This window comes from Tasmannia lanceolata, unplaced genomic scaffold, assembly GCF_043159265.1.
Source record: "Tasmannia lanceolata isolate RefF3 unplaced genomic scaffold, GAP_Taslan_0.1 ptg000037l, whole genome shotgun sequence".
NCBI classification, from domain to species: Eukaryota; Viridiplantae; Streptophyta; class Magnoliopsida; order Canellales; family Winteraceae; genus Tasmannia; species Tasmannia lanceolata.
The window spans coordinates 14,734,056-14,805,254 of NW_027518714.1; the positions used below are offsets into that span (position 1 = coordinate 14,734,056).

General features: G+C 39.2%; 6 protein-coding genes and 1 pseudogene across 8 annotated transcripts in view; 2 read left to right on the forward strand and 5 right to left on the reverse strand.

Annotated features, from left to right (window-relative positions):
- Positions 1-258, reverse strand: part of LOC143860888 (disease resistance protein At4g27190-like) — a 3,536-nt pseudogene extending 3,278 nt beyond the window's left edge. Inside the window, exon 1 of the transcript XR_013239829.1 lies at positions 1-258. This exon is cut by the window's left edge and continues 2,877 nt beyond it. The product of XR_013239829.1 is annotated as a disease resistance protein At4g27190-like (transcript).
- Positions 259-11,715: 11,457 nt separating this feature from the next.
- On the reverse strand, positions 11,716-20,104 carry LOC143860687 (uncharacterized). Its single transcript, XM_077371466.1, has 2 exons — positions 17,611-20,104; positions 11,716-12,385 (listed from the first exon to the last, which is right to left on the reverse strand). The coding sequence occupies exons 1-2, from the start codon at positions 19,210-19,212 to the stop codon at positions 12,008-12,010; spliced, it is 1,980 nt and encodes a 659-aa protein (XP_077227581.1). The 5' UTR covers positions 19,213-20,104; the 3' UTR covers positions 11,716-12,007.
- A 4,023-nt stretch (positions 20,105-24,127) lies between these two features.
- SD3 (import inner membrane translocase subunit) lies at positions 24,128-40,140 on the reverse strand. Of its 2 annotated transcripts, XM_077371541.1 has the most exons (8): positions 39,705-40,140; positions 37,215-37,274; positions 37,110-37,128; positions 34,552-34,661; positions 32,439-32,620; positions 26,048-26,096; positions 25,850-25,969; positions 24,128-24,562 (listed from the first exon to the last, which is right to left on the reverse strand). In XM_077371541.1, the coding sequence occupies exons 1-8, from the start codon at positions 39,882-39,884 to the stop codon at positions 24,404-24,406; spliced, it is 879 nt and encodes a 292-aa protein (XP_077227656.1). In that variant the 5' UTR covers positions 39,885-40,140; the 3' UTR covers positions 24,128-24,403. The 2 variants fall into 2 exon arrangements, with proteins under 2 accessions (XP_077227656.1, XP_077227657.1); XM_077371542.1 differs by lacking the exon at positions 37,215-37,274.
- A 3,174-nt stretch (positions 40,141-43,314) lies between these two features.
- On the forward strand, positions 43,315-51,884 carry LOC143861115 (P-loop containing nucleoside triphosphate hydrolases superfamily protein). The gene is made up of 6 exons (XM_077372022.1): positions 43,315-44,165; positions 47,694-47,849; positions 47,933-48,040; positions 48,188-48,298; positions 48,398-50,056; positions 51,249-51,884. The coding sequence occupies exons 1-6, from the start codon at positions 43,518-43,520 to the stop codon at positions 51,525-51,527; spliced, it is 2,961 nt and encodes a 986-aa protein (XP_077228137.1). The 5' UTR covers positions 43,315-43,517; the 3' UTR covers positions 51,528-51,884.
- Positions 51,885-53,354: 1,470 nt separating this feature from the next.
- LOC143862664 (uncharacterized) lies at positions 53,355-57,665 on the forward strand. The gene is made up of 4 exons (XM_077373732.1): positions 53,355-53,798; positions 55,396-55,527; positions 56,242-56,345; positions 56,984-57,665. The coding sequence occupies exons 1-4, from the start codon at positions 53,627-53,629 to the stop codon at positions 57,473-57,475; spliced, it is 900 nt and encodes a 299-aa protein (XP_077229847.1). The 5' UTR covers positions 53,355-53,626; the 3' UTR covers positions 57,476-57,665.
- A 334-nt stretch (positions 57,666-57,999) lies between these two features.
- Positions 58,000-59,571, reverse strand: RIC7 (ROP-interactive CRIB motif-containing protein 7). The gene has a single exon (XM_077373731.1). The coding sequence runs from the start codon at positions 59,440-59,442 to the stop codon at positions 58,084-58,086; it is 1,359 nt and encodes a 452-aa protein (XP_077229846.1). The 5' UTR covers positions 59,443-59,571; the 3' UTR covers positions 58,000-58,083.
- Positions 59,572-71,038: 11,467 nt separating this feature from the next.
- LOC143860954 (glycolipid transfer protein 1-like) overlaps positions 71,039-71,199 on the reverse strand; it is a 9,475-nt gene continuing 9,314 nt past the window's right edge. The window contains exon 7 of the mRNA XM_077371821.1: positions 71,039-71,199. This exon is cut by the window's right edge and continues 71 nt beyond it. The gene's annotated coding sequence lies outside the window, so the exon portion shown is untranslated.

Consider the following 71,199-nt stretch of genomic DNA (forward strand, 5'->3'; position numbering starts at 1 on the left):
GCAAGTGCATTCATCTTTTCTTGAAGAGAGTTGGTATTTGCCTGGAATTTGAATAAGATAGTGATCATTGAGTAGGTTTTGCTACCTATAGTCTTACCAACCTTGACCACGGCCGACTCCAGAACTTGAGAGGCCATTCTTTCCAACGACAGAGACAAGGAATTGGAGAAGAAGGATATTTGAAGAACAACGTTTTTGGCTATGTGTTTCAGAGAGGGAGGTTAAAAGCAACACTGATAAAGAAGGGAAACAGTTGGTCTAAGCAAATCCCTATGCAAGAACGACAATAATTCGACAATTACTTTTTCTACGTAGTACGAAAAAGAAAGGGAAATGTTCCAGCACTACTGTATTTTGAATTTTTGATGAGGACACTCCTCACTTTATTAAAAGTTTGGTATACCCTGCACCATAGGATGATCCAAACCGTCCATTAGATAAGCCACAGCCTAAATAGGCTGTGCCCCAAAAATCATTTCCGTAGGTTGATCCTCACCCTCCGAGGGTTAGGATCAACCTATGGAAATAAATTTTGGGGCACAACCTATTAAGGTTGTGGCCCATATAATGGACGGTTTGAATCATCCTATGGTGCGGGCCATACCTTACTTTTAATAAAGTGAGGAGTGCCCTCATCAAAATACAGTAGTGCTGAAAACATTTCCCAGAAGATAAAGGTGATTGAAACACCACTTTTATTAGGGAAATGATATTTACGCCCCTTTTATCACCGGGCACACCCATTTGCCAGTGTACTTTGCAATCCAAACCACTGGATTTTTCTGACATAAAGTACATTAGGTCCTTTTTGCCATTGATACACTGACGCTGGGTGTCCCCGGTGAAGAAAAGGGGCTTAAATATCGCTTCCCCTTTTATTATTCAAAAGCTAATGTTCATGTACAAAGGAGAGGCAATAATGCAACAATAGCTGGCATCACGTGAATTTTGAATTCGCCCTTTTAAACTGTTTGGAAAAACCCCAAAAGTAGCCTTTTATTACAGACTAAGAGCCCTCCTCTTTAGAAAGGAGAAAGAAAAAAAAAAACCCAATACATAAACTCAGTTATTGTGGTCGCAACTCCTAATAAGTGACCCTAATTCAACCCGCTCAATTAAACTCTCTTTCCGAGTCTACCCGAGTTTCCTGGCTTTAAATTATGCTTGTGATGACCAAAAGTATATTGGGCAGTGATAAATCGACCCCCCAAAATGATAAATCGACTCCCCATGTGTCTTTCTCTCTCCTCTGGGTTAGAGAGAGATAGACACATGGGGAGTCGATTTATCACTCCCCCAAAAAGTAATTGCCACGTAGTTCCTTCTACAGAATAGCAGCAAAATTACGAATCCCAGCGCAACAACGCCAATAATTCAGCAAATTGCTTTTGGTGCCATTGAGAGAGAGAGAGAGAGAGAGCGCTTATGTCTCTGTGTGTAATTAAAAGCACACACCCATAAAAAAAAACACAGAGAAAAGAATTAAAGCACACCACACTGGGCATCTCTTTAAAGCACACACCCATCAAAAAAAAAAGAAAAAGAATTAAAGCACTTATGTCTCTGTGTGGAATTAAAGCACACACCCATAAAAAAGAGAGTAAAGAATAAGCACACCACACAGGGCATCTCTTTAAAGCACACACCCATTAAAAAATAAAAAAAAAGAATTAAAGCACCTATGTCTCTGTGTGGAATTAAAGCACACACTAAGAGAAAGTATAAGATATTTAAAAGGTCCAAAAAAATCCCCTTCATCTTCTCAATCGTCCAGTACATCCCTTACAATATAAAAGAAACATTTCCTACTAAAACTCCTAAACAACCACTAAACTTTAGGATCCATTCTTTATTTAACTTTCAGAAAAGTAAAACACCTAAAGATATCCTAAAATATCTCACCAGTAGTTAAAGATAAAGATAAAAATTAGAAAGGATAAGGATATCTCACCATAATTTCTAAGATAAGGATATTTCTTAACATTCATATTATGCTGAATTCTCAGAATAACATGCTCCATGTGAGCCTGTATCATACTCCCCCGGTCGAGGACTCGCCCTCAAGGCCAAATGATCGTCACTTTCATCTCATTCGTCATGTTGAAAGTTGCAAAAACTCCCATGCCGCCAGGTTGACCAGTCGTATTCATAAACATTCTCACCAATGCGCTTAAGAAGCTCTACAATACCCGGTTAATTGGTACAATATGACTCCCCTTGCAAGTGGGTCCAATGATTCACCATACCCTTTTCCATTTTTTAGACGTACCCGCATCCTATAGCATACTCCTAGGCCGTCTTTGGATACATGAAACACAATCTATCCCTTTCTAGTTTACATCAATGTGTAAAATTCATTCTTAATGATTATATATTATTAACATTCCTGCCGAACCGCTATCTTTGTTCCTTCAGGACCACCTCGGTTCTGTTTTTACATATATATATATATATATATATATATATATATATATATATATTCTGTTGCCCTTTTCAAAAAAAAACATTCCTGCCGAACCCTATCAATGACGAACATTTCACTCATCCAAACTCGACCCCAACAAAATCGTCCCACACACAAACACACGATCCCTGCCTCAATACACACTCCTCCCTCAATCACGAAGGAACCCCCACTTGTCCTCTCTAACACTAATAGCTTCCTATGTTGAGACATAACTAATCACACAATCCAAACAACTATCAGCCGCATTCCTTAAGGAGGCCCACCCCCTCTCGCAAACTTCTATGAAGGAAGCACCTACTTCGTCAACCCATAAGGATCAACTTCCCTACCTCCAAACACTCTTCGCTAACACACAAACAAACTATAACACCATCCACACAACTTCCCTTCCATATCTCCTGCTAGACCTTCAACTCTACCTAGGACTCCCCCAATTAGATGGACTATTAGCCCCTCAACATGCTCCTCATATCAAACCACATACCTTCAATCTCCCTCCCTCCACACTACTGAATTAAACACCGTGAACAACAACCACCCCACAATTTATGAAAAATAAAAGCCAATTTTTCTCCATTAGAGTCTACTCCTTCCACCTCCTGTTCCGTCGCACACAAAACACAGCCTAATCCATGAAGATGTTGACTTTTCTACCGTCCTCATGGCACCATCACAACTTCAAGATACCTCCCATCATCGAAGACACTTGACATAAATCTCAAAATTGAAAATGATCCACATATTATTAAATATGTGGTATAAGTAGTCAAAAGGGCGACAAACATTTGTAGCGTTTGACCTACCAAGGATTTACCTGGTAGAATAGTGATAAGTAGCAGGGGTGGTTATTCGGTTATAACCGAATAAACCGAATAGTGGGAAAAAAAGAGGAAAAAAAGCAAAATCGTGGTTTCGATCGGAGGGCTAGGATCATCCAATCGAAATGATTTTTGGAGCACAACCTAATTAAGTTGTGATCAATCAAATGGACGGTTTTGATCATCCTTTGGAGTGCCCGTATCACACTTTTTTTTTGAAAAAATAATGATTTTTATCATTATTTCGGTTAACCGAATTTTTTTTTTGAGATAACCGAAACCAAAACGGAAAAAAACAGAACCGAACCGAACTGATCGAACCAATTCGGTTCGGTTCGGTTCGGTTATTCGGTTTTAACCGAATAATGAACACCCCTAATAAGTAGTGTATGGTTGCCAACCAAGTAATGGGAGGGGGTGTCATAACCAATATAGAAAGAGAAGAGAGAATGGGAAGAGAATGAGAGAGAGAGAGAGAGAGAGAGAGAGAGAGAGATTCTACTTGCCAAATTCCCCCTTTTTGGTGAAATTTGGCAAGGAAGATATAAGTAGCGAACAAGGGGGCCACATCACCAGACAAACAATAATTACCTTTGAATCTTGTCTGGTAGTAGTCTCTAGGGATTGTGATGCTAAATTGGCAAATCGAACACCATAAAATTACCAAAAATACTTTTTTATTTATTACTTGGGACGTCCTTGAAGATGCCAGGGATGTGAGAACCAAACAGTCCCTACATATTCCATCAGGAACCCAACTGGTCACTCAAGAATTATGTAGGAAGCACCCTAGCATTGCCACTAAGGTCAAACTTGAGATACAAAAACTAATTGATGTAGGCTTGATTACCCCCACACCATACATTGGGTGGGTCGCAAACTGTAGACACCCAATTTGTCAAGGTGGTACCAATGATAGGTTGTCGCGAGGAAGAGTCTCACACCGAACCCAGAGCCCATGTTCTCTTTCTCTCGGTCTCTCTCTTTGGTTCATTAAACGGGAAAGATTTCTCAAAACAAATTTGTCCCAAAGTTACAACAAAAGGCCAGTCTTTACACTGCACCCGCCTTTTACAGCACAGTCAAAAAGCCCGTTTTCACGGGCATTTCAACCAGAAGTTAACTTTGAGTAAAAAAACGTACGTTTTTACCCAAAAACACTTCGCACCCAAACCAACTCGTGACACCGGACTTGTTAGATTCTCTTTGCAATAAGGAATCCAATGAATCTGACCGCGTGCGATTTGTAGTCGAAACAAACAAAGATATGGTCTTTCGAAGTTCCAAAAAACTCCGAAAAACTAAGTTTTGAACCAAAATACCCCCCATCAAGCATGCAAAATTCCCTAATTGTGAAATTCCCATTTGCGAAATCCTTGCCGACTTGACATGGCTGTCAGATGAAATTTAGCAAAATTGGATCGCAATTTGCTAATTCAATTTCGCAAATTGTGAAATTGCCTCCGAACGCGGCCGGGGGGGAGGGGGGGGGTTGTAAAGTAAAATCAAAAGTTAAAAACTGGTTTTAGATTTTAATTGATTAAGAAGTTAGTTTTTAGATAAAAAAAACCTCTAACTTCTTATTTTTCAACCCTTTTCAAAGCAAACTCTGTCCAAAAACTAGGGGTGCAACTTGGGTCGGGTTGAACCCGAATTTGGGTTGGCTTGGCTTGGCTTTTTTTCAAAATTGGGTTGGGTTGGGTTGGGAAAAATCAACCCGAATTGGAAATCGGGTTGGGGTGTCGGGCAACCCGACCCGACCCGAAACCCGATTTTCAATTCCGATATGTGCTTAAAACCCCATTTCAACTGAACACATTTCCCATTGAAGCTAGAAATGTGCTTAAATTTCAACATAAATTTATCCTTCAGTTCAGTTACAGAGTTTTTATATGGTGGATGCCTGTGTGGGAATGTGAGCCAAAAAAAAAAACAACAGTGGGGCCCACAAAAAACATGTGCATAAATTGGAAATCGGGTTGGGTCGGGCTGACCCAATTGCAAATCAGGTTGGGTCCAGCCGGGTTAGAAATCGGGTTGGGTCGGGTCAGGTTGGCAAAATGGGTTCCTCGGGTGGGGTCGGGTTGGCCTCAACCCGACCCGAGTTGCACCCCTACCAAAAACCCTAATTTCCGAAGACTCGGAGCGACACCCTCCAACTAGCGCCATTATTCTGCCGAATTTCGGAGAACTCGGGGATATCTTATCCAAATAGCGCCGTTGTTCTGCCGAATTTTTGGAGAACACGAAGCTCCATCGTCCGAATAGCGCCGTTATTCTTACGGAGCTCATACTGGGCGTCAGCATTCTGCCGAATTTCCGAAGACTCGGAGCGACACCCCCCAACTAGCGCCGTTATTCTACCGAATTTTGGAGAACTCGGGGCTATCTTATCCAATTAGCGCCGTTGTTCTGCCGAATTTTTGGAGAACACGAAGCTCCATCATCCGAATAGTGCCGTTGTTCTACCAAATTTTCGGAGAACGCAAAGCTCCATCGTTCAGATAACGCCGTTGTTCTGCAGAATTTTTCAGACAATGAAAGCTACACCATCTAACTGGCGTCGTTACCCCGCAGAATTTTCGGAAGGCGTCCTCGCTCATTTGGTAAAATTACATTCATTTCCCTGCTTTCTGCATTTCTCTTATAAAACCCGATACAGGGTAGTTATGTGATCTAGGGCTCTTCTTGCCCTGGGTCCTGTAATGTAAATCTATTACCTCTCGTTGTAAATGGGGCTACGTTCCCTCTCCTTACCCCGCCACTCTGTCTCCGGTCCTACTATAGACAAAAGAGAGAGAGACGAGAGCTCTAGTGCTCCAGCGGTGTTGGACAAACGGAGGGAATCAGAAACCCATCGTTTTTTTTCCTATATGTCTCGTCATTTCCGTTTGTTTTAGTTATCCTGATTGAGATTACACTGCGAGATCCTCCTGGGACCCGAAACAGGCAATGTTTATATAATTGTAATAAGGATAACACCAAAACCAATTTTCCCTCTTTTCTTTGTAAATCCACTTCATTTACGAACATGAATTAAACCTAATCGTAATAAAGGATAAAAAGTGAAGATTTCTGATAAAGTTCTTCAAAATTGCCAAATCAATTCAAGAGACCGAGTTTACCCGAGCATGAGGGGTGCCTAATACCTTCCCCTAATGTAACCATAACCCTTAAATTTCTGTAAAGACCATACCTTAACAAACATAGTAAAATTATGGGTTCTAGGCCCCAAACCTAGAGTACAACTTCGGTTACTGCTCCTCCAATGAAACTCGGATCTCTATTCCCATTTCATTGGAAAAGCAGGCACGGGTCCTAGGCCCTAACCTATGCGACGTCTCTGAAACTCACTTTCTTATGAAATCCGGACCCCGATCCCGAGTTAATAAGAAACGCAAACATACAAACACCCCCACTCTAAAAAACCCGACGTGGTGATCCCTCACTAACCAGAGAGCGAGAGGCGGGTAAAACCGACTCCCACACATAGTTCCTATCGCAAAAAAAGATGTATCTATACGTATTTGTGTAGACTAACGTGACTTAAACAAAGCATGTCCTAAGTATCACTTTCCCCTACCAAACATAAACCTACTAGTAGATAGTACTGCCAGTCATGAGTTGTTGTCCTTCATGCACTGCTTCTCCAGCTATAACTAAATCCGGACAAAGATCACACCGCCTTCATAACCCCATGGGGCACTTATCGTTATGAAGTTATGCCCTTCAGCCTCAAAAATATCGGGGCCACCTATCAGAGAGCCATGACTACCATTTTCTATGACCTTATACACAATATACTTGAAGATTATATCGATGATGTAGTGGCCAAATTCAAAACCAATGATAGTCACTTTTCATCCTCCACCGAATCTTTAGCTGCCTTCGGGAATACAATCTCCGTCTTAATCCACAAAAATGCACATTCGGTGTTGCCTCCGGCAAACTATTGTGTTTCGTCATTAGTCAACGAGGCATCGAGGTCGATCCTCTTGTTAGAAACTTACCGACTTCTCCAAAAGCTTAAGCTGTTGGAGAAGGGCAATATTTAATCCTTTATACTTTAACACTCCCCCATCACGTGTAGCCCACTTGGAAAACACGTGGCACATGTGGTACCACCTTGGGCCGACCATTGCATGTGGATTTTTCTTTTCTTTTGACATCGGGGACGTTTGAACCCAAGACCTTTGGCTCTTTTTTTGAAATATATTGATAATTCATACGAGAATTACATGAAGAAGGGACCAAGAGTCCCTCATGAACTACATCGTATGAGGACCTAGGAGATAACTCCAAGGCTCTAAAAGAAAAATCAAAAACTATTCCCCCTTTACCCTCCTCTTTAGATTCACCGGTCCAAAACAGAAACCTAAAATTTCAAATTCGGCTACCTTCCTAGAAGCTATCCCCGATATCCATGATAATAACTCTCATTCAGTAATTACAACCCCCTGAATACAATTCAGTGATCCTCCGTGTCAGGTATGATAAAGATACTCGTGACCTCCAGGAAAAACACCTCCTTTGGCCAAGCAGTCTACCATCACATTTACCAACCTCCTCCTGGTACTATCATCGATCTGTTTACATGAACGAGGTCATTGATATCCAAAATCATTTGCTCATCTAATCTGAATAAATCCTCCTTTCAAACTGCGATAATACCCCCAACGGTTCCGACTGCATCTTATGAGCACCATTGACAATTGTTTCGACCCCAAATCTCATTGATAGAATTCTCCGCTACTCTCGAAATTTAGATTCAATGAAATGAAAAAATGTCAAGAAAAAAAAATGTCAGGATTTCTCCTGTGGCAGATGTCCCTTGCCGCCATCTTCTTCCTCTTCGTCCCCAAATCCCTAATCTTCCAGATTATGATCTTCTGACCTTTGGCTCTAATACCATGTTAGAAACTTACCGACTTCTCCAAAAGCTTAAGCTATTAGAGAAGGGCAGTATTTAATCCTTTACACTTTAGTACCTCTCAAAATCAAAGCAATCTAAGAAATGACACCTCCTAAAAACATTAGTGGCATACGTAGTTTCCTTGACCATCTTGCAGTTATTCTTACGTTCATCCCTCAGCAGACCCTGCGATGCAAAACTTTTACCAAACTACTTTACAAAGATACACCATCAAAATGGACATCATTGGATCAACAAGCTTTTGATCATATCAGGACATTTCCCATGAACCCACATGTCCTCATTCCACCGCAACCGAACAAAACTTTGCTCTTATACATTTTGGTTCATGCCAATGCTTTTGGCTGCCTCCTCGCCCAATTAGACGACTCAAATCAAGAACGTATAGTTTATTATCTTAGCCGAACATTAGTTTCCTACCAACAAGGCTATACCCTATTTAGAAGGCATGTCTTGTCGTTGTCTTTACTTCTCAAAAGTTGCTTAACTACATGCTAAACTATGAAACCAGGCTCATAAGCCGTTATGATCCCCTCAAGTACCTTCTAGTGCACCCTTAGACATTAGCTCTCCCGATGAAGCTATCTTACATGCTAATCTCGATGAGCTTCCATCTGCTTGTTGGACTCTCTTCTTTGATGTCTCTTACACAAGTCATGAGGCTAGCATCAGAGTTGTCCTTCGCACCCATGAAGGTATCTTAATTCCCAAATCTTACCGATTAGCTTTTCCTGCAAACTAACAACATTGCTGAATATGAGGCCCTCATAGTTGGCTTCAAACACAAGATGATAAACTATTACCATATAAGTCACTTGTTGATAAACCACTTTTTTCACTTCACATATGTAGACCTTAACTAAATCTCACTCTCTAATAACCATTATGCTGATGCTATGGCTTCCATTTGCTCAATGCTACAACTACCTCTTGAAACCACACACTACTCTTTTGTAGTTGAACAACTCTCTACCCCTGCTCCACGTCTCTAGAAATTAACTTCGCTAGTGACACACAAACCCCATTTTCACCAAAAACCTCTACGATTCCATGGTTTCGTAACATCTATCAATTTCTCCAATATGGCACTTTGCTTGAGCCACCAAATGATAAATTACTCGTCTGTCGTCGAGCACAAAGATATGTCATCCTAGGCGACACTCTATATCGTTCCTCTTTTGATGGTCCCCCACTCCGGTGCCTCACCGTAGAAGAATCCCGCACTGTTATCCAAGAAGCTCACACCAGGGCATGTAGCCATGCTTTAACACATAATCTCCTTTGAGATGCATTTGCAAATTCCTTTTGGAAACATCCAATGTTTTTGAAAACCTTCAATAAACTCAAACCGACTGGCAATCATTATTTAAAGGGCCTAGCTGAGATCGAAACTGCAAATGAATTTCATCTACGAGGGAGGTGGATGATTCCATGTTAAGCATCACTATTGATCACATGGGTTTACCCGATGACCCATTACTTGCCGTCTGCTAATCCTATATCTAGAAAGGCATTTCGGAAGACGGAGGCGAACAACCCACAAGCTGAGACCCATAAGCTGATCTGCACTCGTAGGCTTAAAAAGATATCAACGTATAACTACAACTACTAAGCTAGGGTAAGGACAGAGATAGAGCACACCGAGGATAATACCCTCACCCGGATTAGCAGTGATATGAAATGCAGCTTTGTTGTCGCAGAATAGACAAGCCGGTTGGGGGTATAAGAAGAGTTTCTCTTTTCTAATTTGGAAAGGAAAAAAAAAAACCTAACTCACTTACGTTATCTTATTTTATCTTTACTTATCCAAGACTCGATCATCATTTTTTTTATTTTTTTTTAACAAGTGAGACTCAATTATCATAAAATAGAGAAAATAACATTCTAATTCCACACAGAAAACAAGCACAGAGTGACAGGGGACAGCAATTCATGAGAAAATGAACAGGAGATTCGGCGTGAACAACATCAAATATAAATCACCACCCCTTCTGCCGTTGGGCATTTTGACCTCATCGATCTCTTTCCCGCCTCTTCCAATGGCTACAAATTTATCATCACTGCAACTGATTACTACACTAAGTAGGTTGAAGCGGCCCCTCTAAGAAAATCAATGGTCCCACAATCGTCAGTTTCATCTACCATAACATTACATAACATTCTCTGTCGCTATGACATCCCTGAATCTATTATCACTGATAGTGACACCTCCTTTGAAAATCAACATACTGATTACTTATGCAACGCCTATAACATTCACCATCAATATTCTACTACATACCACCCTTGAGACATTGAGATCAAGCCAAAATATCTAATAATTAGTAGTATCCTCACTAAGACCGTCAATGAATCTGGTCACAATTGACATTAAACTCTACTCAACTCTCTTAGCCTACAAGACATCTTTCTGCACCCCCACTGGTGCAACCCAATTCTCTCTTGTCTATGTCATAGAAGCTGTGCTACCCATGGAGCTCGAGCTCCAATCACTAAGAATTTTGCTACACGGGCTAACCCCTTCATCAGGGTCACCTCAACCAATTGTACCTCTAATTTTGTACCAATATAATCTCTCATTACATTTAATTTCATAAACAGAAACAAGTTCCTAATTTTCAAGCTAACTGAGATATACATATTTTTTTCTCTTTTTAGTCTCAAATCAGCCCTCAAGTTTTCCATATCAATCGTCTAGTTCATCAGTTTCTTACATACAATCTCTGTTTTGCATTGTACAAATGGGACATAGTTCGTTCTTTTGAAATTTTCATCTGAATGGTATTCAGAGATGCATCTCAGTAAGGTGGACCATAAATATTAAAAAAAAAATGAATATCTTCTAATTAAAATCGGGATCATTATTCCTCAATTTCTGATTTATCAGCTTTTCTGATCCGATGGGCTCTTAGTTTTGGAATTTTCATTGTTTTGAAGAACTTCCAAGTTCTGAATCAGTAAATAATTGGGTTTAAAGGAATGCCCCACTGGATAAAAGTCAGTCTGTCGATGCATTGAAAATAATTTCCTAATTCTCAGCTACGATCTTAGCATAAGATTAGATAACTCCAGGACTTTAGTATCTAGATAGACAATAAGCAACGAGGTGAAGTTTGCATGGAAATTCAGGTCAGTAAAAACAGTAAAGAGGTCCCTAATATTAAATTTGCTATTGTTGAAGTTTGAAATAGCAGAATGTTGATTAACCTGGAAGTACTACAATCGGAACTAAAGCCTGAAACCACACTTTGATTGAATTGCCATAGTTCATCATCACACCCTAATCATAATCTTTGCTTCAGAAGCGTTGTATTTGAGCCTTAGTGGTTTTTTATGAACTTTGCATCTATTGATATAAGTAATTCCAATAAAAACAGGGTGACATTTAATTGAATTTAAGAGATATTGCAGTAAATGAAGGTGCGACAAGGATGAAATGCTGAGTAGGTTATTGTGATGAGGGCTTACTAAAATTCAATTCAACAAAAGAATCCGTGTAAAAGCACAACAACAATTAGCTAATCATTGGCATCAATACACATGAAATAAGTTACGAAAAATAGAACAAATTAAAAGAAAATGAGATTCCTCTCTAATCTCACATCACATCAATACAAGAGTGGCTGAATATCTTTCTAATCTAATCAACAAGTAAATCACCTGGTAATTCTCAAATCTTCCATCACACCCCCAACAAAGAAAAAACATATTCGATGTCCAGTCAAATTCCCTTACCTCCTATTCCTCTTGTAGAATTGAAGGCAAATAAACAATATTCCCCTTGAGCTTCTACTCTTCAAAACCATCACTCAGCTGTTGGACTTCTGTGCTTCTGGCTACCTGTTTTTTACCCTTCTTGCTCTTCGCCTTCTTGGCCTTCATGCGCCGCTTCTTTTCATTGGCATCTACCCATGAATAGTCCGATGGTATGTGGAACGGGTCGACCTCGTCCTTCCCACACCGGCTGTCACTGTCACTTGACTGCCCACGACTCCCCCTCATCCATGAAATCCATGATGCTGATGATAACTCTGATTCCTTAGATTTAGTGTCCTGAAAATGAACAGGGCTGGAAAGAGGGGTGGAGAACTCATCCATAGGCTGAAGCTCTTCGAATTTTGTAAAAGTTACAAGAACTCTAATCGTTGGAACGATAGGGATGGCGACCTGAAATGATTCATGAATAGGTAAGCCCCAGTTTACTGACAGATTAAATTTGGAGGGAATTTGTATGAAATTAATGAGCCTACCGGATATTTTGTGGGATTTCACTGATGAATAGACTACTGAAACATGATACCAAAAAACTAGGGATCAGAAATTATTAGAACATGGAGGAAATTTGCTATATCCAATCTCTTACTGTACACATCAAGCAATGTAGAGACTGCCCCTAGATGATAAGGAAAAGTGTGTCGAATAAAAAGCAAAAAGAATATTCTTAAAGGAAATGATATCCACACTCCCTTGTCTTCATAATGGTACTTTACTCTTTATTTTATAGCTTTCTAATTAGCTGCTAAAGGCTATTACAATTTCCAGAAAGCTATCAACAGCCAACGAGAACAGTGGTTAACATAAACAGTGATTAACTCAATTCCATATCCATAAAACTACAGGTACTGTTACCATTGTTGTTCTTTTATAAGGGGCTAATAGTGTTTATCCCCTAGAGAAACAGTGATTAACTCACTTCAGCAGAAAGTTCTCTTTTTTGGAATGACACGTAATGACCACAATTTACAAGAAGAAAAACTTTGAACATAAACAGACATTTGATACAGGGTTGTGGCATTAATTTCAAGCTCTATATTGGGTGTACTTTTGCACTGAAGCTTTAATTTTTAACTGGAGGTTTGATTTTCAGGTGACTAATGTATTCTACTCTTCTGCTCGTTCTCAAGCAACTTTGGAGCTGCATCAACATTTTTTTTTGTTACCTACTTCTATGATGACTAAGAACAGTTCTTGACTTGCTAAGGTTCCAAGTTTTTCACTTCTGCAAGTTGCTAGAGTAATTAAGTTGTGGTTAGGTGCATCAGGCTTATTCCTTCTTTTTTTTTGAATGATAGTTAATTTCATTAAAGCAAAAGAGAGAAAGAATGCGAGATGGTCACTATGAGAGAGAAGCAAAACACACTAAATAACAAAATAAGCAGAGGCAAAGGAAACTCTAGGGGGAAGGAAGTCAAAGATCTCTAAACGAGCCTTCTCCACCGCTGCTCACACTAATTGATCCGCGTTAGATTGGCCGACCTTCTAACGTGCTGAAACCGAACCGGATACCCCCTACCTGATCAAGAATTTCCTTAATTGTGTTTGCGAATCACCATGGGTGGGGTTGCCTCCCATCCATCCACCTAATGACGTCAAGAGTCTCTCTCCAAATTTATTTATTTTTTGAATCGTCTCTCTCCATAATTAGTCTGCCCAAGTCATTAGGTTGTCTTCCTTACACCCTAAAGCACAACCCCTAGTTCCACTTCATTGGAAATGGAGACCCCTATAGGGCCTGAGTAAGCACACTGCAAACCAAGTGGAGCCAGTCTCGTCCCTGAGCAGGCCCCCAATTCCGAGAGGGTCCAATTACCCATGCTCGATCCATCAAAATTCAGCTTCACTAATCCCGGGTCAAGGGGAGCCAACCTATGGGGCCTCGGCCCTCTCCTGGCTATAACATACTTCCCTCCAATTCCGTCTAAGGTCGTTCTCGATATGAACTTAAACTCAGGGAAGACCTTCACCAAAAGATCAAAAGCGATATGACCTTCGAGAAGATGAAAGTAGGACCTTTGGCAGAGCTTTTAAAAATGTGAGCATTCCTTTCTTTAAAAAGGACCCAGATGGTAGTTACTGATACCACTCTCCATAAGATCCTCCCTCTCCTCAGCCAAGGAGTAAAGGACCAACAACCCAAAAGGTCATGGAGGCGGGAAGGAAGTACCCATGAAACCCTCAACCTCCTCAAAATATGACACTGGACATCTATGGCTATCCAGCATCAGGCTTATTCCTCAATTAAAGAGTGATCTTCATCGCAACCTTGAGGTAGCTAAATCGTGTTAGAATGTTTCCGATCTCTTGTGGCCCTTATATGTAGCCCACAAATCACAAGAATTAGCAATGTGTGCAAGATCCATTAGACCCTTGGCAACTTGCAATTTAGATATGGGAAAGTTGCTGAGTTCATACTTAGCAACTAGCTAAATTAAGAACCTAAGAGTTATGAACAGTTCTTGGGAGGGAACAAGCTTGATGGAAGCTTATTCCATCTATGAAACCACCCCAAGTTCCCTCTTCCCACACCATAAGCTTACACACGCCAGAAAGTGAGTTCTCCGTATCCAAGTGTGTTGTTCTCCATCATCCTAGGATGGTGCAAGGGAGAAGGCCAATGGGAATCTTGAGCAGGATTAGAGCTCAAGAACTCAAGCAAGGAAAAAGAATAGAAGTCCTAAAATCTCACCAGAAAACTTAGAAATCCATGGCTATTCGTAAGTTGGATCTCTTTTGAATTACTTGTGATTTTATAATTTTGAATGGCCAAGGATCATTAAGATTGGACCTATAAGACATTAGAGGTTCACAATTGGTATCATAGCAAGGTTGGAAGCAATGAAAAAATAAAAAATAATAATTCAGGTTTATGAGTTTATAGAGCATATGCTGCATCCATCAGAAATTTGATTGTTGTCCGATCAGACTGGCATCGGCGATCAGAGAGCATGTAATGATCGTCGGTCGCCAATGGACCTCCCCATAGATTTTGGGGGATATCCGACGGTCATATCTTTGACAGCGGCAATTTGAAGATTGGCCAAAAAAGGAAACAAAAAAAATGAGGGGGGGGGAGGGGGGGGACCAGTAGGCCGGGCCTGATCTGATTGCCCGACCCCACTAGGATCCGGATCCATGACCGAGAGAGAGAAAAATTGGGGGTTGCATGTATCATGGTGATGCCACCGGGCATCACGAGTGTAAAGAACGCGGCAGGCGCCGTTTGGTGCTACACCATCCCACCGCCTGATCAAGGACCAGTTTTTCCGCCCAGACCAACTGATTGGATAAGTTTTCACACTTGTGGGGCTGATTTGAGGCCCGAATGGAGGGTTTTTCGACGGGTCAATGTACCCATTTTTTTTTTTTTTTTGAATGGCCTGGCCAATGGACCCACTCTTTTTCCATACTATTTTTAAAGTGCATATATTTTGGGGATTATTTGCATATTTTGGCCAATACTTGATGGTTTTCTTTACGAATTGATTTTGTTTATAGTTGCTTGTGATGTGATATGATAGCAAATAAGGATATCATATCACAACTGTCAGCTTTTTAAAGTTGTTTTGAATCCCAGCAACTACGAAAGGCCATAATTCAGAAATCTATAATGTTATCATCATTGATTTTGTAAGACACTCATCTAATGGTTGTTCTAAGCATAATTGTGAGAGATACTTGGAACTTATAATCTATAATGTTATCATCAGAAATCTATAATGTTATAATGAAACATTTGGATCTCATAACCACATTTTCCAACCTTATTGATGTTCTAGAACTAAATTAGAGGCTTGACTCCATTTTGTTGTCTTCGATGAATGAAATTTACTATGTGTGGCTCTATAAAGACAACGGGGCTTTGGTGATCATTATGGATAAAGCAATGAATCGTTCATGTTTTTTCGGCCAGTTGGATAAAACAACCTCATCTTTTTATTGAATTCTTCTACTGGGAGATCATTTCATCGGGTTACATGTCAAATTGGATCTCCTGTATTTTCGGTGCCAACTTACTCCTAATTTGCACGGCTTCCTTGAATGACCATTTGGCAATGCCATGATCCCCCAATTCCTTTCATCAGTGTTTCCCCTCTCTTAGAAAGCACAACAATCGATTTCTAGCGATACGATTGGAGGCTGGCCACCTTCTCTCTGATTCCAACATTTCTTGAGCTCTCTAAAAGCGAGTAACACAAAAAGAAAAGTTTATAATCGAGCATCTACAGCATCCAGTCTTCCATCCTTCCTTTTTTCCACCAGTTCGTTCCCTGTTTTTGCCATTTGTTGTGCCCTAGGTTTTTTCATCTCCAAGTTCTCCCATATGTTCCCATATGTAGGCTCTTCCCTCTAGCCCCTGCTGCCACAATCGTCTCTCTGGCAAGATAGACTTCAGCGTCGTTCCCAGGATACTTTTATGTTACCTTTCCCACATTAGATCTAGTAGAATGCCTTCGTTCCCATACTGCTTTATTGCTCCCTTTCCCGCATTAGATCTAGTAGAATGCCTTTGTTGCATCTAAAATAATACAATCCAACACCTTTTTGAATAAAGAGCAACCAAATAAACAAACAATAAAATCGTTTGTTGTTACAAAGAACATGTTTTTATCTTGACCAAATTAAGAGGTTGAATAATTGAAAAGTGAGAGTATTCAACCCAAAAAAGAGGGGCTATATGTGCCACTCTATGAGATCTGATCTCCTATTGTACCTCCATAGCTTTCTTTGGTTGGCCTACATGTGGCACTCTATGAGATCTGATCTCGTATTGTTCCTCCCTAGCTCCATGGTAGAGCAGTGGGCCATATGCTTACTGGTTGTAGGTCCAAATCTTAGTTGGGGTCCTTGGGGAGATTGATACCTCTTGTTTATTATTTTAGACTTCAATCAACATGCAGCTTCTTGTGCACTGGAGAGTCTAAACTTGTACAGTGTGTCCCAGTTCTTTGTCAATTTAATATTTGTCATCATTTTCACATATTATCCTTTAGCAAATTTAAGCACATGTAAGAGAACAAAAGTTAGTCTAAGTACTGAAACTGATAAGAGGATTCCTACAGTCAATAAGTGGTGTGTATACAGGAAAACATAGAAGGGTCATTTGTCTCTGTTGACCCACATACCTATACAAAATTACATAAAGGTTATTTTTACCAAACTAAAGAATTTGTGGATTTAATATGTGAAAATAAATTATGCTACATTATATAACCACATGTTCTTTTTTTACCACAGGAAAGTCATTTTGAAGCATAACTTGTAAGTGCATCACTGAGTTAGTTGTTCTATAAGAAGTTGACCTATACAGAGATTTAAAAAATACAGTTGAATGAATAGGAAACAAATGCTCAGTTACATGCATATAAAAGGACATCCTAAGCAACAGCAACACGAACTGGCCAACAGCACAGCCCGCCAAAATTTGTAACTGCATGATAAACCCAAAATGGTGAAAATGCAGATTTCTTCAGAATTTCTCCTTGAGAACAACTAACGAGTATAGAAACCAAACCCTTAACAGTAATGAAGAAAAACTCAACTGTAACAAGAGGAAGAAAAGCAGAGTGATAAGATATTATAAATGTAAGACAAGAAGGCATATCCAGGATTACCTTGACAGGAAATGTTCCATGAGGAAGCTTAGTAGTTAACAGCTCCCGAAGTCTTCTAACAGCCTTAACCTTGTTCGCTAAGATGTCAAGTAATGGCAATAGCTCTTCAGTTGTCAGAGGGAAGTCTGGTGTCAACCATAGAACAGGTCTCAAACCTTTCTTGTACTCACTCTCATGCTTAGACTCACTTGTGGCTCCACTCTTCTTCTTCTTCTTGCTGCCTTTCTCTTTCCCCTTCTTACTGTCTGCCACATCCCCCCTCGCAAATTCAGATGATGATCTCTGATGATCAACCAATTTATGATTGCTACCTTCTGGTGCCAACTTTGAGAACTTCTTCAGAATCCTCGGGTCCTCAGTATCATCAACAGCACTTTTTGTTCCCTTTTTATTATTCCAACCAAGCCAGCTCTTCTTCTCCTTGGAAACACCATTGGATCCACCATTCTCATGAACTCCAGCACTGTTTTCATGGGATTCAAAACCAGCATTGGCCTCATCCTCATATAAACCATCTGAATTCCCCATTCGAAGCGCCGAATCCAATTGCAACCTCTCATCAGCTGTCAATACATTGTCATACTCCTCATCGCGGTCCCCTCCATTTACCATCCTTTCATCGTCCTCAGCGGCAAAGAGCTCCTCATCAGTCATTGCACCAGGAACCCGCCTAGACTTCACGCTGACCATCACATTGAGCATATCATAGACCTTGGCCTTCCAACTTCCAATCATTTCAGTTCTCTCCTGCCGCCGCCAATTCAAATGAGGAATGAGCTCGGCCTGGGTGACATCAATCCCAGGCCTATACATATTCGTCTGAGACATCAAAGCGACCTCATGGGCAACCTCAGCCTCGGTCGGCCGGGCACCAGCTCCCTCAAGAGCATTCGTGATCTCTTTCTCCTTATGAGCAAGAACAATCAAAGAACCAGGAGCTAAAGCTACATTACCAACCTCTGAAGAGAAGCCCTCGCCGAGGAAGAGGAATGTTTGGTCAGATCGTTGGATGCGAAACCCATCAAAGCCAGCAAGGGTCATATCTGCTCGCAGATTCGAACCCCTCTTCCAGATGCGATAAGTGTCTGACGGGGCAATTCGACCAATGAATGGGATGACAGAGCTCTCAAAGTGGAAGGTGATCTCCATGTAAAAATCACGAATGCGGGCAGCAGAAGCGATAATCCTAGGGAGACGCCGGCACCATTTGGCCCAGGCTAGCGGCTGATAATGCCGAGCGATGATCATGGCAATGGCGTCCTCGCGTGTGCATACAGCCTCCTGAAGGGCACTCCATCCCTGCTCATTCTGGAGGCTCCAGTCAGCCCCGGCTGCCATTAAAATCTCCGCAGAGATGGGGTCGCGGAGACGGACCGCCAGGTGGAGCGGGGTCTCGCGGTTGGGGATATTATCACGGACATCGATAGAAGCCGATACAATGTCGGCCTGGATCTCGGCGGCAACCGATTCAGATTCAGTGTTGACTTCGCCGGCTTTGGCGAGACAGGGGAGGGAAGAGACAATGCGTCTCAGGGAGGCATAATCCCGCCTGGCAACTGCCAAATGGACTGGACTATGGGCGTATTTGGAGAAATCCTCCATGGAAATTTCACTATTCCCTTTCTCCCCTCTCTCTAAGCTCTAATTGTACCCATTTTTTCCTGGTTTTGAAGCTAAAGAGCTGCAAACCAGTAGAAAACGCAACCCAAACCCTAAAACATCCAAAAAAGTTGATACTACTTTACTCAAAAGCCAATTTTCATTTTATGTGCAGAAATCCTGCATCCAAATTTTACTTTTCCCCTTTCTCCAATCTCTCTAAGCTCTACGCGTGCCCATTTTTCCCTGGTTTTAAAGCTCGAGAGGTGTAAATCAGTAGAAAACGCAACCAAAACCCTAAAACATCCAAAAAAATTGACACTACTTTACTCAAAAACCGATTTTCGTTTTCTCCGCTCTCTTTCCACTATCAAATCACTACTTCTTAACTTTCCATTTCTTTTTCTCCTACTTTTAACCCTAGATTCTATCTAATATCAGATTTTCAGTGCTTTTAAGAAGCTAGACAATTAAATTCACCTGAAAATCCTAAAAAAAGAAGAAGAGAGAAATCACCTAAAAAAATACCTCTCATCTGTTTCCTCTCTATTATCCTTCCTTCCTTCCTTACCCTAGGTTTCCAGCAACAAGCTCAAATTTTAGGCGATTTCAAAGTCTCGAGACACCTGAAACTGTAAAAACCTAGAAATTCACCTGAAATCAGTAGCTGATCTCATTACCTTGTTATGTGAAACAACGATTGTTCGAGAGTTTTGAGCTAAAAGGAACGATTTTCAACGATTTATATCGGGCTTAGGGTTTTCCGAGTTGGGATCGGCCCTTGATCTTCGTTCGATTCCGCCATGAATGATCTTTGACAGAAGGAGAAAAGACCGGACTAGAGACCCACTTCTTCTCTCTTTCTCTCTCTTGGTTTCAGTGAAGTCTCACTTTTTCTTTTCCTAGAGCGAGATTTGCTAAATACGTTTGAATCAACCTCAAATTACTCATATGCCACTATTCGAATTTTTGGCACCTCTAGTTTTCATTCGCTTTCATGAAATTACGTACGTGCCATTATTCTCTCTCTCTCTCTCTCTTTTTTCCAGCACGTGACCCGACTCTCTTTTATGTTATTTTACGAGATTTTATATGGTGTACGGACCACAGCATAGGATGATCCAAACCGTCCATGTGATGGAATAGGTTGTGCCCCAACAATCATTTCCATAGGATGTTCCCAGCCATCCGATCTATAGAGGTTTCCATAATATGCAGTTCCTCAATAGATCGGAGGGTTGAGATCATCCTATATAAATGATTTTTTTGGGCACAACCTATTTATGTTGGGGCCCATCACATGGACGGTTTGGATCATCCTATTGCGCCGTCTGTACTGTACTTTTTGAAAAATAAGGACTAGGGCTTACACCATTTAATGAGAAATGTTATTGGCACTACTGTATTTTGATGAGGGCACTCCAAAAGTACGGAGCCCGCACCATAGGATGATCCAAACCATCCATTGGATGGGCCACAGACTAAATAGGTTGTACTCCAAAAGTTATTTCCATAGGTTGATCCTAACCCTCCAATCTATAGAGGGTTAGGATTAAACACTGAACAGCATTTTTTTTCTTAAGAGAGTTGAGGGTATACATGTGTAATTTAATGTTAAAATGGAGGCATTTAAAACTGTCATCTGCCTAGTACATTTTGGCTCTTCCTCTAGGCCCTTCCTCCATCTACTATTATAACAACCACCAACCAACTTTCTCTTTGCTGATTTCATTCTTTCTCTTTTCCATCCTTTTTATATCCACAACTCTCTGTTTGCTTTCTTTTGTTTATACTCTGATGGCTTTTCCCTCAAAAGCTTTTCTTTGGTTCTTTTTTTTTTCTCTCTAAATAATGTATTTATTTGGTTCCTGGGCTAGGAGAGTGATGCACATTGGGTCCACTTCTACTTAGCCAGTGTTCATACACCCAACGCTTTGCCACTCAACCACTAGACCTTCCACTGCTCTTTTGCCAACCCATAACTACTATGGTCCCATTCCCATGTGGCTCTTTGCCTCACACTCTTCTTTACTTGCTCAGGTGTAGAAAAAGGCCACCACCCTTTAACAGGGAAAAAGCCTCACTCTCACTGAAACAAAAGAGAGAGTTTGATCCGGAGAAAACAAAGAGAGTTTGATTCATCTTCAAGATTTGAGATCTAGAGCTCTGCAAATCTCCTTCATCAAGATTGCCACCCCTTAAATTAGAGTTTTAAAATAAGAAGCGTTGTAGAAGGAACAAACAAAATGCTCAATAAAGGTTGAATAGCTAGCAACAGGCTTTGGAGTTTTAACTAACCAACATAAGGATTATTGGTAGTTGCAAGGATGGTATAAAATTTCGACCGAAATCCGAAATTTCGGATACCGGTGGGGACAGAAACCGAAAATTTCTGAAATTCAATTTTTCGCCATTTACCAAATTTCGGATTTCGGTCCGAAATTTCGGTTTAATGACATTATTTATTAAAAAAAAAAAGTGTAACAAAATTCCGGTCTGAAATTTCAGTCATGAATTTGGAACCAAATTGCCAAATTTCAGTTTTTGGTGGGGTCCAAAACGGTTACCGAAACCGAAATTTTAAACCATGGCTGCGAGATGTGACCAAAAATATAACTTCTAGTGAAGGACATGACCCTACATTCTATATTTCATGATTTTCATCTGAGATGATGGGACACGTATAATTGAAGACACGTCAATTCTATCTCCATCCACGTGTTTTCCAAACATTACAATCAGCGGTCAGGCCCACAATTATCCGATAAATAACAAGGTATTCTTGTCTTTTCATGATCCACCATTTGTTTAGTTTGGCCCTTATCCTGACCGTCCATTTTTTTAGGCCTATCTTTGAAATTCTAATAGTTCAAAACTCACAAGAATTGTAAAATACTAATGACCATTAATTTTTATTTTTTTTGTCATTGAAACTGAACTGTCATGTGTATGTAGTTTTTGGCCGTCAATGTTCAACCACAAAAATTGCAAAGGCCGAGTTTGGCAACCATGATTTTTTTTTTCATGGAATATTAGTTAGCTAAAAGGGGAGAGAGGGGGAGAGAATTGAGAGGGCACGGGTGAAGAGATGGTGATGAAAAATAGGGAAAAAAAAAACTCTATTTGGAATAGAGCTTTTTCTCATTTTTCAGCCACTTTTCACCCTCTGCTTAGGGCTGGCAATTTCACCCGGAAAAGCGGGGATCCGCCCCGCCCCGCCCTGCTTGGGGAGGGGATTCCCCGATTTGAGTGGGGGAAGGGGATTTAAAAAATTCCCCGGTGCGGGAGGAGAAGGGGATGGAGTTCGCCCCGCCCTGCATTAATGCCATTTTTTTCTTGTATTTTTTTAAGTGTTTTTTTTTTTTTTTTGGGAAAACTACTAGAAACCCCTTGGATCAAAACATATCTACAAGATTCCCCCAAAATTGTCATAATTTTCATTAGTACAGTTTTGTCCCTGAATTAGCTTTTTATGTTTTCTTTTACCCATAATCCATTGGGCATTGTCCCTCATTATATTTAGTATATTACCCTTAGAAATCCCTAAAATCTCTCCATCGAACCATCACTGTAAGGCAACATTAAATTTTTTGAAAATCCCCCTCCGCCAAATAAAGGCAACATCTCTCTGATGAGTGAAGAGATTTTATATGGTGTGCGCTCGTATAGTCCATTATTTTTCCAAAAGTAATGTATGGGCTACACCATAGGATGATCCAAACCGTCCATTTGATAGGCTACAATTTAAAAGTACTTTACAGGCCACACCATAGATCATCCAAACCGTCCATTTGATGGGCCACAACGTAAATAGATTGCGGCCCAAAAATCATTTCCATAGGATGATTGCAACCCTCCGATCTATAGAAGGTACCATAATATGCAATTCCTCTATAGATCAGAGGGTTGGGATTATCCTATGGAAATGATTTTTGGGCCACAACCTATTTACATTATGGCCCATCAAATGGACAGTTTGGATTATCCTACAATGTGCCCATCAAGTGGAAGGTTTGGGTCATCCTATGCCTATGGTAGTATGGTGTGCCCATCAAATGGATGGTTTGGATCTTCCTATGGTGTGGCACGTACAGTACTTTTTAGCAAGTGGGATTGGGAATTAGGGATCTACTAGGGACTATTGATCAATTAAATGAATCTGTGAGCAACCACCTTTGTCCCCATGTTAATAAAATGAATAAGACAAAATCTTAGCATATGTGGGTTGTGTGGCTACTCTCACATGCAACAGCCAAGCCGCAACATGCCTAAAGTGATTGTTCCTAGCAAATCTTTAGTTTTAAACCTAACATTTAACAAAGTAAAGTGATTGTCCCCGAAGGATGCGGGGCGGGGAAGGGGAGGGGAGGGGGATTCCCCACCATCCCCACAGTGGAGAGGGGAAGGGGAGCGGGAACATTCCCTACAGAGGGGAAGGAGTAGGGGACCCCAACATCCGGCCCCGACCCGCCCCGTTGCCGGCTCTGCTTACTCGTGCCCTCTCTGCCTCTCCCACCCTCCTTTCCTCTCTCCTACCATTGGATAAATCTATGAAAAAAAAATTCATGGTGGCCAAACCATGGCCTATATGCCAAGATTGATTGATTGGTTTGATTTTTGAGCTACAAGTAATCCAAAGTAAAGCCATCATATGGACAGTTCAATAATCAGTTTTGGAGTCACCAATTGGTAATCCAAAACAAAAAGGGCTGGGACTCTGAGAATTCATTTTTAGTCCAAAAGCTATTATTGGACTCAAATCGATTCTCAAAATCCAAAACGAGTAGTGCCCAAGTGATCTGAACCCACTGGAGAGATGCTATGTACTAAAGTTCTCATGTCACGGTTACAAGGAGCTGAAAATGGATTAGTGTGTGAGCACATGCCAAATGTAGACCCCCATCACCAAAGTTCAATGTAGATGGAAGTGGGCCCTTCTTTAATCCCATGTCACCTTGTAATCTTTCGATTATTAAACGATTACATTATCTCAATTCATTTTTCGCGACATCCTCAACAAATAAACATGGAGAAAATTTTAACAAATTAACTAACGCCAGACCCATTTCACTAAACAAAATATAAGGAACCCTTCTTAAGCATTGAAACACGCGGAACAACAGTGTCGATCTAGGTTCCTTACCTGTGGATGGTTGGTAGTGAGCCCCATCAGATGATGGCATTCAAAACACCCTTAAGCCGGGACATATGATTCAAGCATTAGTTGAGCGGGCGAGGGCGATTTAATTTCAACAATCAGGTAAGTGTACTTCCATTGCTTGTCAACTTTGTCCTTGAACATTTCGGTGTAAACCTTTCCTGCTCCGTGCGGTCCGCGGATATAAAAGTTAATCTGCATCAATAGTTGGACATCATGGCAAGTTTCAACAAAAAAGAAATAAATTTAATGTTAAAGCTCATTTGGGTTGGGTTGGGTCGGGTTCAACTTTTGCTAAAAAATAAATTAGAATCAACCTGAAACCGACCCGATTTTAAGGTAAAAGCTCAACCCAATTTCCGAAGCAGTCCCCACGAGCATGGTTTCACTGATTTAGTACAGTGATGATACGTGCTATGGGCTTTCGCCAATATCAATATGACCCCACACTGTATTTACTCATGGAGCCATAACTCGCATGACGATCCTCTTGGTTTCTGTTGATGATATTATTCTCACTAGGGCAGAAACAGCCTTTATCAAACCATCAAGCATCAATAAACATATAGGTGCTTATACAATGGGGTTTATCCAGCTAGTAATTAAACAGTCAACCAACATAGTAGGGAAGAACATAGTGGGGAAGAGATGGATGGGATTTTGGAATTATAACGCACAGGCTAAATTAGGTTTAATTCATCATTATCCAACTGCTCAGGAGCTTGTGACCTATACAACAATAGCCTCTTATCTTCGGTTTACTAACATTAAGTTTTAGGGAGTTCAATTTGGACAGTAAAAGAAAAGGGGCCCGGTTCTTGTCAGGAATACCGAGGTATCTTTAATTTATTAAATAAGTTTACTACGTTTTGGTTAGATCTGTTAAAGTATAAAAAGATTAAATACTGCCCTTCTCCAACAGCTTGATTTTTGAAGAAGTTGGTAAGTTTCTAACATGGTATCAGAGCCAAAGGTCTCGAGTTCAAACCTCCCCGATATCCAAAAAAAAATCCACGTGCAATGGTCGGCCCAAGGAGGGACCACATGTACCACGTGTTTGCCAAGTGGGCCACATTTGAAGGGGAGTGTTAAAGTATAAAAAGATTAAATACTGCCCTTCTCCAACAGCTTAAGCTTTTGGAGAAGTTGGTAAGTTTCTAACAAGATCTAATTTGCTAAAATGAAAAGAAACAGATATTTCAAGAAAATAAACAACATTGGGCCCTGATAGCTGCGAAAGTTCATACAAATTTGGCATGTGAGCCTGTATAATTGGTGCCTAATTTGATATTGCATCATGTTCATTGCCAGTCCAAATGTTTCTTGAACATATGTTCATAAAGCCAGTGCTAATATAGAAAGGCAAAAAATAAAATGACTTCGAAAGATTTAAATGATGAACAATGGCCTAAACATCATGTTGTATGAAAATAAAAACAAATTCATGAAAAAAAAATTCAGCAATTTCTAGTAAGATGCTACCTCAACATGCTCAACGCCATCCTCATCTGTCCATGCTCTATTGGGAATACGTTGGCGAGCAGCACGATTTCTGCTTTCCGAACCGTAGCCAGTAATAGGAGAACCAATTCTCGCTCTAACCTGACAATGCTCAAGAGATCAGATGTGGGAAATGAATGTTAAGGAATGGGCACAATAGAACATATGCTTTCTACAAACCTGACTATCATTTTGAACCCTTTCCAGTCCCTTCCCGAAAATCTTGTACCTGTAATAAGAGAATATTATTTTTATCCAGTATTAAACAAATAAAGTTAAGCTTTACCAATGAAAACAGAAGGTTATAAAGTTGCAAAGACAACAAAAAGTCTGAAATCTCATTAAAATAGGAAAGGAAAAAAGGATGATATCAAGTGCCAAAGTGTCAGCTAAGGTCCTGAACAAGGTTGCCAGAGTGGGAATCGAAAGCGGGGATCGAAGTCTCCCGGCTATGAAGCACGGGTAAGGGTACGGGGTGCGGGTACGACACGACACGGGTACGTGGGTACGTGATTTGCAAAAAAAACCGAGTGCGGGAACCTTCGCGTACGCCGAATATAATAATATATTTTAAAATTTTATTACATATTTATAAAAATTAAAAAAAATAATTGTAGAGCAATCAAATAACAATAACATCACCAAAATGGAAAATTCTAATATTACTCTTCATTTCATAAGTGATTAAGTTCCATATTTCATAACATGAGGCATCAATACATCATTCATTAGAAAAAAAAGTATGTCGCCAGTATGTTGACCAGTGCCTGACAAGATGAATAATTTTTAGAGACCAAATTATGAGATTTTTTTACACGGACTTTTGGGATTTCATAATGTTTGGACACGATAAATTTTATGAATTTTTAAAATTTGAAAAATACCACACAGTTTTGAAGTTAAGAAAGTTAAAATTTTGACCCGACCCTTTTTCTTTGAATTTTGTACTAAAACAGGAGAGTTGACTTTTTTTCCTTTTAGATTTGGGTCTTGAAACTATTTTTAATAAATCCAAATGGGGGGTATTATGTTATTTGCATGTAAATCTTAAGTAAATGGACATTTACTTAAATGGTTTACATGTAAATACCGAGTACAGGAAATGAGAGAGAAGTACAGGAGAGGAAAGAGAAGCAGCAGGAAGAACCAGGACGTGTCGGGTACGCGTGGGTGCGCACCCGACACGCACCCGACAACCAAAATTGGTTTTTTTTTCTTTTTAAAATGGGGTACGTACCTAGGACGTACCCGCAACCCATACGTGTTGGGTACGAGTGCGGGAGCCTCGGGAGAGTACCCGTGCTTCCTAGGCTCTCGGAATGGTCAGAAGCGGGAAGTCGCCGGAGAGTCACCGAAGATTCGCCGAGGAATCGTTGGGGAGTAGGGAATCGCCAAGGAATCGTTGGGGAGTAGGGAATCGCCAAGGAATCTTCGGGGAATTGCCGGAAAATTACGTTTCACATAACATTAAACCGCGGTTGCCAAAAGTGGGAATCGCGTTTCCGAGGAATCATAAACCGCGATTCCCAAAAGTGGGAATCGGGTTTACGGCGAATCCGAACCGGGATTCCCAGTTTTTGGGGATTCGAGAAGATTTCTGTTTCGGATTCGCGAACTGGGGAATCGCGGTTCCCCACTCCCAGTGAAGAATATTGCTTCCTTGGTCCTGGATCTCATTCATTCTCAAGAATCAGCTGTCACTTTGAAAACTCAGTACTCTAAGATGCAACAGGTCATCAAGGGCAGATTGTGGTGTCACGGACTCTGCTGGTACCAAGGACCGTAACAAAAACAAGGCAAGTTCCCTCGTTACAGGTAGTGTAAGGATTTTGGAAGGGAGGTTATGGATTTAAGGTGACTTTGCAAATCAATTGCTTGGGTTGTATGCCGTAGTCAGGGACTGTGGAGGTTAGTTCACATAATCCACAATATTGTTGATGTGTGTAGAGGAAAGGACTTTCGTTTTTCTTCATGTTGCATATAGAGGCTAATGATGTTGCAGAGCCCTCACTGAAAGGGATTTGAGGAGATTTTTATGTTTGAGGGAATGTGATCCAGGTGGATCGCGGCTAAGAGTGAGCCCAATTAGAGGCATCACAAGTAGCCGCAAACCCGCATGCCATTTTTTTTTTTTTTGGCCATGCTGGCATGGCGTGTTTTTTTTGGCTGCTGATTTGGATGGATAAACCAAGCAAAAATTGTGAGGTTTGTTTGTTGGGTGAAGATAAGTCTCGACACCTTGCACCAAGGAGTACAATTCTAATATCAGCCCATTTTGTTTGGAAACTGCATACCATTAGGGAGTTTTTATTGGATGGAGAATCAACTGGGTTAGTGAAAAATCTCCTAAGAAGACATGCCGTGATATATTGGTTTTGTGGGAAACCGTAGATAGAGTTGTTTTTGGATAATGATAGTAATCAGATCCTTTTTTCTCTATTTTGAATTACATGTAATCTGGGCATTAGAGCCCAAGACCATGGGGTCTTTTTCTGCTTAGCTCTAAGTAGCTAATAAAAAGAACAGGAAAAAGGGACGGATGGACTTTTTCCTATTGGCAAAAATCAGTGTATTTGTGTTCTCTTCTTGTTGGTATTATTTTGGGGAGCTCTTCCATTAACGTTGATTGCAACCAAAGAGTGTACTACTACAAATCCATAAGAGAAACAAAAATTCTAGATCATTGGTATCAGAGCTCTGGTTCCGCCATCGTCTTGGGACCGCAAAACAATGGTGAACGCCCGCGCTTCGCGACAACAAGAACGTGAAGAAGAAGGCCTAGTACCCGTAACCGTTGAGCAAAGAGATACGGTGGAACATCATGGAGTAGATCAGAGACTTTTACAGATCAAGAGCCAGATGGCGACCATGATGTCGATGATGTCGCAACTGATGTCTGCCAAGGAGGCAACAACCTCGCAGCCGAATCCTGAACTCGCCACCCGTGGGAAAGAGGTGGAGGTCGAGAATGACCGAGAAGGGGGAAAAGGAGATCCGGTGACGCAAACATCCCACACGCAAGAGAGAGTCCAAGTTCAACCCTTCAAGGTGGAGGCAAGGATCAACATGCCGGTGTACGATGGCAAAGTTGACGCAGAAATATTGGACGATTGGATCGACAGGCTCGAGACGTATTTCTCAATCTACCAGTACACAGACACCCATAAGGTAAATTTCGCTAGACTAAAACTGACCAATCACACCCTTATATGGTGGAATTCCTATGCGAGAAGCAAGGGATTAGCAAACGTGACCTGGCAGCAGTTCCAGACACTGATTCGGAAGCAGGTCTACCCCCTCGGATACAAGAAAGACAGATGGGTATGATGGCAATACCTACGGCAACGATTCGAGCAAACGATGCAAGAGTACACTACAGAGTTTCACAAACAAGCCATAGTGCTTGGGATCTCCCTAGAGGAGCGAGAAACCTTTATGAAATACCTAGGTGAACTACATGAATACATCCGGAACGAATTAAATCTATTCCACATCGACACTATTGTGGAGGCAAGCATCAAAGCTATGGCAATTGAGAAACAAGATCAGAGGCACAAGAAGAAAGATGATCGGACAAGAGACAAAGCCAAGTTGGATCCAAAGCCGAGCAAGTATACCAACACAGTTCGTAAGGTGTGGTGTGATCAACGCAAACGGTCGGGCCACACAAGCGAGGAGTGTTGGATATTACACCCCGAGCTACGACCGACGAGATCACGAAACACAAACATGGAGGATGAATCTAAGGCTACTTTGCATGCTGTAGAAGCCGAGGAAGTCCAGGAGATGACAACCGTAGATGAGAAGTCAACACTCATGACCAGATCTAATGAAGCACCCTCAGTTCAAGACGAACGTGAAGAGCTTTTCCATGTTCAGATCCAAGTCAAACAGAACTTGGTGGGGGCGATCATCGATCCAGGAAGCCAGAAAAATCTGATCTCCGAAGGACTAGTCACCAAGATGGGATTCACGACCACTCCACATCCACGGCCTTATCCACTTGGATGGATCCAAAATGACGTGGAAAGGAAAATCACTCGTCAGTGTACGTTCAAGTTTGCCATCACTGATCGATACGTGGATGAGGTCACATGCGAGATGGTACCGTTGGATGTTTGCGAAGTGATCCTCGGTAGCCCATATTTGTGGGATAGAGATGCAGTCTTCTACGGAAGGGAGAAAAAGTACCGACTCATGAAAGATGGGAAGGGCTCACTATCAAGGCGAATCAACCGACAGAAGGTGCCAAATCACTCATCTCTGCCACGCACGTCAAACGATTGGTGAATGCTAGCGGCAAATTTGTGACGCTCATGACAGGGCCTAAGTCTAGTAGTTCACAAACGATGGAAACACCAAAGACCCGGCCCATCCAACCGAAAAGAGGTCCTAAGCAGAAGAAACGAATACATACTCGAAAAGCTCGTCAACTGAGACAAGGTAGAAGCCATGAACGACCCCTGAAAGAACCCAAGCAATGCCAGGTTGAGCGTCCTTCAATTGAAAAGGGTAGACCCAAGCCAAACCAAACATGGTGGACATGTAGAGATGGGGGCCAACGGCTTTCTCCCCATCTCAATCATTGATTTTGCAGGAGCAAAATCCCCCAAAGAGGGGGAGCCATGATCCAGGTGGACCGTGGCTAAGAGTGAGCCCAATTAAAGGCATCACAAGTAGCCGCAAACCCGCATGTCATTTTTTTTTTGGCCATGCGGGCATGGCGTTTTTTTTTGGCATGCTGATTTGGATGGATAAACCAAGCAAAAATTATGAGGTTTGTTTGTTGGGTGAAGATAAGTCTCGACACCTTGCACCAAGGAGTACAATTCTAATATCAGCCCATTTTATTTGGAAACTGCATACCATTAGGGAGTTTTTATTGGCTGGAGAATCAACTGAGTTAGTGGAAAATCTCCTAAGAAGACATGCCGTGATATATTGGTTTTGTGGGAAACCGTAGATAGAGTTGTTTTTGGATAATGATAGTAATCAGATCTTTTTTGTCTCTATTTAGAATTACATGTAATCTGGGCATTAAAGCCCAACCAAGACCATGGGGTCTTTTTCAGCTTAGCTCTAATTAGCTAATAAAAAGAACGGGAAAAAGGGACGGATGGACTTTTTCCTATTGGCAAGAATCAGTGTATCTGTGTTCTCTTCTTGTTGGTATTATTTTGGGGAGCTCTTCCATTAACGTTGATTGCAACCAAATAGTGTACTACTGCAAATCCATAAGAGAAACAAAAATTCTAGATCAGAATGCATAAATTTCCACCGAAACTGACACTAAATAACCGAAATATTTCACTCTCCATCAGCATGGAAACACATACTAAAACCGAAACGCATACCGGAACCAAAACCATAGTTATAGTCGTGGTATACTATACCATTATGTGTTGCATAATTATATTGACAGTAGTGGATCAGATCAACATTGAGGATGACTCTCAATGTGGCCAGATGTATGAGATAGGACGTTTGACACCTGTGGAAATTTGTGGATGCCATAGAGGAGATCATGGACACTCTGGAGGGTCATAGTGTAGATTTCATCCATGTTTGGCTATCAGCCAATTCTAATGAAGACGCTCAAACACTTTCTAGAGTTACCAGGGAGTCGATCCTTCGGCTTGATCAGCCCATTTGAGCTGCTGTTTTTCCTATTGATTGTTTCGATCAATTTTGACTGTCTCTGTCCTGTTTGACTATCATTTGCATTTATCTTTTCCTTCTGATTTTTTTGATGAATTGTTATTAACCACCTTGGAAATTGGGCTTCGCCCCTCACTGATAGAATTTCACTATTCAAAAAACAAACATTTAGTGATATAAATACACATTTCCATCAACCAATAACTTTACTTGGATAACATCAAAGCACATGCAGTTCTTTAGTAAGGCTATACATGATAATTCCCAAATTTATTAGTAAAAACTTATTTCTACCCAATAGTTTGCCTACAACATTGATAAACAACATATTAATCCTTATTACCACCTCCACATACACCAACGCTAAATGTCAGTGTTATGGCTAGCAATTATGTGCAATCCAATAGCCACACAAATCCTTTAGCAATAGGTGGAGTTTCTGAGAAAAAAAAATCCATCAGAAAGCAAACATACCAACACTTTTGGTAAAAAGGCAACCAATTTGAATTTATTTCTATGTTAATAATAAATTCAAGCATTCACCATTTCAATAAGAAAAGAAAAACTAAGATCATCCCTTTGATTTAATGGTATTTTACCATTTTAAAAGAACTAATCCTTCTGATCTGCCTGCAACAAAAGCAACAGGCTTACTTATCCAACAAACTTTCTGGATATTTGCGATAGATTAAAGATATTATAGCGATAATGTTACAGTTCGGATTATTTAAAATCCAGGTTTCTGCATCATTCTAGAAATCAGCATAACCTCATTAGATTATCTAGAAGGATTCTTACTTTATAAATGATACCAATTTATAGAAGAAAAAAAATAACAATAGGGATACAATATAGGGTTTAACTTCCTGCATCAGAATTGCTAACAATAAAGAATACATAAAGGAAATCTTACTCTTTTGGTTGAAATATGAGCTCCTTGAAAACAGCATAGGCCGCAGCACCTGCAATACCTAGCCCTGCAAGTATTATAACACTATATGAAGCACCCTCAGTAAATGTCACCGGTTTCTCTGGGATATTGTACGTAGGAGCATCAAAGGGATCCTCGATGGTAGATATATCTTTTCTCTTCCCCTGGAGAAAGAAAAGAAATTCAATTAAAGTGAAACTTTCTGCCTCACATAACATGAGAAGAGATGGAAAACATGCAAACTTCTAGCATGTTTTCAAAACTAAGAATCGGATTCAAATTCCTGGCAACAAAATTAAAATAGCATAACATTAAGAGCATAAGAAAATATTTGACTGTCTTCTAATTGTAAAATATACCTTCTACTAAGATGTGTACATGTACAAGAAGAAATTAGATCCCATCTTTAGATATCCTCAGTTCCATTTAGGCAATCTTCTCATGCATTCTTTAATGCAGGACAAAAGGGAAAAAGAACTACAAAAGAAGGTTCGGATGTTTTTTCCACTGGATCTAGATTAAAACGGGTTCTTTGCAATCAAATAGATAAAGAAATAGGTTCAAACAAATACGTTTTTAAGAGAAGTAATAGACTAAAATGAAGAATGTATAAAAAAAATCACTATGGGGGGCTTGAATGTAAAGGAAATGATGTAACAATAAGTTTTAGGAGGGAGCTAATTAGCTACTTGATCTTCTAGTTCAAATGTCTACTGTGGTTGCACTTCTCATTAGCTTTTTTTTGGGTAGGTAAGCTGGGATCGAACCACCGACCTCAAGGCCAAAGAACATAGTCTTTACCATTGAGCTAGAGGCTAAACCCCAAAGATAGATCTTCTTCTTCTTCTTTTTTGAATGGTCCCCAAAGATAGAACTCATTAGCTATTATGTGATCTATGTTTTGTTTTGTTTTTTTTTTTCTATGATTTAACAGGTGTTTTGAATTTATTGCTGACACGTGTCGTGTCGTGTGGACGCTGACACTTAGTGTCGACACTTGTAAATGTACCGATAGAAGTATCAGACTTAATGTGGGCGTACCGACGCATTTTTGTACCGTTTGAAGTATAACATTCTATTTTATTATTGAATATTGTGTTTACCTCTTTTATTATTAACTCTTCTTTGATTGTATACTCTTCTTTTAGCTCTTCTTTAACTAATATTTGTTGTTATATCCCCTCCTCAAAACCTAAAACCCTAAACAAATTCTTATTCTAATAATATATTCATTGTATCTTACTGTGTTCACTAATCATAAATATATACGCTTTCTGTCTTAGTAGTGTCTCCGTTTCTAAATTTTGGGGGTTTGTTGTGTCCAACACTCCGTGTCCATGTTGACAAGCAACACTCGTGTCCATGTCCACCAATCATAGGTTTTCTTGCATTAAGAACGAGAGAAAAAACAATTCCACCCCAAGTCCTCCAAGATAATTTTTTTATAATTTGATGAGATTGTATGTTCTCATGTTCGAATCAGATAAGCTAGTTAGAAAAGCAATCAGGTAAACAGATAAATTTGCAACTTGTGTACCGTGTTAAGGGTATGAATCTACTTAGGCTTTTTTCATCTTTTTGGAGAACCATGCCCCCACTATCTTCTTCACACATGGCTTTTCTTTTTCGAGTGCTAAGTTAGAAATTTAAGTAATAAAGAAAAGCTATATGAAAGATATCCAAAACTAGACTAAGCCGGTCACTGCATCACAGATATTTCATACCTCCAATTTATCATTTGTTAACAATTTGCTATAGAGTAATTCCTTATGCTTAGCTGACCAACTGGAAATGTGTAAATGGTACAGGTGTTTCATAACATTTATTCACAGAATAAATAGAGTGTAAATATTGAAGAACGGACAATAAAGTGCCAGAGCTTACACTGACTACTATTGACAGAAGAAGAGGCACCTTTTAATAATGTTCCTTTCTTCTAGAAACTAGAATATTTTTAATAACTATCTGAATTTTCAAAAATATCTTACATCTGCCAATATCACAAAGGTGGAGAAAAATCCAGAAGAAAAAACATGCATGTAAGTATTGTAATTGAACAAAGAAAGGACAAAGATGGAATAACATGTAATTATACCTCATTTGCTGTTTGTCCTGACGTCTGCGAAGCTGAAGTGGATGCAAGCGTTCTAACAAAACAACGAAGCATATGGATTCTAGATTGCCTTCCAGATAAAGTATGGATTCCTACAAAGAAATTATTGTCAACCAGTAAATTGCCATTAACGTTACTGTAATTAATCTGCTAATGATTTAAGAGAACTGTTCTAGGAACTATCAGAAACAGTGTGTGCCAAACTGTCTCTATTAGTCCATTCATCCACTAAAATATTTATCTATTTACGCTGCAATGACTGAGCAGTTTCTATAAAGGCTTAAATAATAAATTGGGATAAATTACAGGGCAGATAAACTAATGATGACAAGGAAAACAAACTGCCCTACACAATATGACCTACAATCCCATGATAATAGTTAGCCTTCCAAGTGATACAGGACCAAAATTTCTTCAATTTGAGACAACAGTTATACCATAGAAAATACCTATAAACACTAATAGAAATTCTAAAAGGCTGGCATTCCAGAACATAACAGGAACTATAAAGATATGGAGTAATGAACTATTCCAACAGAAGTAAAGATAGTGGTGCTCTATATGCGGACATCTCTTTTAATCAAGAATAATCCATACCAATGAAAAATCACCCAAAGCAAATGCTGACCAATCAAAGCATAAGTTGGGAATTTGATCTTCAAACAATCAAAGCAGAAGGTATAAATTTGACCTTCATAGGAAGAGTTAAAATAAACCACATCCAAGTGATTCGGGAAGAGCTATTTACGTTCTACTGGAACTCCCGGATTTTCTCTTTTACACCATTGGAGCATAGAATAATTAGAAGCGTGGCTTCAAATTTTCACAAAGTGGACAAACATTTTGAAAGGGCCTTCTTTCTCCTATGCCTAGGGCTGTCCTTCTAACCTATGATTTGCCAGACACTTTGAATTTATTGCCGACACACGTGTCATGTCGTGTCCAACACGACACCCGTGTCCACACGTGTCGACGCTCCTTTAGACACTTTTAAGTGTATTGCTAGAAGTGTCAGTAACTTTATATGTATGTATCTGTACGAGTGTGCCACTATTTCTAGATTTTTAAGGGATCCATGTCAGAGACCGCATATCCATGTCGAAACTCGACACACAAATCTGTGTCCACAAATCATGATTATATGTATTTTCTATTTTAGCCGTGTCCCCGTTTCTAAATTTTGGGAGTTTGCTGTGTCCGACACTCCGTGTCCGTGTCGACACGCGACACTCGTGTCCGTGTCCACAAATCATAGCTTCTAACCAATAATGGGTTTAAGTAGTCAAGAAGTTAGATTCAAAGGGAAAGTTTAAAGGGAACCCAGGCCAGTCCAAAGTGGGAGATGTTCCTCATGGAAGTAGTTTGTGATCATCATTGACACTTTCATTGCTGGCACTACTGATGTTAAACATTTTGTGAGAGATGAAGCTCCACGCATTGAAAGTACAGCCCCAGTGTTATTTATAGCCTTGAAATTCATACTTCTTTGCGATTTACAGTGGAATCTGAAATATTGCCAATTGGACCAATTGCAAGCCAGTTCCTCGGAGTTCATCCTAGGTTTCTTTCCCAATATCCTTATTGAGATTTTTTACTTTGTTTTGATTCTTTTGAAGCTTAATGAAGCTTAAGGTCTCACATAGCATGCATACAGAAGCAAACTTGGTGATTGATCACCTTGTTATAAATGGGTCAGATGGAGCAGAATTTCTTGTTGGGAATACTTCTCCATGAATGCATTTTCATTGGCTCATTTATTTTATTTATGGAGGCAGAATCTTCTTTTTCCGATTCAATAATCTCATTATTACTAATCAAGAAAGATCCCATCAAGTCATACGGTATTGGGCTTTAGAATAAAAAGCAGAATGACTTGATTTGTAACTCCAACTATCCATTATATCTTCACAAAAGCCAAAAGGCATTAGCAGATACATCTAGGGACTCCCCATTACCCGGTCAGTTGATGCAGTTCATGACCATTTTAAAACATTTAAGTAACTGTGAAATGTGAGTAACTTAGCAAGGACATTTCATTTTTCACAAATCAGTATTGTAGAATATGAACTGACCGCCATCCCCAAAAAAAATGAAAGCTTAAACTTTTGTTTTCCTTTTATTTTCTTTTTACTGGTGTTTTTTAATACAGACTAATTACATTTCTGCATATCCAAGTATAGTTCTTTGCATATGCCATACCATTCAAAGTTATGCTTTTACAGTTTACTTAAATCAATATATGAGTTTCTAACTTTAAATATTGTAACAAGCCATTCATTAACCAGAAAATCTGGACAGGATAACAAGCCAATGCATCTACCAGAATCTCCTATATTATTTATAGAATAAAAAGAAAATCCACATTAAAAAAAAGTCATAAAAAATTACAATACTTGGAAAAAAAACGTATTCATGTGCCATATTAAATGGTTAGGAGACTCTTAACCTCTCAACAATGCACTCCAACAGAAAGATAACTGGAACAGTTATTCATTACTAAAAGAACAATTAAATCCAAAGTAGTCATGCAAATAACTCACCATAAGCCCTGGACAAATCCTGCAGAACATAGAAAGGGAGAAAGGAATAAGTCTTTATATATGTAATAAAAAAAACTGAAAGTAGACAGCAGCAATCTTATCCACCTTATTCGACAAATTCGCATCAGTACAAGACTTGCTCACACGACATGACTTTAATATCACCTGCGGTTGTATCATCATAAAAAGTTTCCATAATTACAGAATATAGATGGACCCACACTTATAATTAGTAACCCTATGCAAAAATAACACCCAAACAGTTTGCAGTATTCATCACTCCCAGAAGTGAACAGAAACATTGCCAATCGTACACATAAAGGTAAAAATATCAGGAAATAAGATTGCTATTTGGAAAAATATCGGGAAAAAAGAAAAACATAAAACTAGCATACACATCCAAATTAGTGAATTTCATTTTTTAACTGTACCACAAGACTCTTCTATGAATCCTCCCGCTGTCAGTCATAAATAATTTTTTTCTACCTACAATAGATCTGCCTAATCTAGTTCAAGATTCCTCTTTTCTTGCTTTCCATATCAATAATGGTTTTATACTTTTATTGATTAAATGGAAAAGATCAAGAACGGAAAGGCAAATTAAATAACCAAACAAAGTTACACCTAAACTGCTGAGATAGTGTCCCCTGTACTCATAAAACGCCTCGCTATTCAATATTTAGCTAACAAATCAGCTATGCCTCGTAGCCTCACATGAACATGATGGAGAAGACAATTGAATTCTAAGCATCTGATAAAGATCAATGTGATGTCGAAAGAAAGGAATAGAAGGAATAACATGATGGGGTGAGAGACCACGGAAAAAAGAAAAAAATAAGAGTCAATAGTTGACCTCCCCTCCCCTCACTTTTTTATATATAGTGATAAAAAACATAAATACCCAAATACACTTATCACACTTAGAGTAACTGCTAATCTCCATGGGGCAAATAACTCGCAACCCACGCATTTTGGTGTTGTTATAAATAGCTCCAGAGATGTCAATTTACGTGAGACTATTTTTCAAGATTTAGGAGGTTTGGATTAAAAAGGGGCTTCTACAACAGGTCCTTTGTTTTATTAGAGTGAGGATAGAAATTAAAGGAGGTTGGAACTGGTGTTTCAAAATACTGATGTGGGTCAAAACGCGGGCAAAGCAAATCCTGGTTGACTCAGCATGATGTGGTCAAGTACTCAATTGACACGGTTATAACTCGGGAGAGTCTAAGGAGTTTTGACTAACTTTGTTGGGCAAAACACGGACTCAAACCAAAACACAGCCAAGGTAAAAGGGAGTCGACTCGGGGGAGTCCACGACGATTCAGGGGTGCTTTGAAACTATGATTGGAACATTTTTCCCATAAATAAACTGTTCAGACAAAACCTTGGGAGGCACAGCAAATACGTAGCTCAAAGTTTGAGTTTATTTTCTGCAGTTTATTATTCCTTTCTGTTGCACAAACAGGTAAAGGCCTGTTCTAATTTATATATTTCCAAATTCCTGCTTCAATTCTACCGCAAATTGGGGTTCTGCTCCTTTTTCTGGGGTTGGTTTTCACATTCTATACATCAAAAGGTGCAGCTAAAAAAATTGAAACAGGTATGAGTTATTTGAGAGGTATGGATGGAAGAGGGTCTGGAATTCACCTACGATGCTCTCATATCTTCTGATGTGTATCCCTCAAGTCAGGGACCTCCAATTCATCCTTAAATGCAATAGGATGCCATCACAGGGAAATAAGACAACCTTATGAATCATGGTGTTGGACTGGGTGACTAATTATTAGTTGCTATTGCTAGAAATATGACTGCAAGAACGGTCCTATAGTGCCAACATATTTAGGGCTTCTTCTTGGTGCCCCAAAGTTGAAGTGGCAGTTGAGACTTGACTCGACATTAGATAAAATTTCCCTCTTTGTACTGCTATTATCTTTCTTCAGGTACATGTCATCATTATAAGAACTGTTTTGTGGAAGTGTGTGTGTTTAAGAAGCAAATTAGACTTAGGAGGATGATGATTAGATTTGGAGGGTGGGTTACAAGGCAAAGGTGTAACAAGCAGTAGGAGTCCACAAATTGAAGGGATAATAGTACAATAGATGTGGGTTTAGGGAGGGGCTTAAACATAGGATGCAGGAAGTGGATAGAATTCATTTCTTGGTGGACAGGTGGAGGAATAGTGTGCATATGAATCTTTGTTCACTACTTTCCAGGAGATTAAATATGGGGCCCGATCGGGCATGCTCGTACAAGAGCCGCCACCGCCCTCGATATTTGATCCAACAGCAGCCCCCCTTCTTCATCTTTTTTTTAAATGGCAAGTTTTACCCATGAAGATTACAAATTTTTTGTTCAAATTCAGAGGATAATATACTTGAGACTAATCATTTAGTATTGAGAATCCTTACTAGGCCTTGTGTCAATGGAATAAAGCTGATACCAATTACAGACTATATGATTGTTTGTTTGGTCTGTTAGCCCTCTTTCAATTAGATTTCAGTGTTCCCTACAGAGTTTTCCCTATACTAATTTGAAAGAATGAAATTCTGTAAATTTGGAGATAAACCAATAGAAATTTTGGTAGGATTTACTTACATTGTGAAGAAGGTTCGACTCCCCTTGGTGTATGAATTTTGCTTCCTGAATACTTCTGAGACGGTAATTGGGGACAAAGGAATAGGGATTTGTGTGATTATGGGAGATATTTCTAAGCAAAAAAGATGAAGACGGGGAGGATAGGGTTTTGCGAAGGAATGAGGAGACGAAAGCAGGCATTTTTTCTCTCTCTCTCTCTCTCTCTTCTTAATGTCTTTCTAGGGTTTTCTTGAGATTTACCAAGATTGATTTTGGTAATTTCAGTAACATTGAGTAACCATAAATCGGATAAAATGGATAAATATTAGGGTTTTTGGAGTCTGTCCTAGGGTTTTTTTTTTTCCCCTGTGACAAACAGAACTAAAGGAACGAATGATGGAATTGAGAAAAAATAGAAAGAAAGACGAAGAGATTGATCATTTTGGGGACTTTAGGGTTTCTGAGAGAGAAGTAAGACAAAGAGCTACTAAGAAGACGCGCTCGTGTCAGGGAGCTGTCTAACGGACCTCCTATATAATGACGATTTTTAATGACGTGAAATAACAAAGATACCCTAATTATGTTTGCATTATAATGAGGATCAAAGGGCAGATTTAGATGGGATCCGCCCATGTCCAAGTCACTTCACTTTGGGGTGTTCATTATTCGGTTAAAACCGAATAACCGAACTGAATTGGTTCGATTCAGTTTTTTTCCTTTTCGGTTCGGTTTCGGTTTTTTTTTTTTTTTTTGAAAATTCGGTTTCGGTTCGGTTTCAGTTATCTCAAAAAAAAAATCGGTTAAACCGAAATTATGATAAAAACTATTATTTTTTTCAAAAAAAGTGCTATATGGGCACTCCGTAGGATGATCAAAACCGTCCATTTGATTGATCACAACTTAATTAGAGTGTGCTCAAAAAATCATTTCGATTGGATGATCCTAGCCCTCCGATCGAAACCAAGATTTTGCTTTTTTCCCTCTCTTTTTCCCACTATTCGGTTATTCGGTTATAAACGAATTTTTAATCGGTTCAGTTTCAGTTCAGTTTTTCAAAATTTTGGTTCGGTTTCGGTTACCGAAATTTGATAACCGAAATTATTTTGGTTATCAAATTTCGGTTTGGTTATAACCAAATAACCACCCCTAACTTCACTCACTTGTTTGTTTTGGATATTTAGAACCGACTATGAGTCCAAACTGATTATTGAACCCAATTTGGAACGAGTCCAACCGACTATGAGCCCAAAACTGATTACCAACATTTCCTTGGCATTTGAATCCACAGGAAAAAATATAATGAGTGGGCGTACATGCCGTAAAAACTGAGCTGCGTTGGATCAAATATCATGGGTGGTACCTCCAACCAAGGTTTTAAATTTCGGTTTCGAGTGTAGTTTCGGTCCCACCAAAACCAAAATTTCAGCCAAAATTCGGTAGAAGGGCTCGAAAATGTCAGTTTTTTGGGCCGAAACTTTGGTTCTGTAAAGAAATAAATAATTAATATCTTATCTGAAATTTCGACCTAAATTTAATATATTTCGCCAATTTCGGTTTCGGAACGTTTCGGTCTCGGTACTGACCGAAATAAAAAATTTAAGATTTTCGGCCGAAATTTAAAACCTTCCCCCCAACACGAGTGTGCCTCCCACTCAGCATATAAAATCTCTGAATCCACACATGTTCAGGCTAAAACCCTATTTTCTTAAAATAATAGGGTCTGAGGTCACATCGTTTTTGGACAGCAGTAGATTATCAAAGTCCAACACAAGAAGGCCCACATTTTGTTTTAGAATTTGAGAATTAATTATGAATCAAAAACTAGGGGTGCCAATGGATCCACTTCGGATCGGATCCATCTATGCATCGGTCACGATCCATTTAAATTTCTCATCAGCCGGATCGGATTCGAAGTGTTCTTTGGATCCTACTTCATGTGTCTTGGTCATGATCTGGACCATCCATCTGAGTGTCCTCGGAGGTCCTACATGCATTTTAGGCATGCAATTAAAATTCTTAAAAGTGTTGGTCCCAATTGGATGATAGTGCAAATATAAGTAGCCTAGAAAAACCCATTTACTTAATAGTATTCTCTACATGTATGTGAAAGTACGCCGGAAAAAATACGGTAGGGCCCATAGTATTGGATGATCCAAACCATTCGTTTGTTGGGCATCGATAGTCAAATGCCCTCCATAGGATGATCCTAACCCTCTGATCTGTTGAGGTTCCTATACCACACTGTCCATTTTAAATGAGGGCTAAGATCATCCAATGGGAATGATTTTCAGAGCACAGACTATTTGAGTCGGGTCCCGAAAAATGAATGGTATGGATCATCCAATAATATGGGCCCCACCGTATATTTTCTAATATGCATGCCGTAGAGGCTAGATATAAACTCCACTTGTGGCCAGTCATTAATCAACTCAGATTGATAGGAATCTCTCTTGTTGAATATATCCTTTACATATCGTGATTGGACGATCAGGATCTTCTGGAGCATTGCCCATCCACATTGAGGATCACCAGAAGAACGGTGTGGATCATTCAAGGATTCATTCGGCATAACGAGCCTCATCTTCGATTGATCCAAACCGTTCATTTGATAGCCCCTACTTCTGATCTCCTATAGATCGAAAGTCGGAATAATAATATAATCCTAACTTGCAATAATATGTTATTTTTGTTGTTGAAAATGAAGAGACATCCAGTAATTGTTCACATTCAACCCAAAACAGCTAACATTATTCAAATTTTTTTATTCGGTTAGTAAAAGGATTTTTAACCTATAAATCCATAATTAATTAACGATTTTTTGCCCATTAGTCCCTCTTTTGCAAACTATTGTTCAATCAGCAATTGAAAATTATAGATTTCCCCTCCTTTGCAAAGGGAAATGATATCACCACAACCATCTTTTAATAATTGCACTAACTCAGCTTGTCTTTTCTTATTTAATTGGCTTGTCAAAGCTTTTCAGCAACCTCAATGACCTTTGTTTAGTGCAATTATTAAAACTTGGTTGCGCTGATATCACTTCCCCTTTGCAAATTAAGAACTAGTTTTGGTGCTATCACAAACAATTGGCTACTGATAATTGCCTTAACTCACCTATCTTATTATTTAACCAGCTTTCAAATGTTATTACTATTCCCAAAAAACTCTTGTAAAAAACGAAAGACAAGGTGAGTTAGTGCAATTATCAAACCATGGTAGTGCGAATTTGGGTGCGAATCTCTGTAGCTCAAAAAATTCCACACAATAAAGTTTCCGATTTTATTTGGGTCATGACAAATTCGTACCCCTTGTAGTATTATTCGCACCACTGTAACGTGATTTGACGTCAAAAAGCGTTGAAGTCAAAGTCAAGGAGTGCGAATTATCCTACAGGGAGTGCGAATTTATCATTTCCCAATTTTTTATAGTAAATTCCCGATTAGTTGCCGAGGAATAAACCCCGAATCGCCACTCGTTCACGCGACGTCCGAGCCGCTTGTGAGCTCCCGTACTTATTGCTACTTGCCAAAAATAGACGTTAAAAGCCGTAACGGCTATATTTCATTCAAAATTTTTTAAACGCCCATATTCCCCATTTCTCTCACACCTCTGTTTCTTTCTTTTTGCCACCTCCTTTCTTGCTCTTTTTTTTCCTACATTTCAGCTTTGTGCGCTTTACTCATCCTCATCCCAACTGAGCTGCCCTCAAAGTCTTCATAATAAAAACCCTAGAATATCCTCTCAAAGATCCTCATAACATAAACCCTGAACTCATCTCACAACTACATTTTTTTTCTAAAATCAGATCTCCATTTCCTTTCTGGGTCTTCTTCAATGGCTCGTACTCCATCATCAAAACCAATCCCAGGCCAAGGAACACCATCCAAAACCCCTCAATCCAAAAATCGCCCAAATCTCACCCTAAAAAATACCCACCCATCACCAAACCCCGTCTTTGCTGCCAAAGAAAACCCCCCAACAGAGCATCCAGTCGAAGTTATAGGCCGAATCCGCGACCACCCAGATCGAAAAGAAAAACCCTTTTCCGCATTACAAATTTCTTCTGATGGTCAGACGGTTCGTGTCCGAACAGATATTGGCTACAGAGATTTTAGCTTAGATGGGGTCTCAGTTTCGGAAGACGAAGATCTTGATGGGTTTTACAAGAGATTTGTTGAGTCAAGGATAATTGGGGTGAAAATGGGAGCAAAATGCACAATCATGATGTACGGGCCGACGGGTTCGGGGAAGAGTCATACAATGTTTGGGTGCGCGAAGCAACCGGGGATTGTTTATAGGGCTTTAAGAGATATTTTAGGGGAAGGAGAAGAAGAAGATGTTGAGGGTGATCGGCGTTTGGGGTTTGGATCTTTTGTGCAAGTGACTGTTTTGGAGATATACAATGAGGAGATTTATGACCTTCTGTCTAGCAACAGTGGTGGGGGACTAGGCCTTGGGTGGCCAAAGGGGAATGCTTCTAAGGTAAACTTGTTTATGATTTTGTCTGTCATGAGTGTGCTTGATGTATAATACTTATGTTTGGAATTCTTGAAAAGTAGGATTTATGATAAGGTCATCTTGATGAATAAATACCTGTTCTAAAGTTTCTTATATTTCTATTGATTTCCTACAATCTTGATTAAGTTACCCTCGGTGCGAACAATTGCAGAACTGTCCCTAATGATGTTCATGAATAAATTAACGTTTTTATATCTGAGAAAGGATTAAATTAATGAACAAAAAGTTACACTGTTGTATCCATTTGGAATATAATGATTCCGCAATGGGATTAACAAGCTTTCAAAGACATTGGTTTTTTTTTCTTCTTCTTTCTGCCAAACAGAACAAGGTACAGTAGAAAATCAACGGACAAAGGTCCGATCGAAACCCACTATCAAAACTCAAAAGCAACATAAAACAATCCACAACAGACACACACAAAGAAAAGATTAACAAGCTTTTAAAGACATTGGTTTTTTTTCTTCTTTCTGCAAAACAAAACATGGTACTGTACAAAATCAACGGACAAAGGACTGATCAAAACCCATGATCAAAAGCAACATAAAACAATCCACAACAGCAACACAAAAAGAAAGCACTTGGTCTACGTCGTTCGGTACAAAGGCATAGATGTGTGGTATTTATACTTGAATTTATAGATCAGATCAAAACACAAGAAAGAACAATGAATGGAATGAAAATTCTGCTCAAAACAGTCCTAAAACCAATATGTTGCTGGAAATTGCAGAAATTGTAGAAACTGTGCTAAAAATGAAAAGAAAACACAAGAAGTTGAGCAAAGAACAGAGATGAACTGAAATTTTATTGAATTTTAATTAAGTAACAGTAAAAGAGAGCTTATCTCAGTTGAAACTTCAATATGAGAAGAAGTGGAACGTCTTTTTGGGCAGGAATTCCCTTCTAACAACTACCAAAATTCCTCTTACAAGTATAGTTTTCCTCTCCCAATTTAGGGTTTCAAGTTCTTCAATTCACATGTCAGCAAAAGTCCCTCCAAAATTCAAAAAAAAGCTATTTATATGGGGCCCAACTCTAGACTACTCACATTACAAGAATGCCTCATTACATCTCTCAATTACATGAACATCTCCTATTAAAGGAATGCACATACACCTATACTACAAGAGAAAATTACAAATGTGACCACTACACATAAAAATTACATCCCTACTACAAGAGAAAATTGCAAATAAAACCACTACTAATGCCTTATTACAACTATAACCTCCCCTCCTTTCAAGTAATTCCCCACTTCTTTTCACCTCTTGCTAGAAGCCTCAAACCTTGTCCTCATCATATGTCCACGGGTGATCCAGAGAAATATTAAAATAGGTTTCTCAATCGATCTACACTTGATCGATTCCCAAACCACTCTTTCCACAACCCTTCTTGTCTTCCTCTCTTGTATTGCACATAAGAGAATAACAAAGCTTTCTCTTACCTCTCATACAAGCGAGAAATTCGTCATCGTCCTCATTCTCTTCACTACTTGAAGAAAACAATGTTAGGATAATTCTTGACTGTTGATGTGGCCATGCAAAATCAATAGCAGTGATCACATTGTGAATGAATTAGCAGTTCGGAAATGGAATAATGAAGTGGCGGAATGCATTGGCTGCTAATAGTGATGACGGGAGAATGTTAGAGGATAGGCATGATGAGGGGTCTAATCCCCTTCCATCCCCTCTATAAATTGAGCTCCTTTGGTCCAATCTGTGATAGGAAAATTCTAGCCTTGAGTGGCCTGGGCAAAGATTTGTGATTTAGATCAAGTGGGTGTGAGTGTTTCTCACGAGGAACACTCAACGGATCTTGGGAGATTAACTTTGAGAAAACACATTATATCATCATATTTACACAACACGTTGAAAAACACATACCAGTCATGGTGGATGGCGGATTTCCGACCTTTTCCTCCATCAAATGATAACCTTGTTACTACTTTATTATTTGGGAAGGACTCTTTGGTTTTAGATGATATCACTGCTTTGTTATTAGAAAATGGTATACGTAAGAAACCAAGTAGGGATGATTCCTAAGGTGAAGGCTTAATAGTAAGAGGGGAAAGTAGTAATCAAGGGAGAGGAAGGTCAAAAGACAGTAGTTCTTTTAAGAAGGAATCCCAATCTAAGTCGAGAGAAAAGAGTAGCAAATTCAATTGTTATCAGTGGCACAATGAAGGCCATATGAGGAGAGACTGTAGAAAGTATAACAAGAGCTAGAGGAAGAGTAGAAGGATAAAACTTCTGATCAGGCTAGTGTTACAGGTGGGAGCTCAGACGGTGATGGAGATGTCCTATCAGTCTCCACACAAGAAAATCTATTAGTTGAGACTTAGATCTAAGATTCAGAGTTTTTGAGAACGAGAGAGCAAAAAATTGTTGGAGTTCCACCAAAGCAATGATCCCACATCAGAAGACAGTAGTTCTTTCAGGAAGGAATCTCAATCTAAGTCAAGAGAAAAGAGTAGCAAATTCAAATGTTATCACTGGCATAAGGAAGGCCACATGAGAAGAGACTATAGAATGTACAAGCAAGAACTAGAGGAAAAAGTAGAAGGATAAAACTTCTGATCAGGCTATTTTTACATGTAAGAACTCAGACGGTGATGGAGATGTCATATCAGTCTCCACACAAGAAAATCTATTACTTGAGACGTAGATCTTAGATTCAAAGTGAGAGAATGAGAGAGCAAAAAATTGTTGGGGTTCCACGCAAAGCAATGATCCCACATCAGAAAAAGCAACAAATGTCGAAGGGCTTACAAGGACTTGGGCACCCTCCCCTTAACAACTAACTTTTAAGGGTGAGTTCTACCTAGGTCCCAACAAGTGGTAACAGAGCTGGGGTGTCGTAACTTCGGTTTACCCTCGAGGACGGAGAAAATCCCTTGGGATGGAGATCTCTTAGTTTCCACGTTGCTTCCCCGTGGAGGAGGGGGAGATTGTTGGAGTTCCATGCGAAAGCAAAGATTCCATATCGAAAAATGCAACTGATGTGGAAGGGCTTATATAAGGACCTAGGAGCGCCCCTCCCCTTAACATATAGCTTTTAAGGGTGAGTTCTTCCTGGATCCCAACAAGTACTTCCGTTACTTTCATTTCTACGACTTTTGTAACGGATTAACTTCCAGGGAAATGTTGTATTTGGTTCTATTTATTGAAAGAAAATATGGCGTGGCTATTATTGTGATTTTTCTCATGAACATGTAATGGATTTAGCTTCCCTTGCTAGTATGGTTCGGGAACCTGTTGCCCCTGAAACATCACAAGTACTTCATAAACACATTTTATTTTGAATTTTGGGTCATTCCTTTGTTTTCTTTTCTTTTTTCTTTTGGCATAAAATTTCCATTGCTGCAATATAATTTCCTCCTTCTGTTTCAGCTATAAATGCAACTATTCCTAAAATCAGGAGAACAGCATCGATCATTGTACCCATAATCTTGCCGTGTTTCTTTTTTTTTTCCATCTTTCTCCGGGTTTGCAGGTAAAACTGGAAGTGATGGGGAAAAAGGCAAAGAATGCAACTTTTATCTCTGGATATGAAGCTGGAAAGATATCAAGAGAAGTCGCGAAAGTAGAGAAACGAAGAATCATAAAAAGCACACTTTGCAATGATAGAAGTTCTCGAAGTCACTGTCTGGTTTGTTGCTTAGCTTGCTTTACTAGGCTTCCAGTACTTTTTAAAGGTTTCCAATTGTAATCTCATTTTGTGAACTTCTACAGATAATCCTGGACGTCCCTTCAGTGGGAGGAAGATTGATGCTTGTTGACATGGCAGGTTCAGAAAACATTGAACAAGCTGGCCAAACTGGATTTGAGGCAAAAATGCAGGTAATTTCTTCTTTTTCATTTGTGCTTTTAGAGTTTAACTTTAGACTGCATTTTCTATAACAAATTTGAAGCTTTCAACGAACTGATTAAATGTCTCCACCTACAATATTAAATGCCCAATTGATGTCTCTCTATTGATTATTGCAGACAGCTAAAATTAACCAAGGAAACATAGCATTGAAAAGAGTAGTAGAATCCATTGCTAATGGCGATTGTCATGTTCCATTCAGGGATAGCAAACTAACCATGCTTCTTCAGGTACTCTGATTTTTCTGTCGATTTCTTGTTAGTTGTCATGTAGTATTGGTGATGGATTATTTTGAAAGATCAATTTTGGTTATTCTTTTTCTTGGTTAGGATTCTTTTGAGGATGACAAATCAAAGATTCTTATGATACTGTGTGCAAGTCCTGATCCTAAAGAAATGCACAAGACCATTTCTACCCTTGAATACGGCGCCAAGGCAAAGTGCATCGTTCGTGCAACACATACACCAGTTAAGGGTAAGATAAACTCCGAGGATTCCTCATCTGTAATTTTAGGGTCAAAAATTGCAGCCATGGACCAGTTCATCTTTAAGCTTCAAATGGAGAATAAGCTAAAGGAGAAAGAGTGTGATAAAGCCCAAAAAGAACTTTCAAGGAAAGAAGAAGAAGTAGCAGAGCTGAGAACTAAGCTCAAGCTGATGGAAGGAAGGGAATCGCTACCAAATGAAGAAGAGATCAACTCGAAGGTCAATGAGAGGACACGGGAACTAAAACTTGAGTTAGAGAAAAAGTTGCATGAGTGTCAGCGGATGGCAAATGAGTTAGTTGAATTAGAGAGGAGAAAAATGGAAGAGAAGATCATACAACAGCAGGAGGAGGTAGAGATGTTGAGGCGACGGTTAGAGGAAATTGAATCTGAGTTATGTCATTCAAAACGCAATCATGGCGAGACAGTGTTACCAGACATGGATGGTAGCAATTTTCTGAAACGACTGTCGGAAATTTACATAGATGGGGATCGTGGAATGGAGAAATCAATGGACTTGGATATGGATGAGCAACCAATTGTTCATGATGTGAAAGAAATTGGTAAGGATTTCCATCAAACTGAAAATTTAAGAAATAACTTGTATCAAAATTTTTGGACTGTGGACGAAGGTGGTGATGATGATATTGCTGCACCAAAATATGGTGAAAAGGTATGCTTAAGTACTGTCTTTGAGAGAGAAGATGAAGGAGAAGATGAAGAGAATACAGAGGATGAAGAGATGGAGAAAATAGTAGTAGAAGAAGAAAAGCATCTTAGTTCGAGGATTAGTGACCGTAATTCGGGGATTGATATTAATATGGGTTCCTTTGTGGGTTCTCGGAATCTTGTACATGAACCCAGTTATTGTGGCAGAGATTTGGAGGAAGATGATTTTGGCAGAAATAGATTGGAGAAGCCAACAAGTGTGGGACTCACAGGTGAATTGGAAAACACAAAAGAATCAGCCTCAGCAAGGAAAACACGAATCCAAAACATTTTCATGCTTTGTGGGAACCACAGGGAGCTTGCTCAACATGTTAAAATCCCAACATCTGCCAAGAAAAGACCCGAAGCTACTGACATTAGACCGTCTCCTATGAAGCTCACCAAGGAGTTTGATGCAGAACCAAATACAAAAGAAATGTCCCAAATTCAAGTTGCTCCTCAGCCAGAACTCAGATTGCACAATGATATAGAAAGCTTAAGCTCAGCACCTCCGGAGCCATTTTCATCCCCTCGATTGGACCCATCAATGAGCAGAAGACACATTTCTTACGAAACACTACAAGCACAGAAGGAGAACAATAGACCCATCAACGAAGAGACAAACGAATCGATTGAAGTGTATGTGAAATGGGAGGCATCAAAAGAATATCCCGGGAAATTTATTACAAAGCTGAAGGTGCTAAACGACTCGAGTCTTGCAGATTTGCGGAAACTGATTGAAAAATGTCTCAATGAAGACAGTAGCAGGCACTCATTCACTTTTCTAATGCTTGGGGTACGTTCGCTTTTTACCATAACTCTCTGTGATAACTTGTATTCATTAGTGCATTGGCTGAAGGAAAAAGGGGAACGGCGAAATTGAAGTACAGAGGCATTCCTAATTTTTTTTATAATGATGGATTAAATTTGATTTAGTTACCTGGTCTTTTGGAAGGGTGAGAACATCTCACAACTCTGAAATGACTGGAATTTCTGATATCTTGTGCCATACAGCTAGCAAGCTACTATAAGTAAATCATATATATTAATGGTTGGATTATAATATCTCAAATGTTATATACTGTATTAATTTAATAATATATTGTTGTATTATATTTCACATATCTGCTATAAGTAATACACTTAATGCTTTAATATCTGAAACTTAATAGTTTTAATTATGTGAGAAACTATTTATTTTGTCATAAGTCAAAATTTGTATTAGAAGTTATGCTATGAGTATGGTATACTACTGTAATTTATGAGTAATTGAATATATATACATTTAGTATATATCCCAATATCTGTAAGGAAATCAGACCCATGAAATTAAAGTTTTTCTCTATGTCAATTTGTCTTTTTTGATTTGCTTTTACATTTCTGCATATGTGACAAAGTGACACAGATGTCATGCCTAATTTTAAGCATGTCTATGGCAGCCCTATCTATAATACTTTTATACATAACTGTAGTTTGGTAATCTATATGATTATATAATATTGTTATGCACTTGTAAGTGTTAAAAAGCGGATGCACTGACCCATGCATCAAGTAAATCGCTGGCAAGAACTTGACTGACAGTCACAAAACCATGAAAGCGGACCCCGGTGAATTTTGAACTGAATTTTCCAGGGGCTCCTACTTGGGAAATACAAACCGTGAGCTTAACTTGCCAAGAACTGTCAATTAGGCAAGTTCAGATATTAGAGCATTAGGTGTAGTATCATTTTGTCTTATATTAGAGCATTAGTTTTCTCCCACAAATCAATTTTAGCCTACAGAAAACTAAAGATTCAATACCAAAGACAAAAATCTATATATTTTCACACATGTGAGAAGTATGCATGGTGTAATATCCATGAGTATTTTATTAAAGCTAAAATGCAATGCATGTGTGTGAACAAGTATGTGCTAGTCCAACTGAAATTACATAGTGCAGTTTGATTATATTTCATTGTTTTATTCTTGTCTGTTGTTTCTATCTACAGGACCCTACTGGAGCTCCCGTAGTGAAAGAGAAGGAAGAGACAATTCAAGCAAGCAAACTACCCATTTGTAATAACCAACTAAGTGTACGTCTTGCTTGCTTGCGTCCGAACAAGAAGGTTATCCAACAGCCAAATCATCTTCCATTTAGTTCACTGGAAAACAATCTTCCGGTTGGTTCAAATTCCCCATCAATGATCACGCAGCAAGTCGATGACTTCTCGCCCAAAATCAGCCAAAAGTTCAGCTCTTCTCTTTTCCTGGCAGGGCTACAGATTTAGCAATGTTAAACGTGTGTAAATTTGCTATTTATGCATGTCTTGTCCATGCCTATACTACATATAGATGTTCAAATTCCCCATCCTTGATGTTTGATGAAACTTTTGTACTTTAGCACTATGAGAGGGAAGTTAGGTAACATTCTATCATAGTACCAAAGTTGAAAATATTTCTTCTGGGTTTCAAGGTTTTTAATTCAATGAGAGAACTGTAATTGTTTCTTTTGTTGTTGAAGGTTTTTGATAGTGCATTGTGCAGTTCAGTTGGCTTGGAGAAACTTATTATATTTTCTATGTACTCTACTTAGGCGGAACTTGGAGTGATTTGAGTATCAATGGAGCCTGGGAAGTTGTTTTCTATTACATATGTTCATGCTACTTTACTAGAAGAATCACTTATTTTGCACTGCAAATCAACAAATTCGCAGATGCATTGAAAAACAGAAAAGGAACTCCGAATATCATGTCAACCAACTAGTTTATGGCTTTGATGTTAATTGTGGCAAGCCTAATCTCAACGAATTAGCTGCTCATCCATTTGCAAATTATGTCTAATGGCATTTTCCCATTCAGATTTTATTGAAGGAATTAGGAGTGATTTGAGAATTAAATATCTTTGATTTGTGAATTATCTCTAATCTCAACTCAACGATTTAACTGCCCATGCATTGTTGAACTGAGTCTAATGATCAGATGCATAATATATCTCTTTGATTTGGGAGGCACTTTCCCAAATTATTCCAATGCATAACACATATCAGCAAATTCATAATCTCCCTCAATGTCAGATGGAGGAAGGCTCCTTAAGATTTGAGATAGAGAGAGAGAGAGAGAGGTACACATCAACAGGTGGGTGTCATAAAATAACAACTGCGGGTTTGCCATTAGTGTCTATTGGTATGGAAAATTTGTGAATGGGATATTGATCCAACAGAGACTGGGGATTGCAGTCAGGCAGCAATGATGAAAAACTTATGGATTATAATGGACTTTGGCAAATTACGATATTGGAAGAGGATCGACGCTAGATTGCATTTTTTTCTTCCTGCCCCAGACAACGAATGTTTGTGAAAGTCAGTGGCATGTTTTGTACTTGCGGATCTTTTTGTTCATTTTGCACAATGATTTTTCTTAGCTGTACTACATTTGAAGCCAGAATTGGGTGGTTAGAGTTATTTGGAAGTAGCGGAGAACGAGGGTAGCTAAGAACACAAAAAGAGATATATGTTCATTATTGATTTCTCGATCTGGGTCGCAATTACTTTAACTTGATTTGGTTTTTTTTTCAGGTGAGAGGAATATGATTAATACACTTCTTATCATAGCCTGACCTTGATCACATCACATCTTGGTAAGATTTATCATATTGATCCATATCAAACTTTCACTATTTTATGACTTTTTGATTTTGATTCGAGTGGAGATTCTAAAACTCATACCTTACTCTGGTTTTGTGGAGGAGAAAGTAGGTTTGGGGGCATGAGAGAGAGAGAGAGGGAGAGAGTTTTGAAGTAGTCAAAATTAATCACCCTTTTCCCTATTTTATCCAAAAGAAACTGGTTTGCCCTTAACATAGTGAGGGTTAGTTTAGTCATTTTCTTTGTTTCAAATTAGAACAAACATTTTGCCGTAAAATCAGATTAAAAAATATAACATGCAACCGAAGCCACTTGACCTTTTCACACCAAACGCTCAAACCAACCCCCCCCCCCCCCCCTTTCAAAACCTTATAACCGTTTCTACCCGCGCTTATCGCATATGAGCTGTTAAGCACCCCATAAAAAAATCCTCGGACTGAAATTTCGAATTTCAAGCCGTTAATTCGCTCCACCCTTTTATTTTCCACCCAAATTTTACAGATAAATCGGATCCTATGCGGTTTTCAAGTACTCTCTGCCCACAATGGACACCCTGTTGCATTAGGACCATCGCAAACTCGTCTTTGAACATTTGCCAATCTAATTCACCCCCCCTTTTTTTCTAATCTTCTTGTTCATATTAGAGGGTGGACAGAAACTAAATAAAAAAAATGGGACTTTTCAAGGATTAGCCTTTCCATTTCTTCCCCTCTTCTCTGGAGGAGAATTGTGACGAATGGGACCATGTCTACTGAGTTGAATCATGTGGGGGCGGTCGGAAAACATAAAATAGATTCAGAAGCGAAGGAGCCCAAAAATTCAAAGAAAAGTGGAAAATCAGGTTCAGTCGGTAAAATAGATTTGGAGTCAAACGAGTCCGAAATTTCGAAGCGAGGAGGAAAATCTGGTGCGGAAGGTGCGTCTTCCCCAAAAAAAAAATATTTTCTTTTGGCTTCGTGACATTAAATGGGTATAAAACAAATTTCACACCCATTTTCCACTTAAAATGGGCATAAGATTTGTTTTACGACCATTTTATATAAAGAGAAACAGTGTTAGGTACCTAACCAATACAGCAAAAGCTCCAGCTGATGGAACTCGTTAGGAGGAGGACCATAACACATGGGCTCAGTGGAAAAAAGGGAAAATTCAGGGACTCAGCTCTGTTTTTGCTTTCATTCGCTTTATTAGATTAGATGGTGAAAGCGATTTGGCCACGTGATATGTGGCAAATCTATTTTAATTATGCTTTTGTTTGTTTCTTTTAATTTATTTTTTCTTGTTTTCTTAGCAAAATGTTTTTGATAATTCTTTTGACAACATAGAATCTCCATGTCAGTGGAAATTGATGGAATTTTCAGATATTTCACGTAAAGAGTTGAAGGTTTCAAAGGAATTATTGTGATTGGAATTTCTTATTCTTGTCAAATTCTTTTTTACATCCCTAAATTTTAATAATTAGTTGGATTTTTTCTATTTTATATGTGATTACCATTCTCTACTATTAGAAATACATAAAAATAAAGAGAATGACACTAATATAAAAGGAGTATTTATGATTATATGCTATATTTTAGTTTTCTTCCATATTTATACATAATTAAGATGTTATGGTAATCGTTATAGGGCGATGATAAATTTGCACCCACTGTAGAATAATTCGCACCCCTTTAAAAGAGGGTGTGCCATATTTATACATAATTAAGATGTTATGGTAATCGTTATAGGGCGATGATAAATTCGCACCCACTGTAGAATAATTCGCACCCCTTTAAAGGAGGGTATGTGGCAGACTGTAATGTTTTTTTTTTTTAACGCCAATTCACGTTAAAGGGGTGCGAATTATCCTATAGGGCGTGAGGATTTATCATCAACCTTGTTATATTTGTATCTTGATGGATACATGAAAATAAGAAAATAGAGCAGTTAAATTAATCCCGCCTGCATAATGAGGTTGCTCACCATGGGGATTGCAATCCGGGGTTTATCCTTCAATGGACTAACCATCCTTTGTTCGATCGTCATTTGTTCTTGGATTATATTTTTAATAAAACAAAGTAGCAAGATAATTTCAAGGTAAACTTATTCGTTGGGGGTTCCATGCAAAAGCAATGATCCCAAATCATAAAAAAAAGAATGAAGGGATGTTGAATGGCTTATAAGGACTTGGGCATCCTCCCCTTAATGGCTAGCTTCTAAGGGTGAGTTCTACCCAGGTCCCAACAAGTGGTATCAGAGGTGTGGTAAGCCTATGCACCTTCAAAGTCATGGGAGAAAAAGTCTTCGGGCAAGATCCCGGAAAGAGTGAATGGATGTGGAAGGGCTTATAAGGACTAGGGCACCCTACCCTTAACAGCTAGCTTTTAAGGGTGAGCTCCTTATCCAAGGGGATAACATTATTGTTGGGCTTATTCCACTTTTGACCCATCTTTCTCTCTTTCTCTGCTTTTTTTTTTCTTTCTATTTTTTCTTTCATGTTTTTTTTGTTTCTTTTCTGAATTTCCAAATTCCAGGATCACTGTTTCGTAGACAACGGACTCCTTCTTTGGATGCATTGTGGATCAAACAGCCTATCCTTCTGCCCCAAATGTCGACGAAAGTGAAGGGCCTACTAAAAGGCCTGAGATACATTTCACAAATATTTGGTTCGTTAATTTGTTACTGATAATCCTTTATAAAAAAAAATAATTCTAGCCCAAGCCCACTCATAAGCCCTGCAATGGGTTTTGAGGGGAAAAAAAACCCAATATAAGACTCCCTGGCCTCATCCTCTTTGGAAAAAACTATACAAATACAGTGCTTCACTATTTTAGTTGGAAGAGTTTCGTGAGACCCAACTATAATGTGATAGATATGTTTGTGTTTTCCATGGGAACCATTGATTTCTGCCACTGGAAAAGACAGTACTTATCCATACGCTCTGTTTGGATTGCAGGAAATTTTTGGAAAAGTTTAGAAAGGAATTTTTTTTCCCAATCTTCCTTGATTTTCAGTTATTTGAAATACATGAAAAAAATAACTTGCACGGTTCAAGTTTTATTTAGAGGGACTTCCAACTCATGATGTTATCTTTCTAAGTAAGCCATAAACCTATCATTTCCCTCTAAATTGTGGAAAGGAAAAAAAATCCTAGGAAAATAAAATTTTGGTAGAAATATTTTTCATACAATTCCATACATGGACATATGGTATGGGCTCAAAATTATGTTTAATTTGACTACAACAATCAGTTTTGGACTAAAAATCAATTCTCAAAATCCAAAACAGTAGGGACTTTGTGGGTTAGGCCTTGAAAATTATAGAAATAACTTAATTTTCCTAATTAAAGACTGATTTTATTTTGTTTAATTTGGTCGCAGAACCAAATTACAAAGAGCAAGAGATGCAGATCGGCTACCCCACAGATGTAAAGCATGTCGCCCACATAGGATGGGATGGCCCTTCTGTAAATCCTCCAAGTTGGGTAAGACTTTTCTTTAATTTTTCTAAGAATGTATAATCAATTACATGGAACGGAACAATCTAACGTATAGTGTAGAATTAGTAAAGATGAGATATGTGACTATTGCTCATAACATGCACCATATGATTAGATGTGGCTCCTATCACTTGCTCAATATTCCAAGTTGGGTCAGTTTGGTTGCAGGTAGTTGCCTTGTAGTAGAGTAGTGGTGTAAGTAATCAACAGGGGGGAGACAAGCCTTGTTACCTTGTAGTTATATCATAAAATAGTGGTAAGTAGTGATTGGTTTTCAACCTCGCAGAGTAGTTATAGGAGGTGTCATTACCAATAAATATATATATAGAGAGCGGGAGAGAGCATCATTCCCAACAAAATTGCCAAAAATTGCTTGAATTTTGTGGGGAATTTGCTGGCATGACAAGTCACCAGACAAGCAAAAGACATTCTTAGTAGTTTTACGGAATTTCAATGCTACATTGACAACCAACCACATGTTTTTAATGACATGACACCCAACACCAAAGCAAAACCCCTGAGCCAGCTGGGCTTTTGTACAACCAACCTCACCATACTCTAAATTAGAAGAACTTGTTGAAGTGATAATAGTTCTTTTTTTGAGTGATTATTTTCTGATGCAGATGAATGAGTTCAAGACAACAACTGGAATTTCATCGGCGACTCTAAATATGATGGGAGAAGGTAAGGAGAAGCCCCCGGAGTTGCCCGATATGCCAAAGACAAGAACCTCGAGACGCCACCAATCATCATCGGCCGATCCACCTATTGACTCCCCAACTCGGCCGAGAACCTCAAGACGCGACCAATCATCAGGTGATCCACCTATTGAATCCCCAACTAGGGAGCACTTGGACATGCCGACGCGGCGACACCATCATTTGGGTCACCATCGTTTGGGTCACGGGGGTACCGACTCGCCAAAAAAAGGGGGCACTGACTCGCCTGGACTCCCAAAACATTCGCGGCGAAAGAAGAAGGGATCAGGATCGTCATCGGGTGGCGGGTCATCAAGATCATCTAGATCAAAAGCTCTAGCTTCTAATTTCTCAGATCCGGACGTGAAGAGCAACGAGCAAAATCAACCGTTAAAAACAGTGGAAGAAGGGATCTGATGTGAAATGTTGATAAATCAATGGTTGGTAAAGAACCCAGTTGAAATTTCCATCTGGATGTTATATTTTGTCCCCCAACACTCACCTACTAGATTTGTATGGTTAGTTGATGAAAAATCCAAATAGGAAAATAGGGATTGAATTTTTTTCTAATTTACACAACTTATATTCAAATTTATAAAAAATGCCTTTCAAAATTCAAGTTCTTGAAATTTACGCAGAGGCCCATTTGCAAAAAGAGCATTTGTAGGTGGGCCCACCAAAGTTCAACAAATCCAAACAAAACAGATAATGTCATTTAGGTGGGGGCCCTGCAGTACAATTACAATGACAAGCAACCATGATTTAGTCACTGCACAAACTCAACTTGTCTTCACTTTTTCAATTGGCTTCATAAGAGTAATAAAAGACAGGATGAGTTAGTGCATTTATCAAAACATGGGAGTGCCAATATCAGTAAAATGAAAAATCAATGAGGAAAATTCTCATTCTTCCAGATGTACAACGTTCTCCCACCATAAAAAAAGGAAAATAAAAAAAAGTATATATTTATCATCCTAGACAAATACATTCTCTAACCCTTTCTATTCTCATATTACTATTTCCTTTTAATTCCTAACCTCTAATAAAAGTAAACCAACATGGAAAAAAAAAAAAAAAAAACAGAAAAACTTAGGCCGTAGAGATGATCCAACAGAGAGAAAAACAGCCTTAGGAATTACCGGTTTTTCGCAGACCCTCAAATCACTAAGCACACCACCATCATTCTTAAATGAATCAACGCACAGATTTGGATTTCCACCCAACTTTAGTTTTCCTCCAACTTTAGCAGAAAATTTATCAGAAAATGGAATCCTCCCACTCAACTTATTATTCTCCAAATTCATTTCCTTCACAGAATCCAAAAACCCTAATTCTTTCGGCAAGCTCCCTTCAAGCATGTTGTTATCTAACCGTAAATAGCATAAATTTCTCAAAAATACCCCCATCGAAGGTGGAATATTACCAACAAGCCCTAACCCCGACATTCCTATCCCCAAAATACCCCCAAGCTTCTCCCATATTTCCGGAATCTGACCTCCTAATTCATTCCCACTCAAATAAACCTCCTTCAAATTCCTCATTTCCGCAAGAAAAACCGGGATTCCGAAATTCCCAAAACGGTTAAAACTCAAATCCAAAAACTCCAAATTCTTCAAACCCACTAACTGATTTGGGATTTTTCCTTCTAATCGATTAAAACCCAAATCCAATTTCAGAAGCCCTGAGATTTCTCCAAAATTTCCCGGGATTTCTCCTTCAAGCTCGTTGTAGCTCAAATCAAGGATTTTCAATTTCTTCAGATTTCCCAAACCCGCCGGAATCCCGCCGGAGAGACGGTTTCTGGTCATGACCAACTGCTCGAGCTCCGGTAGGGCTCCGAAGGAATGAGGAATGGAATAAAAAATCCCAGTTCCTGACAGAACGAGCCTCCGTAAACGTGTGAAATTACCGATCCTGCCATTGAGACTTCCTACAAGAGATGGGTTCTCAATGAAGATTAGTTCTTCTAGAGAAGAACCCAGATTACGAAAATACCCCGGGAGGGTGATTTGTTTTCCGGTAAAGCATTTGTAGAAGAAGAGTTTACGGAGAAAAGGGAAGGAGGTTAGGCTAGGGGTAAAAGAGGAATTTGGCCCACATGGAGGGTTAGAGGAGTAGTCTGAGACGTAGCCGAAGTTTAACTCGACGATGTGGGGGTTAATGTAGTTGTCGTCTGGGAAATAATCGCAGACGATTCCGTGTGGGGCGGAGAGGCAGAGGTCATCGGGGAAGAGAGATCGCCAATTAATCGCCGAGTTTATTGAGTCGAGAACTCGGTAGACTGATTCTTGCTCGTTTGAGCTGAGAGTGTTTGGTTGGGAAGAGATGAGGGAGAGGGAAAGGAAGAAGAAAAGGATAGAGATTTTAGAAAGTGGAAAACTCATTTTTCTTACTTAGTTTTGGAGGAATGAAAGAGAAAGGAAAAGAAAACAGAGAGGAAACTGGAGGAAGAAGATGGAAATGGTTGTCGTGAAGAAGGTGAAGAAAGAAGCTATTATTCTCTCAAAAAGGTATTTGTTTACTGGCAAGTGCGGCGGGGTCACTATTACCAAAATGCCATTATTCCTTCAAAAAGGTAAAAGGCAAACTACACCTGCCAGGTGGGACCCGCTGAATACTTTTTATTTGTTTATTTGATATATCTTGGTTTTCATTGCTTCGTTGTACTTCGATGTTTCCTTTCTTCACACGAATCACACGAGCCTTGCTTGTGGGCCCCACGGTTACTACAGTTTAGCCCGTAAATCATCTCCTAGCTATCCAATCTGTATTAGGTTTCAATAACCTGGAATCCCTCTAGAGATCGGAGGGTTAGGATCATGCAATGGAAATGATTTCTGTGGTGCAGACTATTTATGTTTTGGCCAAACAGATGAACGGATTGGATCTTTCTGCTAAGCGGGGCCCACTATACATATTTGAAAAATAATGGACTTCACTCTCACACACACATCATATAAATTCATGTAACATGGGATACTCATTTTCTTATGCTGAACTTTGTAATTTTCTATGAAAGGCTAAGCTTTTTAGTTTGTTTCTGTAGTTTCCAAAAAAAATACTTTAAAATGACAAAATTAACCTTAGAATATAACAATAAAAACTTCTGATTTAAAACTAATGTAGGGGCGTTTACGATCTGAGATTTATCATCAGATGAAAGGGTATTTTAGTCTTTTACTAACTGGAAAAGTACACATACGAAAAGGGTATTGCCGTCCTCCTCCTAAAGCATGGAGTTCGTTTCTGCATGATTTTTTCCTCCAGTGGTGTGGGGACCACCACAAATGCTCAGTCTTACAGGAAAGGGGTTTCAGATATACGGGACCTCTTAAATGTCGAGCAGTCTTTCAGTGGCGATGGAAGAACGAACGGTCACGATCGATGGTTCCCCTATGGAAACCATTCGAAGATTAAGCAGAAATTCCCAGGCGGTTAATTCGTGTCGGGACGCGTGACAAAGAGGAGCTGACGTGGCAAGCTAGAAGCCGGCTGAAGTCTGGAAACAGAGTCTGTGGCCGCCGTCGCGTGCTTTCGTACCAGGAATTATACGAACGGCGCCAGACCTTGTTTCTTTCTTTTCCCGACTTAGAAACTCTCTTATGTGGGCCCCGCCAAACCGTGTTATGGGACCGACACGTGGCAGTAATCATACCATTAGAAAAAGGGCCACCTTATTTATTCAGACTAAAAGACGGGAAAGACGCCTTCACGGCTTGAAGGCATGTTCCTACTGTTTTCAATGAGTTTTTATATGGTATAAGCCCTTATAGTCCCGTATTTTAAAAAAGGTACTATACGGACGACATCATAGGATGATCCAAACCGTCCATAAGATGGGATACAGCTTAAATAGGTTGTTCCCCAAAATCCATTTCTATAGGATGATCCTAGCCCTCCGATCTATAGAGGTTTCTATAATATGCAGTTCCTCTATAGATCGGAGAGTTGGAATCATCCTATGGAGATGATTTTTGGATAACAACCTATTTAAGCTGTGTTCCATCTCATGGACGGTTTGGATCATCCTATGATGCTCTCCTTACCGTACATTTGAAAAAATACGGGACTATAAGAGGTTAATTTGTTTATATTGAGAAAGTGTAGCTTAGCCCGGTATACGGTTAAGCTGTAATAGCTACGTGGGACAGTTGGCCCTACACATTGGGTTCATCTGAACTGTTCATTCGGTGGGCCCCAACTAATATAAATATAAATATATAAGTCATGCGGCATGCCCTTAAAATCTTCTCCATAAGATGATTTAACCCTCCGCTCTGTGTGGTTTATATTCATAGGTGTGCTTAAGTTGTTATAACGCTTCCCATTCGTGTGCTTAAGCGGGACCCACACATTTAAACGAATGGGAGGCGTTATAATAAAAAAAAATGGTGAGCTTAAGCGCACCAACAGTTTTCTCTTTTTAAATTATAATTCTGTTTTGGAATTTGAACATTACATTATTGTTTCTAGGTGGCCCTGCAATAAATTTATGAAATGGGAAATGATATATTCGTCCGTGTTTTATACACAGGACAACCCCCTCTGGTGTAAAAGACTGGTCATAAAGAAACCGTAGGATATTCCAAGATAATTGTAATCCGATTGGAAAGTCAATCATGGAGATGAAAATTAAGCTAATTCATTGGGCTGCAAGGAACGATAACATGATTATACCACTACCCACTCTAAATATAATTGGGAATTGGAAAGCGATTATCTTTGATGGATCGCCTGGCACAAAACCACCCAAGAACGCAGAAAATCGAACTTCAGCGGTAGCTCAAGAGGGAGCCCAGGCCAGCTGGAGTGGGAGGCGTATTTTGAGGCCATCAAAGTGAAGTAGTCAAAAGCATACTCGGGACCTGCATGGGTGTGTGATTCCAATGAAGCGGAGGCACAGGCCCTTCTTTCGGACTTTGATTGGTGGTTTGATACCAAGTTAAAAAAGAAGAAGAAGGAAAGAGAAGATGAAAGTAGAAGATGACGATGAAGGGACGGAGAGAACGGAGAGAATGGTCAATGTGATTGCGGTTATAGTTTTCCTCTTCTTTTTCCTAAATGTTAAAAGGTCATATTAGCTCCTACAAAATCTCTGAAAACCCTAATACAAGAGGCTTATATATAGCCAATTAAAATACCTTGAAATAAAATAACATGGAAAATAAAATTCGTAAAAACTAAAACCTGAAAATAAAAATCCTATAAACTAAATAACATGGAAATAAAAATCCTACAAGCTCTAAGGGGAAAATATGGTCTTCCCTTCTTTTACTCTTATTCTCTTCCCCTTTTTCTTCTCTTTTCCCCGCTATCTTATATTCATGGTTTTAAATTTCAGCCGAAATCCGATATTTTGGACTGAAATTTAGGATTTCGGTGGAGACCGAAACCGAAATTTGGCGAAATCCCAAATTTAGGCCGAAATTTGGGAAAATGTTTTTTTTTTTTTAAAGAAAGATTACAAAATTTTGGCCGAAATTTCGGATTTCGGTGGGGTCCGAAATCAGTACCGAAACCGAAATTTAACACGTTGCTTATATTTCCTTTCTCTGGATCACACCAACCCTCTATTATTGAAGTGAATTGTGTTCTGCAGTTTGCAACTTCTCTCTCTGCTATCTGCTATCTGCTATCTGCTTTTTCCTTGTCTCTTTCTAAATGGTTATATCTTCAAGATCCTATCTATTTTTTGGATATCTGTAGAAGTTTGGAGTTTTGCCTAGAACATGACTAACTTTTTGTTGCTTATTTTCAAATTCTACTCCCTCAATCATTTTTCAGGTTGATGCTTATTTCAAGGCTTCAGAAATCACCATCTCTGCTTTATACCCTGGTAATTCTGGCTGCATTATTTACACAAAATTTAATTCATTATCTGCCATTAAAAAAAAAATTAATTCATTATCCAGGGTTAAGAGCTGAAAGCTAGCTGGCATTACTATTAGTCCACCTGATCTTTTTTTTTTTTTTCATGCTGTATTTTAGAAATGTAAGAGATAATCCCTTGCCAGTCGGAGATTTATGGCAGGGTTATCTTCTCTTTCCACAAAACACATATTAAGGGATTGTAATTTCTTCAAGATTTACATGTGAAAATTCACACCTTTTTAGTTATGAAGCAATAATTTACGGATTCTTCAGTCATGTGCACCTTTAACTCTGCCTCTCGACATTGATGGTCATATTGGTGTAAAACTACCGTAGATGTAATAATGACATGGAAAGAGAGCTGCTGAAATCAAATTGGGTAAGCAGCAATTTGGCCTGTATAAGGTAAAATCATGGTTTTAATTTTTGGCCAAAATATAGAAATTTCGACCGAAATTATAACATTTTTACCGAAATTTAAACCGAAACCAAACTTGCCGCCAAAGTTTTCACCGAAATTTTGTTTTCGGCTGAGGTCGAAATCAAAACCGAGACCGAAATTTCAATACTTGGGTAAAATAATAATTTCTAATTGTTATATGTATGAGGTACTATCTTTAGTTGACATGATATTTTCATCTGTATGGTCTCCTTGAAGTGGTCATTGACGAGAAATCATTAAATGGCATATGGTGGTGATAAGTCGTCATTGAACTAACACATCACATATATATATATATAAGTAAAGCGGAATCCTCTGAGCTGTGGTGGTGCCACGTGGCAGCCCCCCTCTAACCCATATATTATAAATTGAATAATTTGGCTATTAATTTGTGTTTGCGTCCTACTAAATTGAATTGAATTTGCAGATTTTATTGCCATTATTAATTTCATTCCATTTTGTCGCCTAAAGGTAACAGACTCTTTTGGTTTTATGATCATTACTATCGATTTATATATATTTGCCATATAATGCCTCAGCCCGTATGCGAGAATTTCTATTCCTTTTCTTCTCTCTCCCACCAGCCGTCCATGACATCGTACCTATCAGATTTGAAAGCCTACTCTAAGAGGTTTCCTCCACGGATGACTATCAAGATGTGATTTTTTTTATCTGTATGCCTGTTCCATACTCTGTTTCCTAACATGCATTTTGTTTCTCAGGCAATATAGGTTCATTATAAGAGTTGGCAGTTGTAGCTTCCCCATAGAGAATCACAGTCGAGGGTTTTCACTGCGATGCCGACTGGAATACAGCGAGTGGCACAGATAGTTTGTGCATAGTAAATGCCTTCAAAGAAAATCATTTTTGTTTTTAACTTCCTTGACAACAATGTCTCCTAGCATCTCTCTTTTTCTTGCTGTATCTATCATCTTGGCCTTTCATGCTAAGATTATGATATTGGTAATAAACGGCTCTTCATTCTACCCCTATGAAAAGAAAGTTAGGAATAACTTTAGCCTAAACTATAAGGCCCTGTTTGCTTTAGATTTGGAGAACCGATTGTGAGTCCAACAACTGCATATTGGACACAAGCCTAAGAGTGGGCCTTCTATGTTAAGGATTTCAGGTAAAGATCGTAACATTAGAGACTATAAAGTCTATAAAAGTGCTAAATTAGTTCAGACATGCTGCTAGATTTAGGATAAGAAAAAAATAAGGATACGAAAAAATTTTCAAGCATCAAACATTGTTTGGATTATAGTTTTGTTAACAGCTACTCAGCAATGACCAAAATTGTTTCAAGCTTGGGGACTTCTTGGCGTCTTCTTAAGGTGGACTCCTTAAGAGTAGGTGTTTTTGGTCTTAGAATAATAAGAATTCCAGAGATCTGCATTATGACATGCTCATTCACACTTGGATGTACATTGCTTAATTGTATTTGGCGAAGGGTATGACAAACTCAAGGGCTTGCCCTGTTAACCATGGATACACTATTAAAAGTGTGTCAAGTTGAAAGTAATAATAAAAGTTATACATAATAAACTTGGGCTGTAAAATGCAGGATAGAGAGAGAGAGAGAGAGAGAGAGAGAGAGAGAGAGAGAGAGATCAGATGCGGGGCTGTAAAATTCATGTATTCTCAGTGTATTTTGTTAAAACATTGAATCAAATAACACAAACTCATGGTCTACACTCAAGAATGGAATTTCAAACGTCACTTTACTTTAATTACTTTCTGGCTATCTGCGTCCCCATGCATTCCAAAATTTTAAAACGCTTGAAGGGGATGTTGCACACCTTTTTAAACTTTTGGAATTCCAAAAGTTCATCTATTAAAGAGAAAATACATGCTAAAATCTCTTATAAATATCTAAAAACGGAATTCTACACTAATTTTTCGCATTCTACACCTATAAAAATTCTACACCTAAACGTTTGGTATTCTATATTAAGTTAGATAAAAAATATTTCAAGAACATACTTTTTGGTTGCCCCGTGCATCGCACGGGACTGCAACTAGTTTAATTTGAAACTTTCTGCAGAGTTGTAAACATGAGAGTTGGGTCACTACCGCAAATTACTTGATCGAAGATGTCCCTCTTATTTTATTTTTTTTGAAGAGGTAACGAAAATTGCATTATATCAGAGAGAGAGTACAAAGGGACGAGACATCCCCAAGATCAACAATGACAAACCGAAAAGGCCCACCCATAAGAGGGCCACAAAAACCCGAAAAAATATTTACAACACTGTACTAGAGGAGAGTAGCAAAGAGTCGCGATCCACCCCAATCTTGGCAAGCCCATCCGCAATATCATTACCCGATCTATGAGTATGCTTGAGCACAGGTCGAATAGATGCCACCAAATCCCTGATCTCATCTATCTTGAAAGCAAGACGCCAAGGGCCACAAGGTTTGTTACCGGCCCACGCAATGGTATTAGATGAGTCTCCTTTAGCAATGAGGGGTCCGAGGTCATTCTGGGCGTACCACTGCAAACCAAACAAGAGAGCCGACACCTCTACTTCATTCGCGTCGCAGTCCCCCAGTGGCCCTGAGAAAGTCATAAAGAAATTCGCAAAATGGTCCCGGATAACACCCCCGATACCAGCCCTTCCGGGGTTATCACGAGAACTGCCGTCGAAATTAAGTTTAAACCATCCCAAAGGGGGAGGTTTCCATTGAGGCAGTATCTGAAACACCGCTTTCCGCTTGGAGATCACCACCGCCCAATTTCTAATCAAATCCCCAGAGGAATAGTGAATGCCACCTCTTGCTTTGGCCCAGCTTATGATGGTGAGTTTAATGTCGAAGATCACCTTTGACCAGCCCCGCTCCCTTCCTCTAAAAATGCGGTAGTTGCGCTCTATTTTGAAGTCAGAGAACATAAACAATGTCCAGAAAGTTCTCTCCACTTTGTTTACATCCCTACCCATTGGTGCAGGAGAGTTCATTAATTGGGTTGCAGAAGTTAGGAGACAATAGGAAATTGGGTTGAGTTTAAGCAAAGAGGAGGAAGATAGGCTTTCTGCTAAGGTCTTGTACATCTCCTAAACCCATCATGTTTTTTTTCTTTTTTCTGATGACCCTGAAATGGCATGTCATACTCATAGTTTCCTTATCTAAATCCTTTGGGTTTCAGGAAGAGGTGTTGCAACAAGTACACGAGACCGAACTATTTAGTCGTTGCATAAACTTTCCATCTTTAAGCAACAAAGATACTTTACCTGAAATCACAGCGAATGTTTGTTGCCGAGAGCAGAGTTGTTGACAGGAAAGCTCGGTGATGCTAAAGGGTTTGTAGTTATAAGGTGATATGTGTGAAATGCTTTAGGGCTAATGGTGACACACCAAAGACAGTTGTCTCGGGGACGGTGGTGACAGGTGGCAATGAGGAAGGGGTTGATATGTTGGTTCCTGTATCTCAAACAAATCCGGGTACTTTCTATTGTTCTGGTTTGACAAGTTCTGTTGGGATACATCCAGCAAGGAATGATGTTCTAACAGTTTTGTTAATGGCGTTGCCTCCACATACGTGGTCTGGTATCAAAGAAGAGAAGCTATTGGCAGAAATTCAAGGCCTTGTTTCAACTGAAAGTCTTCCCATTATGCTTCAAGAGGAGATAGACTATTTGTTTCTTTCCTTGTTGCTACAACATTTCTTTTCTGTCGCTCTTTGAGAATTCAACTATTACAAAAGGAAATATTATCAATTGCTGCTTCAGTTGAATAATGTTTGAACCTAAAATATATGTATGCAAACTATACAAGAACTATCCATTGTAACATGTTTATGTTTGCATAGTTTGTTTTGTTAGGGATTATTTGAACAAGTGTGGAAGATCTACTGCTTGACAAACAATAGAAAAGGAACAGAATAAATCAATTTCTATAAATTTATTGTGAGGAATAAACCCACTTGTTTACCCAAAAAATGAAAAACTTACACGTGAAGCGTGGGAGCCATATATAATACATTTTTGAAAAGGGGTAACTGAAACTTTATTGAAAAGAAGCAGAAAACAAGAAACAAGGAAGCAAGAATGTACAAGAGTGGCAGAGGTTGCCCCTCAACAAGTTTGGTAGGTCCTTAGGGAACGAATGAGCAACCTCGTTAGCGCTCACTGAAAATGTGCTTGAAGGATCAATTTTTCTCTTTACACATATCAATGATCTCATTGATGTAGTTTCAAAACCTCCACAACTATTTACTCTACGAGGTTGCCCACTGAATAACATTCTGAGTCACCCTCAATCTCAAGGTTATCGTTGAATCTAGAGACCCGACCGGTGAGCAGCGCACTCACTTCAGCTTCATTCATATTGACAAAGACAATGGGGCCAGAGAAAGCCCTCCTCATGTCTCAAGTCATCTCTAAAAATTCTACCCACATCAGCAGGCCCCGGATTCCGTGAAGAACCCATTAAAGTTCAGACTACATACCTTCAATAAGTAAACAAGGGAATGTCGTGCTTCTCATCAAGGTATCAAACTTTTGGCGTCAAAAGGGGTGGATGATGGGGCAGCGGAAGGAGATTCCTTAAACGTCATCAAGTGGCTTCGAGGATCCCATAAGAACCCATAGAGGTTTGATAAATACTTCGATGAGGTGTCAGATTGCTCTAGAACTATGGCTCTTTCCTTTAAGCATGTGCATCAATCGGCAAACGAGGTGGCTGACAGTCTAGCTTGATTAGGAGTGTTGAAAGAGGCTTTGGCCCTTCTTGATTCTCTCTCCCCATAATTTATCCTTGTTTCTGTTGTTGCTATCATTATTGTATCTCTTTCTTTGTATTTTAACCATCTCGGTCTCCAAATAAAATTGGCGATCATTCACAAAAAAAAAAAAGCAGAAGTAAACATGGGAATGCATACTTTCAACAAATAGACATGAAAGGATTCATATGTATGATGTAACCAGTCTGTCTAAAAATTTGATGACTGTATCACATTATTAAGATCAGGATATCCCTAATCAAAACATTCAGAGAATACCCCAATATCCTTTTAGAAGATGCAACTTGCAAGTATTATTTTGAAAGTTTAGAATCTATGTAGCTTAGACATGCTCATTTTCAGTGTCAGACACGGACACCCTAGAAAATCCAACACTGAAAAGGGCTACAATAATCGTATATTTAACTAGTCGCTACGGTTTCTTAGATCACACCTCTAGAAATACTCATTCCTCTACAAACACTCACATTTCTACCCTGCATAGCTTAAAAAGGAAACTCCAAGCCTTTCATTTATCATAAACCAAAACTCTTTCTACAAACAACTCTTCATACTAAATCTGATAATACTTGTTAACAACCTATTTAAATTCAAGGGACCATGGAACAAAGTAATCTATAAATTTTGCAGCTGCGAGTATCTTGTGTCTATTGTTACTACCATCATCTAAGACTTATCTAAAGAACCTGCTTTGCAGATTTCTCATACTTGACTATTGCAGGTGCTGAACTTGCGAAGGCAGCTCTATTTCCTCAAGAAATGTCAAGAAAACAAGGTCGATGATTATCTCGGTGAGCCTTCTCTAATCTAATATTCTTTCTTCTCTTCCTCTTCCCACAAGACGGAACGGCTTATCAATGCTCTTCATTAGAGATTGTGAATAGTCTGAGCAGATTTAGAATCAGATGCTAATTGCAGTAAAGATTTGCTTATTTATGTGCGTTCAACGATGGAAAGCAAAGTTGAAGGCATTGTAGAGTGGGGTGTAGTTGAAGAGCTACATCATAATACGACGTGATGATCTATTGTTCAAGCCATTGCAGCAGTCAGGTTTCAATGTCTTTTACTGTGCCATATCTGTTAAGACTGTTTCTTTAGATGTAAAATGGGCATAAAACAAATTTTGCAGTGTAAATTTGGTTTTACACCCATTTTACGGCGACAGAAACAGAGACTTAGGCCATGTCGGGCAGCCAGGATTTTTTTTTTCTTGATAAATCGGTGTGTCCAAGTGGTGAGAGAGGTGTAGGGCACGTGAGAGGAGAGAGATTTGAGAGGGCACGATTGAAATGAGCCTAAGAAGTGGCTTAAAACCAGGAAAAAGTTGGTCTATTTTTAGTAGAGTTTTTTGTTTCCTGATTTTTAGCCACTTCTCATCACTTCATCACTTGGAGACACTAGCTTCTTGATTTTTAGCCACTTCACAGGCCGTGTCCCAAAAATCTTCTCCCTAAACCACTCAATTTTTAGAGGTTGCTATAGCAACATTTGTAAACCTCCGGAGCTACATCAAATATATTCGAACGTTAGGATCATTCTATGGAGAAGATTTGTGAAACACAGCCTATCTACCGTTGGGACGAATGAATGAATAGCACCATTCCTAAAAAAAAAAAAAAAAAACCGAACGAATGAATAGCTTATATCATGTAAATAGGTGAGCCCCATCTTAAGTGTAGGGAGAGCCCTCAATATCATTAGATGAATTCATGGGAATCAATCTCACCTATGGAGATTTGCAGAGATGATCTACTAGATTCTGGACCCTGTGGAGGGTCACTTCATCCATTTTTAAACATGTTTTGAGATTGGCTAATGGAGAGGCGGACCACGGAGCAGGTGTTGGCTAATGGAGAGGCGGACCACGGAGCAGGTGTTGAAAGGTTGTGGTAGGAGATTTTTGACTATTTACCTTCTTGAGCCTCCTTATTGATTTTGCCTTTTTTTACTGCGTAGTTCATATTTCCTCTCACGGGCTTTTTTTTCTCCCATTTAATAAAGTATCACCATATCAAAAAGGAGAAAAAAAAATAAAAAAATTCGTTATTCATGTCTAGTGTTTTCCTGATAGCATTCATAAGAGATGAAAGAGGGCATTGGCACCCACCTTTTTCTCTCTTTTTTTTTTGAATAATTCAGTCTTTAATTTTCAGGGGTTTCTACAAGGACACTCATGAAATACACTAACGACCACCTGTAGACCACCCATCATGGCATCATGCTTCAGCAGTTAGGGTTGCAACTTGGGTCAGGTTGGGTTGAGCTTTTGCTAAAAAATAAAATGGAATCAGCCTCAACCCAACCTTACCGGACCTGATTTTATGGTAAAAGCTCAACCCAAAATCCCCCAGGCTTACCCGACGATTGCGCGCATCCGTAGGGAATAGTCCCACCCTAAAAATTGGAGTGGAATATAACCTATGTCATAAAAAAATAAAAACTCCAAAAAATTGACGAGATTTGTACCCCTATCAGTTGCACTTGGAATGATGCAATTACCCTAAACGCTCCGATCAAGCATACAAAAAATTCTCCTTCATCATCTGTAATCATAGATTTAAATTTCGGTTTCAGTTTATTTCGGCCATGTTCATGTAAAAAAAAGAATTAATTAATTATTTCGGTAATTTCGGCCAAATTGTGAAAGAGGAGCCAAGAAGAAAGGAAGGACAGAGACTTGACAGAGCACTAGTTGAGGAAGCATGGAGAGGATGATAAATAAATACCTTTAAAAAGGTGAAAAAAAAGTACTCTACTTCAAATTGGTTTTCCCCCCTATTTTTCAGGCTTTTCATGCTCCCCTCACTCCCACCCTCTCAAGTATCACTCTCCAACCATCTCCCACAGGCCCCACTAATATTCCATGGAATATTTATTTTCATGGTTGCCAAACATGCCCAAAGTGATTAAGATTGTGGGTTGAAAATTTGTGGAGAAATGATATCTAGATTTCCTTTGGGATAAAGAGTACATAAAACATAAAAGAAAAGAATCAAGAGTAAAGGACAATTTGCATAGTTTAATACATAACTGAGTATCTATCTGCTCAAATGCATATTGTAAAATTCATACAAAAGAGGAAAGGGA

What these genes read in the sequence shown, in the direction of transcription:
- LOC143862664 (XM_077373732.1), top strand. Translation starts at nt 53,627, where the DNA reads ATGTCTACTGAGTTGAATCATGTGGGGGCGGTCGGAAAACATAAAATA. An exon ending in ATACATTTCACAAATATTTG is followed by an intron (nt 55,528 to 56,241) that starts GTTCGTTAATTT and finishes ATTTGGTCGCAG; the next exon opens with AACCAAATTACAAAGAGCAA. An exon ending in CTGTAAATCCTCCAAGTTGG is followed by an intron (nt 56,346 to 56,983) that starts GTAAGACTTTTC and finishes TTTCTGATGCAG; the next exon opens with ATGAATGAGTTCAAGACAAC.
- SD3 (XM_077371541.1), bottom strand. Translation starts at nt 39,884, where the DNA reads ATGCCTGCTTTCGTCTCCTCATTCCTTCGCAAAACCCTATCCTCCCCG. An exon ending in AGTCGAACCTTCTTCACAAT is followed by an intron (nt 37,275 to 39,704) that starts GTAAGTAAATCC and finishes ATACAACCGCAG; the next exon opens with GTGATATTAAAGTCATGTCG. An exon ending in ATGGCGTTGAGCATGTTGAG is followed by an intron (nt 24,563 to 25,849) that starts GTAGCATCTTAC and finishes CTATTGATGCAG; the next exon opens with ATTAACTTTTATATCCGCGG.
- RIC7 (XM_077373731.1), bottom strand. Translation starts at nt 59,442, where the DNA reads ATGAGTTTTCCACTTTCTAAAATCTCTATCCTTTTCTTCTTCCTTTCC.
- LOC143861115 (XM_077372022.1), top strand. Translation starts at nt 43,518, where the DNA reads ATGGCTCGTACTCCATCATCAAAACCAATCCCAGGCCAAGGAACACCA. An exon ending in CAAAGGGGAATGCTTCTAAG is followed by an intron (nt 44,166 to 47,693) that starts GTAAACTTGTTT and finishes CCGGGTTTGCAG; the next exon opens with GTAAAACTGGAAGTGATGGG. An exon ending in GATTTGAGGCAAAAATGCAG is followed by an intron (nt 48,041 to 48,187) that starts GTAATTTCTTCT and finishes TGATTATTGCAG; the next exon opens with ACAGCTAAAATTAACCAAGG.
- LOC143860687 (XM_077371466.1), bottom strand. Translation starts at nt 19,212, where the DNA reads ATGGAGGATTTCTCCAAATACGCCCATAGTCCAGTCCATTTGGCAGTT. An exon ending in ATGGAACATTTCCTGTCAAG is followed by an intron (nt 12,386 to 17,610) that starts GTAATCCTGGAT and finishes GAATCATTTCAG; the next exon opens with GTCGCCATCCCTATCGTTCC.